A 61,271-nucleotide genomic window follows, 5' to 3' on the forward strand; every position below is an offset into this window, starting at 1 on the left:
CAAAAACAATGCTTGTTTGTTTGTTTATTTGAATGAAATGGTCATTTACGGGTTGAGTCAATATGCTTGATTAAAAACAAACAACTCTTTAACAATAAAAACTTTACTGGGTTCAAATCAACCCCTTGATTTGTGTTCCACTAATCTTTGGCATTATTACTTAGACCATGTCAACAAGTTAACATTCAAAAGCTCTGTTTTGATGGACTTTTGAAAGTTGATTGATTTCTAGATCATTCAAGACAAGCTAGTCTTACTTGTTGAAAGTAACAAAAGATATGAACTATTGTTAGAACGCCTAGACAATAGAGTTCAAAGCTAAAGAAAGATTTTATGACTTTATTATTTCACATGGATTTGAGTGAATATAGGTTTATTTACTCAAAGTGATATAAGTTTGAATCTGTTTGGCTAGTTCAAAGATTCAGAAGTATAAAATCCACTTGGCAATAAATCATAAAGATCTAGGATAGATCATGTTAATGATTACTTGAGACCAAAAATAATCATCAATGATTGTGTGTTGTAATTTCACGATCTAGCTCCATAAGATATGACATATCTAAGTTGGAATGATCGAAGTCAATTAGTACTTGATTCGATCAATGATGAATCATAAAGACTTTTTTCCTATAATTTCTAAACAAAATGCTCAACTACCACCAAACTAAACCAAATTCGTCAAAGCTATTGAAAAGTAATTTCAGAATATCTTTTCATAATATATATCTAGAGAGTTGCTAAACTCAGTGGGAGCTTAGTGTTTGTCACTCGATAAACTAAGGCCCAAGTATAGATATATGTTTCATTGTGATTTATTCAAATGAGGCACAAGGGTATTGTTTCTACCACGAATTTTTGAGAACATAATGTTTGTTTGCTCGAAATAATGTCCTTTTGGAGATTCGTTTCCAAAATGACAAGTGGGAGAAAATAGACCTCGAAAGTCTTCGAGGCGAACAACAAACATAAACGGACATTCCGGAGGCTTTTCGAAGTTCTTCAGAAAATCCGAACACATATTCTTAAGGACTTTAGAAGTGGCTTTAAAAGAATAGACATCTCTTAGAAGACTTTACAAGTGTTTCAAGGAGAACAGAATATTCAAAGGACTTTCAAAGTGTCTATTGATATTCTATTGTTTGATGTTCTATACCCAAGTAGGCATAGAGTTCAAATCACTGAAGCTATGCAATTCTTCTATTAGATAGTGAAGAAACCTACAACTTACAGTCAAACTATTATGTAGATTAATGAGTTTGTGACCTGTAAGAAAGCTATGACGAAACCCAGATTCCCTAAAATGGTTAGAGGCCATATATAGACTCAAATATTTTAAATGGTTAGAGGCCATAAAACATACTCAATGTTTTGATGACAAAATTGAAATTTTGTTGATTTGCAAGAATAGTTTCACACCTATTGGTTGCAAGTTTGTTTTAAGGATAAAAACCATCAAACATGAAATTGTGTTCACACACAAAGCTAGATTAGTTGCTAAAGGTTACAAGCAAATTCACGGTGTGGATTGTGTTGAAACCTCATGCAAAATCATAATGCTTAAGTCTATAATTCAAGCAATGATTGCATATTGGTACATATGGCAATTGGATGACAAAACGTATTCCTCAATCAAATGTTGGAAGAAAACTATGTACATGGCATGTTATAGGATTTGTGGATCCAAATAATGCTTGAAATGAATACTAGCTTATGAAATCTAAGTACAGATTTAAGCAAGCAATTGGGAATTGGAATTGTATTTTAGTGAAGCTAATAAGTATTTTAGTTTCATAAAATGTACATGATTCTTATAAATATATAAGAAGTTTAGTGGGAGTACATAAAAACTTAATTGGTCTTATGTGTATCACACACATATCTCTCTATTGTGAAATAACATTCAAATGCTAATGACTTAGATTTGAAATTATTCATCAATGACGGACCAAGGCGAAACTTAGTGCATACTGGGTATTAAGATCTATTTACAAAGATCTTATAATATTGTTTTAGATTAAGTAATGGCATTTACTAAATCAAACACGAAAGACTCCATTGGAGATATTCGACCCATGTGAATAAATCTAAGTAATGAATGTTTGAACTATGTATAAGCATTTACTAAGTTAAACATCAAAGGATCTAAGTGAGATTCTTAACCTATATTATATGTCAAAGAATTTAGCTGGATTCAGTATCTACTGAAATTGAATGAGCTAAAGTTACATGAATAGAATTCAATTGGGAATTATTCTGCAAAAGAATTTATCATGTAATGATATAATATGAGGATCGCCAAAAACGTATCATATGACTTTGGGCATGACGAACATATACCAATCTCTATTAATCTAAGAAAAGATCAACTAGATTGAGATCAAGAAAAACTTATGGTACTTGAAAAAGCACATGGGATTAGTTCTTGATTCAAGGAAATAAAGATATGCTAAATATTGATGCTACACGCATAAACACTGGCAAAGGATCAAGCAAGATTCCTTTGGAGTTAACCATTGACAAGGACGAGCTATAGAGCATCGTGTTTTGAAATGGCAACATGGATCGGAGACCATGAGTTGTTGCGTGGGAAATTAAATATTAATTTCTATGTTCTAAGATACAGCTGGAAAGTCTTCCACATATCTGTGAACTGCTTGGATAAGTAAATCCAAACAAAGCATCACTAGCAACCTAAACAGTTGAAGTAAAAGTACTTATTGCCTAAGAAGCAATAAAACAGAGTTGTTTATATTAATGATCGAGTTCTTCACTGAACTTGGGTTGATCACATGTCTGCTGACTTGATAGTTCTTCATTGCAAAATGCGTAGAACCACTAATGTAGCAAGAAAGACTAGATCACAAAATAAACATACTCAAAAGATCTTATCATCATATCTCGAAGAACATTCGATGAAAAGGAGATTAAGATTGGCAAAGCATGATAACTAAACCTATGCAACAAGTGAGAAGCAACACTCACGTTGTAGCACTGGAAATCAAGCATAGCTTTGAATTCCATGAATTGTTTTAAAGATGGGTTTGAGCCCCATGGTTGTAAAACATTGGGGTTGACATTTATCATATATGAAATGTATTTTCATATTCCATTTAATCTTGGTTTAGTATTAAATGATGAGTCCCTTCAATTTGACGAAATATTCAAGATAAACTGTCAGGACCAGTCCTGTGACTAAGAAATGTCTATCAAGTGAACTTGAATGTCAAAAGTTGAAAATGGTCTTTGGTCGGAGTTTTCTATAAAGATGGACGCATAGAAAACATTAGACGACTAGAATGCAAGATGACTAGTAGTTCTGTTTCTTGAACTATGTGGGCATGGCAATGTCATAATCATTTGCATAGATACTTACTTTGGGAAGACTAGTATCGGACAGACCTATGAAACTTTACTGTAAGAGATGAAAATATGTCATAAGTAAATTTCATTAAAATTATTAGACACTAAATCCTCAATACCTGAGTGATTTGAGATTACTTGTTTGAGAACTGGTTACTTTGACGTTGACCAACCGTCGCACCGTAAAAGGAGGCTATAAAGGCAACGCTCAGGTAATAACCTATCAAACGAAGTCTAATATCAAGATCGCAAGATTGGGATTGTCCTCCCATAAATCGGGATGAGATGCTTAAAAGTTGTACAAGGCCACTCGGAGAGCTAGAAACTGTAAAATGCATGGCCGTGCTCAGATGAATCATATGATTATCTGTTTATTTGATCAGTTGAACTCTGAAACCGAGAAACACCTCTGGACATAATAAGGATGACAACTCTTACCTTATGTTCAAGAGCAAGCATCGAGCGACAAAGGAATTAGGAAATGCACACTTGTCCCTAAGGACAAGTGGGAGACTGAAGGAAATAATGCCCTTGGTCCAAGTATGCATATAATATTAAGTCTAATAAATGCGATTCAGTATTAATTAACAAGTTAATAATTCCGTGAGATCAAGTGATCTGAATGCCTAGCTAGAGGCCGCTTCAGTTCAAGTGGAATTAATTATATTAATCCACAGCTTACTCTTGACTGAACCCGTAGGGTCACACAAATAATACGTACACGGATCAAGTATTTAATGGAATTAAATACTCCATCTATGGATATTCGGAATCGACGGATCTTGGTTTCAGTGGGAGCTGAGATCGTCACAAGCAAGAAATGAATACTCCGGAAACGATGATATTGCCGGAAACGGAAATATGGATCGTATCGGAAATATAAATATTATCCAAGTCGTAGATGTTGCCGGAAACGGAAACATGGTACGTATCGGAAAATGTTATCGGAAATGGAAATATTGTCGGAATCGGAAATATTGCCGGAAACGGAAATATTGTCATAATCAGAAATATTATCGGAATCAGAAAATAATTCCGGAAACGGAAATATTAAATATTTGTTCGAAACGGAAATTAATTCCGGAATCGGAAATATTAAATATTGTTTGTATCATAAATAAATTCCGGAATCGGGAATTTAATCGGAAGCGTATCGTATGAATTAGCATCGGACGAGGCTCGCTAGACGAAGGCCCAGCACGAAGTCATGCCATCGCCCAGCAAGCCACACGCATCACCAACACACGCCAAGCCTCGACCAGGCCCAGCCAAGGCCTTGGGCGCGCGTGCGGACACAGGCAGCAAGCATGGGCCGAGGCGCTGTGCGCTCAGCGTGGGCCGCAAGGCCTGCGCGAGTGTGCGGTGCTCGTGCGATGCTCGTGTGCGTGCTATACGAATGCTAAAGCTATCAGGATTCGATATATGATTAAATTCCTAATCCTAAAAGATAAATTAATTAAATATGAGTTCTACTAGGATTCTAATTTAATTAATTCGTATCCTAGTAGGATTCCAATTCTCTTTCCATACCCCTATAAATATGTGGCTTGGGTTCACAATTTATATCGAGATTTGAAGTATTCAAAAGGTATGATTTTCAAGCAAAAATCAGCCAAACACTTGCAACACAAATAGCCGAATATCCTAGTAACCTTAAGGGCGATTCTAGTTGGTCAAGCTTAAGGCGGATCCGGACGTGCTGTGGACTATCTACGGAAGGACGACACTTGGAGTCCTAAGACTTGTTCTTGTTCGGTTCGGGCGCAGCTAGGGAGGGCACGCTACAAAGTGTAAGCATCTGAATTATGCTAAATGATTATGTGTAAATAATATGTTTCCTAGCTTTATGGTTTTTCTGCATGATTTATGTTTATTCATATGTATCATAACCTAACAGCAATGTCATAATCATTTACATAGATACTTACTTTGGGAAGACTAGTATCGGATAGACCTATGAAACTTTACTGTAAGAGATGAAAATCTGTCTTAAGTAAATTTTATTAAAATTATTAGACACTAAATCCTCAATACCTGAGTGATTTGAGATTACTTGTTTGAGAACTGGTTACTTTGACGTTGACCAATCGTCGCACCGTAAAAGGAGGCTATAAAGGCAACGCTCAGGTAATCACCTATCAAACGAAGTCTAATCTCAAGATCGCAAGATTGGGATTGTCCTCCCATAAATCGGGATGAGATGCTGAAAGTTGTACAAGGCCATTCGGAGAGCTAGAAACTGTAAAATGCATGGCCGTGCTTGGATGAATCATAGGCTATGATTATCTGTTTATTTGATCAGTTGAACTCTGAAACCGAGAAACACCTCTGGACGTAATAAGGATGACAACTCTTAGCTTATGTTCAAGAGCAAGCATCGAGCGACAAAGGAATTAGGAAATGCACACTTGTCCCTAAGGACAAGTGGGAGACTGAAGGAAATAATGCCCTTGGTCCAAGTATGCATATAATATTAAGTCTAATAAATGCGGTTCAGTATTAATTAACAAGTTAATAATTCATTGAGATCAAGTGAGCTGAATGCCTAGCTAGAGGCCGCTTCAGTTCAAGTGGAATTAAAGATATTAATCCACAGCTTACTCTTGACTGAACCCGTAGGGTCACACAAATAGTACGTAAACGGATCAAGTATTTAATGGCATTAAATACTCCATCTATGGATATTCGGAATCGACGGATCTTGGTTTCATTGGGAGCTGAGATCGTCAAAGGCAAGCAAGTGAATACTCCGGAAACGATGATATCGCCGGAAACGGAAATATGGATCGTATCGGAAATATAAATATTATCTAAGTCGTAGATGTTGCTGGAAACGGAAACATGGTACGTATCGGAAAATATTATTGGAAATATAAATATTGCCGGAATCGGAAATATTGCCGGAAACGGAAATATTGTCAGAATCGGAAATATTATCGAAATCGGAAAATAATTCCGGCAACGGAAATATTAAATATTTGTTCGAAACGGAAATTAATTCCGGAATTGGAAATATTAAATATTGTTCGTATCGGAAATGAATTCCGGAATCGAGAATTTAATCGGAAGCGTATCGTACGAATTAGCATCGGACGAGGCCTGCCAGACGAAGGCCCAGCACGAAGCCGGGCCATCGCCCAGCAAGCCAAAGCGCAAACACACGCCAAAGCCAAGACCAGGCCCAGCGCGAAGGCCAGGCCCAGCCAAGGCCTTGGGCGCGCGCAGCAGCGAGCTGGGTCGTGCGTTGTGCGTGGGCCGTAAGGCCTGCGTGCGGTGCATTGCCACTCGTGTGTGTTACTCGGAATCCTAAGGCTACCGGGATTCGTAATAAGATTAAATCTAATCCTAATAGATAAAGTTTGTTTAATTTGAGTCCTAGTAGGATTATAATTAAATAGATTTGTATTCTAATAGGATTATAACTCCTTTCCATAAACTCTATAAATAGGTGCCTAGGGTCACATATTTACATCGAGAATTGAAATATTCAAAGGTAAGATTTTCAAGAAAAATCAGTCACTCTCTTGCCCCATAATAGCCGAATTTCATATTACCTTAAGGGCGATTCTAGTTGGTCAAGCTTAAGGCGGATCCGGACGTGCTGTGGACTATCTACGGAGGGACGACACTTGGAGTCCTAAAGACTTGTTCTTGTTCGGTTCGGGCGCAGCTAGGGAGGGCACGCTACAAAGTGTATGCATCTGAATTATGCTAAATGATTATGTGTAAATAATATGTTTCCTGGCATTAAGGTTTTCCGCATGATTTATGCTTTGTCATATGTATCATAACCTAACATTAGGTTCCTTAAATCAATCTTTAAAGCAAAGTGACCACCATACAATTAGAAATTCTATTTTGCTCTAAATTTCAAACCCACATAGTCTAATCTTAGGGTTTATTTTCGAAATAATGTTGTGCCAACGTACTTGAATATTTCTAAATCTCGCCGAATAAGCATTTTCGTTCCCGAGCCCGGATCTCACCCATCCGTTTCAAGGATTCAAGGCCTTATCCAAAAATAGAGTCATTTTGCGGTCTTCCCAAACGGGACCTAAAATAAAGTTTGGTGGCGACTCCTTCGAGGTGCAAAAATAATTCAACAGTTCTCTAAACGAACCGCCGCGTGCCAACCCCCCTTGTAGGAAATGGGAAAAAAAACCCCTACACCACTTTAATACTTTCAAAAGTCGCCTAAAAGGAATTCTCTGCCTAAAACAACCAACATAGATTCATATCAATTCATATTGAATTTTCAGCAACATTAGGGGGCTTCAAACCCTTCCTAAGCATAATTAGAACATTCTCAATATCAAAACTTGACTACTTAATCTCCAAGCATAGTCATTACCTCACTAATGACCATAATTTATTATAAACTTCAATAAATGTTCCTTTTTAAAAATTCCAGCAATATAAACTATTTTAAAACTTCACCAACACCAAATTAACATGCTTAGAATCATAAAAATCATAACTTTGATAATTCATAATCATCCTACCATGATTTAAATCATTAAAAACCTTAAAATTCATACTTTAATAATTAAAACCATTATTTCAATCAAATCGTATAATCTGAAAATTAATAATTTAATTATTGCAAAACATGAAATCTGAAATTCATAATAAATCATAAAAATCATAAACTTAATTCAATCAAAACATAAATTAAAATAATAACATATAATTAAAACATTTGATTTATTAACTTAGGGTTCAAGAAAAAACCAATAAAGAGGAGAGAGGAGTTGCTGGCCGGCGGTGTGACGGGGTCGAAAAAGCACGAGGCTAATGCGTGACCTCGTCCCTCGTGGGTGTGACGATTCTTTTTATTCAATCAAGTGTAATTGGATTTCCTGTGAGTTTACACCCAATTGACTAGTAATATAGGAGTCGCCATTCAGTTTTTAACGACAATGAGAAAAACTGACAAAACCCGGTTATCGTGACATAAAGGGAGTGCAATTATGTTTGACCACGACGGCCGTAGGTTCCCTTGTGATCCCTGGTGTGGGGATCTCTCAACATACACCCGCAAGGTAGAGATTGAGGGTTCGGGGGACTGTAACTACCGAGAGGAGTACTCGCTCGTCGATAACTCCAGAGGCAGGATATCCTTACTAGCTCAACATAAATAATTGAAGGGACATGCGTTAACTATTAAACTAATCTGAGTTGATTTTAGCAATATGCAACATATAATACTAGATCGATCGCGATTATCTGATTTAAATAGCATTAAGGGACCTAGCATGATAATCCAATTTCCCAAAAATATTATATTTGTTAGGCGTGGTAGAACAATCAGATTTAGTTAGTTTAACAGTTCATAAAAGGGCGAGGAAAGCAATTAAACCATGGAAAAGGGACACATTACGACGCACCCTTGAGAGGTGCGTCACGGTTCTCAGAAAACTAACCACTTTGACTTTGCTATTTCTCCTTTTATTTAACGAATCTCAAATTACGGGACGGGATACGTTCTGTTCGATTTATGGATCGATTGCGACAGAACGCGTGATCGGTTTTGCAGCGTGAGGCTTAGGCTTAGGGGTTTAGAGTCAATACTCAAAATATAATTTTGTGTTGTTGTTTTTTCACGTCGAACTTAGGGGTCTATTTATAGGAAAGAGTGGCGTAGAAAGATAGATTTTCAGGAATTTGAATACAAAACGAATTTAAAAATGCGTCTCTGGCTGGTTCTCGTTTTCATTTTTCGTCTACTTTTGTTTTTGCGACTTTAATTTTGCGTGCTTGCCTTATGACGTCCTTTACGCGTTGTGCAGCGTTTGTGGGATTCGTTACGGCCATCCCGAGCGTCGCTTATTTTTGTGGCGATCGTTCGGGCTTGCGGAACACGTATTTTGGTATAACTCTTTGGCCAATTGGTTCATGAATGTTTGGGCAATTTTTAAGGTTGTTGGTTTTCTAGCATTATTTGTCTAGCATTGTTCGTACGCACAATTATAACATAGTCACATAGTTCGCTACACATAACTACATTACAAACATGGATTTGAAAATTAAATATGTCACGTAGTTTATGATAGGCTTCTATGGGTAGTATTTGCGCCTGGCTTGGTACCGCTTCTATCGCAGATCCACCACATGCCCCGGTCGGGGTAGTGCTTTCAACAGACAAATTTCGTCCCAGAAGGCCAACCCGCAAGTGCAAGCCAAGGGGGCATGCAGGCGAGAGGGACCTAATGAGCGAGCGATTGGGTTCGGGATAGGTGTACTACCTGCACAAGTACCGAGTGGGCAACATGCGCGGCGTGTGCACCCCCCTATTGGCGAAAAAAGTTATCCTTAGTCCCAACTCCCGAGGGAGCCGAGATTCGTTATGCGGTTCTGTCCGTTCACATTAATATGCTGATTTTCAGGTCGTCCCAACTTGATGGGGAAATAAACGCGGGGTAGGATCGTTTCACCCTTCGGCTATTTTGATTACCTACAAGCACGAGTATTTCCTTCACTATCCCCAGTGGAGTCGCCACTGTGAGGGGGTCGAAAAAGCACGAGGCTAATGCGTGACCTCGTCCCTCGTGGGTGTGACGATTCTTTTTATTCAATCAAGTGTGATTGGATTTCCTGTGAGTTTACACCCAATTGACTAGTAATATAGGAGTCGCCATTCAGTTTTTAACGACAATGAGAAAAACTGACAAAACCCGGTTATCGTGACATAAAGGGAGTGCAATTATGTTTGACCACGACGGCCGTAGGTTCCCTTGTGATCCCTGGTGTGGGGATCTCTCAACATACACCCGCACGGTAGAGATTGAGGGTTCGGGGGACTGTAACTACCGAGAGGAGTACTCACTCGTCGATAACTTCAGAGGCAGGATATCCTTACTAGCTCAACATAAATAATTGAAGGGACATGCGTTAACTATTAAACTAATCTGAGTTGATTTTAGCAATATGAAACATATAATACTAGATCGATCGCGATTATCTGATTTAAATAGCATTAAGGGACCTAGCATGATAATCCAATTTCCCAAAAATATTATATTTGTTAGGCGTGGTAGAACAATCAGATTTAGTTAGTTTAACAGTTCATAAAAGGGCGAGGAAAGTATTTAAACCATGGAAAAGGGACACATTACGACGTACCCTTGAGAGGTGCATCACGGTTCTCAGAAAACTAACCACTTTGACTTTGCTATTTCTCCTTTTATTTAACGAATCTCAAATTACGGGACGGGATACGTTCTGTTCGATTTATGGATCGATTGCAACAGAACGCGTGATCGGTTTTGCAGCGTGAGGCTTAGGCTTAGGGGTTTAGAGTCAATACTCAAAATATAATTTTGTGTTGTTGTTTTTTCACGTCGAACTTAGGGGTCTATTTATAGGGAAGAGTGGCGTAGAAAGATAGATTTTCAGGAATTTGAATACAAAACGAATTTAAAAATGCGTCTCTGGCTGGTTCTCGTTTTCATTTTTCGTCTACTTTTGTTTTTGCGACTTTAATTTTGCGTGCTTGCCTTATGACGTCCTTTACGCGTTGTGCAGCGTTTGTGGGATTCGTTACGGCCATCCCGAGCGTCGCTTATTTTTGTGGCGATCGTTCGGGCTTGCGGAACACGTATTTTGGTATAACTCTTTGGCCAATTGGTTCATGAATGTTTGGGAAATTTTTAAGGTCGTTGGTTTTCTAGCATTATTTGTCTAGCATTGTTCGTACGCACAATTATAACATAGTCACATAGTTCGCTACACATAACTACATTACAAACATGGATTTGAAAATTAAATATGTCACGTAGTTTATGATAGGCTTCTATGGGTAGTATTTGCGCCTGGCTTGGTACCGCTTCTATCGCAGATCCACCACATGCCCCGGTCGGGGTAGTGCTTTCAAAAGACAAATTTCGTCCCAGAAGGCCAACCCGCAAGTGCAAGCCAAGGGGGCATGCAGGCGAGAGGGACCTAATGAGCGAGCGATTGGGTTCGGGATAGGTGTACTACCTGCACAAGTACCGAGTGGGCAACATGCGCGGCGTGTGCACCCCCCTATTGGCGAAAAAAGTTATCCTTAGTCCCAACTCTCGAGGGAGCCGAGATTCGTTATGCGGTTCTGTCCGTTCACATTAATATGCTGATTTTCAGGTCGTCCCAACTTGATGGGGAAATAAACGCGGGGTAGGATCGTTTCACCCTTCGGCTATTTTGATTACCTACAAGCACGAGTATTTCCTTCACTATCCCCAGTGGAGTCGCCACTGTGAGGGGGTCGAAAAAGAACGAGGCTAATGCGTGACCTCGTCCCTCGTGGGTGTGACGATTCTTTTTATTCAATCAAGTGTAATTGGATTTCCTATGAGTTTACACCCAATTGACTAGTAATATAGGAGTCGCCATTCAGTTTTTAACGACAACGAGAAAAACTGACAAAATCCGGTTATCGTGATATAAAGGGAGTGCAATTATGTTTGACCACGACGGCCGTAGGTTCCCTTGTGATCCCTGGTGTGGGGATCTCTCAACATACACCCGCACGGTAGAGATTGAGGGTTCGGGGGACTGTAACTACCTAGAGGAGTACTCGCTCGTCGATAACTCCAGAGGCAGAATATCCTTACTAGCTCAACATAAATAATTGAAGGGATATGCGTTAACTATTAAACTAATCTGAGTTGATTTTAGCAATATGCAACATATAATACTAGATCGATCGCGATTATCTTATTTAAATAGCATTAAGGGACCTAGCATGATAATCCAATTTCCCAAAAATATTATATTTGTTAGGCGTGGTAGAACAATCAGATTTAGTTAGTTTAACAGTTCATAAAAGGGCGAGGAAAGCAATTAAACCATGGAAAAGGGACACATTACGACGCACCCTTGAGAGGTGCGTCACGGTTCTCAGAAAACTAACCACTTTGACTTTGCTATTTCTCCTTTTATTTAACGAATATCAAATTACGGGACGGGATACGTTCTGTTCGATTTATGGATCGATTGCGACAGAATGCGTGATCGGTTTTGCAGCGTGAGGCTTAGGCTTAGGGGTTTAGAGTCAATACTCAAAATATAATTTTGTGTTGTTGTTTTTTCACGTCCAACTTAGGGGTCTATTTATAGGAACGAGTGGCGTAGAAAGATAGATTTTCAGGAATTTGAATACGAAACGGATGAGGAAAAGAATCCGTCCCAGGTATTTTCGGCGCCCAGCTCTGGGCGCCAAAGATTTCGGCACCCAGGGCTGATCGTTGAAAATAGGGTCTGGGCAGAATTCTTTGTCAGATTGGACTCTAGAGTACGGAGTCCATTAAGAGACTTAATCCGAGTTATTTGGTGCGTATTAACCTTGTGACGGAATGCATCTGGGCCCGTTACGAACTCTAGGCTCGTTAGGATTTTAATTATTACGTGACTCTTATTTTCGAATCATATTAGGAATAGGATTCTCTCGTAATCTCTATCTCATTTAGGGTTTATGTTGGAGTGCAACACCTAATTCTGACAGGTTTCTATCTTTTTATTCTTACTACTTTTAGCAACTACCCTTTACGGCAGTTACCATTTTTAGCAGGTTTCCATAAATAGCAGGTTTCGGGGGAAATGAGAAGGGGAATTGAGATTCGTTATTTTATAGGAGATGCGTTGTCAAGTGGAGATTTATGTTCTCATCATCGAACCTTCCCTTTCGGGAATGAGGACAAAAGTAGGTGTCTACAGTTAGCCCCCACTTTGACTGAGTCTTAGAGTAAGACGATGGTCAAAGTATTAGACGGAGTGCGTCACACAAGTCATGGTGACCTGCTTTTGCGAGGGTCTCACGAGCCCCCGAGTGATAACATTTGACTTAAGGGTCATCACTTGAAGTGTCGACATATCCCTCACGTGTCATTGGGATTTGTCAACGGATAGTATAGAAACTCCCTCACTTTGTCATTGGAAGTATCTAAAGAAGCGTAGAAACTCCCTCACTTTGTCATTGGGAGTAGCTACAGATGTTTTCGAAATCAAAGCTATAAAGTGTAATTGGGCCTGGCCAAGCCCAATCACGAGGTAAATTTTTTTTAAAGATTCTCATTTTCAGGGTTAGCTAAACGAGAAAACCCCCTTGTTTTTATGGGACGTAAAACGAAGGAAAATCCAGCACATCGTTCTTTTTTTTGGAAAAAACGGAAAACCAATCTTTTAAATTTTGGAAAAAAGGGAAACTACTCACATCGCTTTTTTGGAAAAAACGGAAAACCAAAAGCTACTCACATCGTTCTTTTTTCGGAAAAACGGAAAACCAAAAAGCTACTCACATCGTTTTTGGGAAAAACGGAAAACCAAAAAAATTTATCGCTGCAGCGACTAAGGACCTGCGCGGTTAGTGGACGTCCCTGAATTCGTTTTTTCGATTTGGAACTCGCGTGGTTCGGTCTTGCCTTGATTGAGGTGGACAAGTCCCTATTTCATTTTTTTTCTTGTGATTTCTCTTGGGAATTTCTTTTTATTCATTCTTGTAGGAGCGAATTCTTTCGAGGGATGCTCGGATTTAGTTGCAACCTGAATGTGGGTCGACAACGTGCTTAGACGGGCCATTTGTCTTGTGGTCATCATCTTTTCATGGTTTTAAGCTAGTTTTTACGGCTCAATTTTGCCACTACTTGGGTCTTTGATCAGAGGACCACATACAAGTATCAACGGCGACCTTTGTCTTGAGGTCGTAAACTGGTTTTATTTTTTTGAGACATCCAAACACGGGACTTCGTAGAGCGTAGTCTGGGAATATTGTTTTAACTTTTCATACTCTCTTTTGAAATATATATTTTCTTTCGAGCCCCCAAGCATTCGTGCTTGACGGTCATTTCTTGTCAAAGGGGTTCCTTGGGGATACGCAATTTGTGATGTCCTTGATCATGTTTGGGATTGTACTCGTAAGTGCGAGCGATCTTTGTAGTGGTGTGCTACTCTTGACAAAGTCGTGAGGTGCGATCGGCAATTTTCGAGTCGAATGGATGCGGCAGGTCCCCATAGAAGTTAGGGCCTTTTTGAGCCTGGGTTCATTATCTGCGCCCAGGCCTGGGCGTTGAAATAATTCACGCCCAGGTGGGGCGTTGAAAGTGTTGTTTGGGCTGGTCTTTTGATGACACAGTTGGCCTCTTGTTCATTCGTTTATTTCACTTGGAAGTTCTATGTATTCTCTTTTTTTTGTTTTTTCTTTGTTTTTAGAACGTGATGATTTTCTTGAGAAACCGTAGCCGATTGGTGGACTACGGTGCTTGTCGCTTTGGGGCGATTATTTTAAGGAACTGTTGCTCTTAAGGTGTACAGTTATTGCGATAGTTGGGCGAGTCTATATGGCCCGAGGAACATACCTTGAGGCGTAAGACTTTGACCGCTCTTGTTGTTGTATATTTTTCCTTTTGAACGCGTTTGTGAATGTTCGATACTTAGAATGATGATATGTATGTGCGAACGAGCGTTCATAGAATGGCCGTTGTGTGCGGTCCATTAATCAGTTTGCTTGAATCATTTTTTTTTTTTGAGCAATGACTGATTTTGAATAGTTTGCTTAGAAGCTTGATAGGGTTCAGGCCCATTCATGAAGTGGGCTCAAACATCGTACCCTTTCGATTGTTCAAACATTCGCTTCGAGATTTTTTTTTATTTTGCTATGGTTGTTTCGTAACTTGGAGCCCCCAAGTATGCATGTTGGGACGCTTCCTTTTGGCGTACGATTTTTGTAGGTTCTTTCGAGAAAGATGCCTTGGGGTTCCGCTCGTGTAGGTGCGAGCTATCCCTTTCGTGGTAGGTAATATTTTGCTACGTTTAATCCTTAATGTAGGAGTCGTGGGGATTGCATTTTGAATTTGGGCGATAAGTAGTCTTTGCCTCTTACCCTTGGCCGTGCCTGCATTAGCGCAATATGCCTTACTCTCTTTTTTTTTAGACTTGTACCGTGGGATGGTTGAACTTGTGGTGCGACGTAGGCTTGTGTGGCCTAACCGCATGTATTAGAACATTTCTCCAGGTGTTGGGATATCATTATTATTTTTTGCATTGGAGTACTTCATCACGCCTCGTTCAGGTGCTCGAACACGTGTAGCACCTTCTGCGTGGGTTTGCACGGCTTATTACTTCGGAGTATTTGAGGATTCATAGGTGTTTCTTTCTTATTTTTATATCTGGGCAAAATATGGCTAGCAGAAAGATTCAGCGCCCAGGCTGGGGCGTCAAAGATATCGGCGCCCAACTCTGGGCGTTGAAATGATTTCTGGGCAGAATTTTGACATTTTTTTTGATTTTTTTTCTTTCGCTTTTGCTTTGGAACGATGTAGACTGTGTAACGGGCGCTTTATAGGGCGAGCGTTATGTGCAGTGGTTTGATCGGAGTTTTGGTGACTCGCGATTTTCAGTTACCCTTGTTAGTGGGGCGACTTTATATACTCTAAGTAGTGCTTAGAATTCGGGAGGGGTTGTAGCCATTCTAAGGTTCGTTTTACACGATTAAAGCTTAGGATTGAGCCCCTATGACATATGTATAGCATTAGCGTCGAGAATTTGCGATGAAATCGTCATTTCGAGCATTTTTAGAGTGTTTTTCTCAAGCCTCCAACTGTAGCTACGGGATTGGCTTGGTGCTATAATGCCTTGCATACGTTTTTATGCATTCATGGTGACATGGATCATGAATAGTTTGAACCAGACTCGTTTAGTGCGAGGTACGTTCGAGTAGCGATCTCCTACTTCTCTTGTAAATGTCGTATTGTGCGACATTGCCATGGTCAAGGTAATCACATGTTGAAGTGTGCCTTGACCAAAAGCTAGGCGCCTTTCTTTACCCATAATCATATTTAGAAATATCTTTAACTCACTTGCAAAACGCATACTAGATTAAACCAATGACACTTTATTATGTTCGAAGAAGCCTTTGAAAATTATTTGAAATCCGAGTCCTACTGTGTACAATCTGAGGTGTCCTAAGTAGGTTGACTTATAGAAGGGTTCATACAGGATTACATGAGTGAATCAAAATACTGTTACGATTTTTGGAATGTTGTCTAAGGATTTGCTGGAAGCCAGGGTGCAGGCGTCAAGATATACTTGTGCCCGTTTGGCATATGCTTTAGGCTTTTAAGGCCATCTTTTCCAGAATTGCGGGAATATCAACCGTTTTCAAATCGACTCAGATTTACTTGGTGTATGTCTGCACAAAAGGTCAAGGTATACTTAGTTCTTTCCCTAGCTCTTCCATTTCAATTTTTTAGCCCCCAGTTGCTATTATGTCTTCCCATTAATGATGCTTTTAGATTTCGATTTTAAATGCCCGTGTCATATGCCTGAGTAGGGTGAGCCTTGGTTAAGTGCCAAGTCCTATTGACAATGTATGATTTTTTTCAAAGGGGATTAGCAAGCATTTGAATTACCATGAACGGGTGCCCTGAGTTCGAAGGAACGATAGGGCGATGCCGTAGAACAATCCTTTTTATTGCAAGCTTACTGCCTTTACTACTTGTTGGCGATTATGATTGTGTCTAGTGGTGAAAGAAGGTCTTTAAGCGAACGACTATGTCTAGTGGTGAAAGAGGGTCTTTAAGTGAGTTAGTTCGCTTTAGGGAGGGTCAAGTCGAGTACTTTAGAGGTCATGGACGCTTGCGCTAGCCCCCATTCAATTGAGGCGAAGCGATCTTTTGAGTCTTGGCTAAGTGCCTAGGAGTGTGAGTGCTCCTTCTGGCAAGGGTATGTGCCCTTATTATTCTTCGATGTGTGCTCATTTTGGCATCTTGATGACTTGGATTCTTCCTTTGACTCAAATTTTCTTTCGACTTGGGTTGCAAGTAATTAAATTTCAATAAGGGACTTCTATTTTTTATTCTTGTTTTTCTATAGGCTTTAATATTTTTGCAAATTGGTTGGACCGAATCATGGATTGCCTACGTATCCGCCTTAAATAGATTTAATTTGGAATCAGGTCTTGCGTAGTTCTTAGCCTAGAAAATGGTTTCTTAGAATGCCGAATTCGATAAGTATGTTCTGAGGTGGAAACATATTATTTGAAACGGTAGAATAAGTGAAGTCTATTTTTTTTTTTAATCTGCTGCCTTGCGTAAGCCAAAAATTTGTTTTATTTTTTTGATTTGAGTACATGTATCTCTTTGGTGGTACGTATATCTGAATACGTGTTGTACCCCTCCAAGTGTTCGTTATTTTTCCGTGCATGTGCGGATAAAATGACGAGCACTTCTTGACAAAATTTGGCAGGCAGAGAGATTCAGTGCCCAGGCTGGGGCGTTAAAGATTTCGGCGCCCAGCTCTGGGCGCTAAAAATGATTTATGGGCGGATCTTTTTTGGTGCGCTAAATGTTTCTTTTCTTTTTAGACTAACTTTAGAGGCGCTTTGCAAAGTTTCTTTTTTACATTTTTTATTTTTTTATTTTTACGTTGAGCGTAGAATGTACTTTTCATTTGTCTCTTTTTTATTTGTGACTCAAGACGGCTTGAAAGATGGGTTGAATGAGATTGGATAAGTTGTATGGGTATTGGTCAAGCATGAGGATTATATCCGCTAGGACTCACAATTTGCAACCTCAAGCTAGTGTCATGAGTTTATATCAACCAAGGCCAATGAGCAGCATGGGGACGCCTCAAGGGTATATCAATAGGATGTATCCACACAAGTTATATGGTCATTATGCTAATGGTGGTGTAAGAACAGGTTTGGGCTTTGGAAATAATGGGTATGACGCACGTGTCAATGGCCGTGCGTGGGTGCGTTTGACAACAAGTTCAAGAACAAGAGTCGAGGTAATGGTTTCTTGGGTTATGGCAATGGGAACATGGATGGGTTAAATGAGCTGAACAGGGGCCCCAGAGCGAAGGCGTCTAAGAACATAAAGATTGAAAAGGGTAGACATCGTAGAATCTTATGATTTGGATTGGTTGACTCAATTCTTTTCCTTCGTTTACTTGGGTAAATTTCGCACTTTGGGAGGTACGGGCTAAGTATTTCATGGCTCGCTCTTTTCGCTCTCTCTTTTCTCTTTCTTTTTAAGTATTTCATGGCTTGCTCTTTTCGCTCTCCCTTTTCTCTTTCTATTTTTTCTTTTTGCTTGGGATTTCTCCCCAACATAAATCCCTCAATTTTTTATTTGGGCCAAAAGGTAGATGGTTGTGGTATTTGAGTCACGAGGCGAGACTGAGTGAGCCTCGTTTAGTAGGCCTATAGTGGACCTTTAACTTTAGCAGGCCTAGGGTGGACCTTTAGCTTTAGTAGGCCTAGGGTGGACCTTTAAATTGTCTTACTTTGCAAGCGTATTTAGTCGTGTGCAAATAGCGTAGATTCAAAATGTTGTTTTTACCTTATTGAAATTTAACGAAAGAATTACATCGAAAATAATTTTTTGTTTCTTTTCAGATTCCGGTTTTACGGGATTTAATTGGAAGTTGTGATTTAGACTTGAACTTTCATTAATCTTTCTGATTATAACCCGGGTATGAATATAAGGAGGTGGCCTAGACTCAAAATAATGACGTGGCGTAAGCCTATAATACTTGACCAAGCGACTCTCAGACTTAGGCTAATTGGACCATAACTTTCGTTGGTTGACACTTTAGATTTTTAACCCTTGGGTGTTCCTTTGTCATGCGCCATTTTGCTTTATGTTGGCAAGGTAGTTAATTGGGGAGATCGAATTTTTATTTTTGCAAGACTAGAATCATTAGTGCGGCTTCTCTCTTAGTGTGTATTGCTTTACCCGATGGTAGCCTTATGACATGCCGGTTTGGGTATTTTCATGGTTCGTCATGTTGCATTCATGGAAAATCTTTTAGTCCGTACTTAGGAGTATTTCAAGGAGCGAGTGGCTCGAGAGGACTATGATGGTCGTGACCCAATGTGATCATAAGCCTTGAGGCCATTAATTTTTCTTGCCCATGGTATTGACACCTTAGGTTCACTTTGGGGGTTGTGCGACTATGGGGGAATGATTTTCAGAATGTGACTGTTTCCATTTTGCAAATACTATATTCTTTTTATTGGTGAGAGAGAGTATTGAGGCCGTAGACTCTTAGCAAGGGATGACAATATATGGGTGCTTATTGATTTAAATGTTAGGAAGGGAGACTCAATATGGTTTAACCTTTTAACTTGCAGACGACGACAAGCATTAGGACCGATTCTATGGATAAGACAACTAAGACTTAGGATTTAGATTGTGCTTTGGCATAGCCTGGTCTAGACTCGGATTTTTTTTTTATTCGAACATTATTTTTCCTTAAAAACTTCATTTGAACATTATTTTTTTGAATATTTTGCCCATGTGACATTCAAGTTTATTTCGATTAGCGTGCTCGGTTTCGGAGCCGAACATTGTCGTCATAGGAGGCCTAACAACGACACAAAGAGTTATTTTATTTTATTTACAAGTCGCTTTTAGAATCGAGTGCCTTTTCATACGCCCTTGCAGCAATTTTTACGAAAGGTTTTTTTTTTGCTACGTGTATTTTTTTTTTACGCGGGCACCGAGGCTGCTGCGCCTTACCAAAAGGCCAGGCAGCGACTTCAGCGCCCAGCGATGGGCGTGAGAAATTTTAGCGCCCAGCCAGGGGCGTTGAAAATGCGTCTCTGGCTGGTTCTCGTTTTCAGTTTTCGTCTACTTTTGTTTTTGCGACTTTAATTTTGCGTGCTTGCCTTATGACGTCCTTTACGCGTTGTGCAGCGTTTGTGGGATTCGTTACGGCCATCCCGAGCGTCGCTTATTTTTGTGGCGATCGTTCGAGCTTGCGGAACACGTATTTTGGTATAACTCTTTGGCCAATTGGTTCATGAATGTTTGGGCAATTTTTAAGGTTGTTGGTTTTCTAGCATTATTTGTCTAGCATTGTTCATACGCACAATCATAACATAGTCACATAGTTCGCTACACATAACTCTATGACAAACATGGATTTGAAAATTAAATATGTCACGTAGTTTATGATAGGCTTCTATGGGTAGTATTTGCGCCTGGCTTGGTACCGCTTCTATCGCATATCCACCACATGCCCCGGTCGGGGTAGTGCTTTCAACAGACGAATTTCGTCCCAGAAGGCCAACCCGCAAGTGCAAGCCAAGGGGGCATGCAGGCGAGAGGGACCTAATGAGCGAGCGATTGGGTTCGGGATAGGTGTACTACCTGCACAAGTACCGAGTGGGCAACATGCGCGGCGTGTACACCCCCCTATTGGCGAAAAAAGGTATCCTTAGTCCCAACTCCCGAGGGAGCCGAGATTCGTTATGCGGTTCTGTCCGTTCACATTAATATGTTGATTTTCAGGTCGTCCCAACTTGATGGGGAAATAAACGCGGGGTAGGATCGTTTCACCCTTCGGCTATTTTGATTACCTACAAGCACGAGTATTTCCTTCACTATCCCCAGTGGAGTCGCCACTGTGAGGGGGTCGAAAAAGCACGAGGCTAATGCGTGACCTCGTCCCTCGTGGGTGTGACGATTCTTTTTATTCAATCAAGTGTAATTGGATTTCATGTGAGTTTACACCCAATTGACTAGTAATATAGGAGTCGCCATTCAGTTTTTAACGACAATGAGAAAAACTGACAAAACCCGGTTATCGTGACATAAAGGGAGTGCAATTATGTTTGACCACGACGGCCGTAGGTTCCCTTGTGATCCCTGGTGTGGGGATCTCTAAACATACACCCGCAAGGTAGAGATTGAGGGTTCGGGGGACTGTAACTACCGAGAGGAGTACTCGCTCGTCGATAACTCCAGAGGCAGGATATCCTTACTAGCTCAACATAAATAATTGAAGGGACATGCGTTAACTATTAAACTAATCTGAGTTGATTTTAGCAATATGCAACATATAATACTAGATCGATCGCGATTATCTGATTTAAATAGCATTAAGGGACCTAGCATGATAATCCAATTTCCCAAAAATATTATATTTGTTAGGCGTGGTAGAACAATCAGATTTAGTTAGTTTAACAGTTCATAAAAGGGCGAGGAAAGCAATTAAACCATGGAAAAGGGACACATTACGACGCACCCTTGAGAGGTGCGTCACGGTTCTCAGAAAACTAACCACTTTGACTTTGCTATTTCTCCTTTTATTTAACGAATCTCAAATTACGGGACGGGATACGTTCTGTTCGATTTATGGATCGATTGCGACAGAACGCGTGATCGGTTTTGCAGCGTGAGGCTTAGGCTTAGGGGTTTAGAGTCAATACTCAAAATATAATTTTGTGTTGTTGTTTTTTCACGTCCAACTTAGGGGTCTATTTATAGGAACGAGTGGCGTAGAAAGATAGATTTTCAGGAATTTGAATACTAAACGGATGAGGAAAAGAATCCGTCCCAGGTATTTTCGGCGCCCAGCTCTGGGCGCCAAATATTTCGGCACCCAGGGCTGATCGTTGAAAATAGGGTCTGGGCAGAATTCTTTGTCAGATTGGACTCTAGAGTACGGAGTCCATTAAGAGACTTAATCCGAGTTATTTGGTGCGTATTAACCTTGTGACGGAATGCATCTGGGCCCGTTACGAACTCTAGGCTCGTTAGGATTTTAATTAATACGTGACTCTTATTTTCGAATCATATTAGGAATAGGATTCTCTCGTAATCTCTATCTCATTTAGGGTTTATGTTGGAGTGCAACACCTAATTCCGACAGGTTTCTATCTTTTTATTCTTACTACTTTTAGCAACTACCCTTTACGGCAGTTACCATTTTTAGCAGGTTTCCATAAATAGCAGGTTTTGGGTGAAATGAGAAGGGGAATTGAGATTCGTTATTTTATAGGAGATGCGTTGTCAAGTGGAGATTTATGTTCTCATCATCGAACCTTCCCTTTCGGGAATGGGGACAAAAGTAGGTGTCTACAGGCGGCAGTGGCGGCGCGGCAGCAGGCGGGAAGGTGGCGCAGCGCGGCTGGGCGACGCTGCTGGTGGTTGCAGTGGCCATGCAGCGGTGGTTGTGTTTGCCCGTGTGGAGCAGATCGAACGAAACAAAGGAGAGGTGTGCTTGCACGAAGGAGAAGGGAGAGAGAGAGCTCGCCGGCAGGTGTGGTCGGAGGGCGCGGCGGCGCAACAAGGGGCAGCAAGGTGGTTGTTGTGGCTGGTTCAAGTAAACGGAAACAAGCATTAAGGATGAGAGAAACAAAATAAGGAAAAAAGAAAGAAAACGAAAGAGAAGAGGAGGAGGGAGGATTACCAGACAAAGGAGGAGACGCCGACGGCGAGGGAGGCGGTGGTGCAGGCGGCGGTCAGGCGATGGTGGTTGACGACGACACTGAAGCAAGGAGAGGGGCAGCAACACACTTCACGTATTAATTGTTGACATTGTTGACTAATTTAATTGTGAATTGAAGTTTCCAAATTGAGGGAAAATGTTGACAATTATTAGAAAATTGATATCACAAAAGGTACATTGTATAACTATTATTGGGATGTGCTGGAATTCATCGAGATCAAGTTCCTAACATCTAAAATTTGAATAAAATAATAATTGTAGTAGTAGATCGAAGAAAAAACAAAATATACTAATAGAATATTGGTTTATAAAAAAACGAATTTATTTATCAGATATATGTTTAGTATCATTAGGATATTGCAGTTAACATAAGATTGGTGGAATAAATGATAAATGGTTTAATACCAATTGCATGTTGGTTCAGTGGTGATTGAAGCTGAACTTGGTAGGGATGACCCGTGTTCGATCCCCCGCAACAATAATTGGGAGGGGACTGGAACATATCCACCAAAAACTCGCTCTGAATCTGGATTAGTCCTAAGGGTGAATCGGGAAGTAACACAAAAAAAAAACAATATTTTATTTACAAACACGTGTATTGCACGAGCAACTAGTTTATTGTGCACCGAATGCGTGCAAGACATTTTGTCACAAAATTTAAGTGTTAATTTAACATTTTAACTGTTTCCTTAAAAGTTTTACATCTATTACCATGGAAAATTTACGAACAACAATAATAAATTTTTAAAGGAAGAACAAAATAATCTATCTATCAAAATAAATAAATTTGGGATTACCACCAATTAGGCAACTACCAAGGTTTCCATCCCCTCAAAAAAAAACTGCCAAAGGTTTCCATTTTTTTATTCCCATTGATTAAAAAAGAAATTAAAATATTCCCAAAGGCCGCATCTATATTTCTCAAAAGTCATAACAATCGTTTATCTCGCGAACAATCCAATCAATACCTTTCCCCCCTTCGATCGACTTGCGAAATCATTTCCGCCCCCTAACTTAATCGGAACCCTAGATTTTCTACCCGGCCATGGCGACCGATTCCCAAGATTCTCACCGCAAGCACAGCCGCTCTCTCACCGATGATGATTCACCGGAAAAATCCAAGCGCCACAAGCACCGCCACCATCGCCGCCATCGTCATCACCACCGCCGCAGCTCCAAGCACAAAAAAGATGAAATCAAGGCAGAAAACGTCGAGGAAGTAGCGGAGGAGGTGACCAAGCCGCCTCATCTTGTCGATTATGATATGGAGGAAGGTGAGATAGTTGACGATGAAGGTGGTGTTGTTGCCGAAGCTGAAAAGAAGGTTGGTTCGGATGTCGAATCAGGTGAATTTAAGGCTGGAGATGATTCTTTCATGGTGTGTTCTGATTTTCCCTCTTTTAATTTTTCCTGCTTAATAAATTGAAGTTACTCCTTGATTATGCTAATAATTAGAGTTTAATGTGAAAAATAAATTGAATTCAGGACTTGGATTGTTTTTATGAGCTGACCCAATTTAGAATTTGTGATATAGATTTCATTTAGTATATACATTGGATTTGATTAATGGGGCATCCTAGAGGCGACTACGTAAAAAGACCGCCTGCCTTCTAATAGGGTGAATCATGAATCCAGAAGCCAATGGTTGTCACTTGTCAGTGCGGAATTAAGTTGTAAGACCTAGTTACATGTTATTATTGCACAGTTTCTGTAGGATGTCGCATTTTTCATTTTGAGTATTTATTTTAATGCTTGATTTTCCTTTTTGAGTCTTGCTTAGCTTTTTCCGGTTCCTTGTGCCTCAGAATGTTGATGCTGCTGTAGAAAGTCCTGGAAGCAATCATATTGTGACGAGAAATGATAAGAGCAGGAATTCTACTAAGTATTTGAAGTCACCCAGAAGTGATCATAGTGGCAGTGAGAGTGAGGAAGATGGTATCTGCTCTCATCACGACGAATTTCCAGTGTTGGAGAGGGTGGCTAATGGTGATCATGTTAGTAGGTCGAGTAAGGGAGAATCTAAGTCAGGTACAAGACACATGTCTCCTTTAAAAGAACGCAGCAAGGAAAGAGACAAGCATAGGTCCGGCAGTAAACAACAGATCCTGGAATCAATGGAGTTGGATGAAGATGACCTTGGAGGTAGAAGAAATTCCTATTCTCATAAGGTCAGGGAGGTCCGTCGCGAATCAACATACCGTTCTCCCTCTCATGGACGGTACCATTTAGAGATTAGTGACAAGAGCAGGTCCGTGTCTCCTGACCGAACTAGGGAAAGAGAGAATTCACAGAGCATTGTGCACGAGAGGTATTCAAAAACTAAGCATCGTCATGAAAGGGATGAAAGGCTTTGTGACAATGGCAGCGTTGGTTATGAGGTGGATGAAGAAAAGGATAGTCGTGCAGGTACATATTACAGAGCTAATGGTGGAGAGAAAGCCAAGGATAAAGGAGGTGAGAGAAGTTCCATCTATAACAGGTCTACTTTGCGTGACGGAAAGCATGAGGATGGTGATTCTAGAGACATAGAGACAGAGGAGAAGATGTACCAGGATAAGGAACAGTTGGATAGAGAGCGAACTAGAGAGAGGAGTGAAAGGGATCGCAATAGGGATTGGGTAAATGAACGAGATAGGATCCGGAGCAGGGACCATAAACTGGAGAAGGATTCTGTTAGGGCCAGGGAGATTCCAAGAGAGACAAAGACTGATGTTGACTGGAATAGAGATCGTGGTGGGAGTAGGGATAGGGATTATGAAAGGGAAAGAGGGAGTAGGGATAGGGATTATGAAAGGGAAAGAGGGAGTAGGGATAGGGATTATGAAAGGGAAAGAAGAAGGGAGAAAGATCGTGAAAGGAGCCGAGACAGGAACCTAGAAAAGGAACGGAGGAGAGATGATAGCATATCCATGTACAAAGATAGAGAATGGGACAGGTCTCGAAAGTTGGAGAATGATAGGGGAAGAGACAAATATAGTCACAGAGATAGACATAGAGACAAGGCTAGGGATGATGAGAGTGATAGGAGTAGAAGGTACCATAAATATGATGATCGTGATGATGTTTATGGTACTCGGGATAGGCGCTGTGGTTATGATGAAGCAGAATGTTTCCAGGACAGAAAGTTGAAACATGACTCAGATATAGCTCAGTCCTCTAAGGATGATTCTCTGAAGTATAACAATGATGGAATAAACGGGTATATCTTTCTCGTTCAAGAGCTTCTATCTTTCATGTTTGAGTTTCAGCATTTATATATTTTTGCATTGTATTGAATACTGATTCATTAGTTTGCCTGTCAGGGATGATGATGACAAAAAGGAGTATCAGGATATGCTGGAGTTGAAGACTGCAGAGCATGAAGAGGATGATATAGAAAAAATAAAGGAGGAGAGTAGAAGGCGAAGAGAAGCTATTCTTCAAAAATATAAAGCTAAATCGTTGCAGCAGCAGCAGGCTGTGCATCAAGTCCTCAAAGGTGTGTTCTGTTTTCTTGATTTTGATTTGTGGAATTTTGTAGTAACTAGTGTTTCTTGTTGTTTATGGGATGCTTTAGTGTGTTCAAATGATCTTTAGTATCTCAAGCAGCGTTGCCACCTGCTAGGTAGCTGGTACAGTTTGTTGTGCAATCTAAGTATTGATTAACATGCTGAAAGATTTGAGTTGCTTTTCTCATAGCAGCTCCCTTTTTTCACCCTTGGCTTGAAGTACCATCTTTAGGATAGAGCTTACCGAAACCGGAAGAGGAATGAGATGAAGTAATTCTTTTTATTGCGAACTGTCTAAAGCCACTTGGGTTGCACACTTGCACTAGCATTATTTTATATGGAGGCAACATAGTTGCCTAGTTGTCTAATCATAGTGATTAGCTGCGCACCTAGTTTTTCTGGTGTGATATAAGACTGGAAACTGTATCATGTTGTGTTTTTCGTACCTGCAATCAAGTAAATTGGTGATAGCTTCTCTAGTATTAAATTTGAAATCACCAGTACTTGTTTCCAATGCTAGTAGTATTTGTTTGAATAGTTTGTCTTTGTTCTTAAGGTGTATTTTTTGTCTAGCATTTCAAGCCCGTATACATTTTCCTTGTTTTGCTAATAATTTGCTTTCATTTTCTGCAATTACTTCCCTGGTCAATTTTATTTTGCGTGGAGGGCCTTAATCTTCGCCTTACATTATGTGCAGTATCAAATGAGGAGCTGGCAGAACAGCCTTCTCAAAAGTTGGCTCCTGCAAGTGCTGGTCAACAAGAAAATAGTGATGTCAAGCGTGATGGTAAAGATGCTTTTGTAGTTGGGACACCGGGGATATCTGCTGCGGGAAATGATTTAACTGCTGCAGAAAGGAGTACTGTTGTTCTTGGGGAGGGCTCTCCTAAGGTATTGTTCTTGTTCTTTTTGGTAGTTGGTCTTATTTCCTCAACACTTCACGTAATGTTGCCCTTGCATTTGTAGCGTGTTGTTTTCTCTCATCTTTTGCTTGCTCAAATTCAATTGATCCACGTCTATTGTCGTAATTACATAACAAAGGACTGCTGCAGGGGATTATAAGGAGGGTCTGAAGGATTTTATTTTGTCAGACCATGTGTTAGTTAGACAAAATGTTTTTAAGTTACCAAAAATAGGTAAGAAGTTATCCTTCCAGTGATCTTGGAGAAGAAAAAATGAATAATCTTGTAGATGTCTAAGTTTGTCCGAGAGTCTAGACCTTAGTTTTAAAAAGCGCGAAGCGCACAAGGGCCCTGGAGCCTAAGCGCAAAGCGCGGGCTTTTCGTAGGCGAAGCGCACCTTAAGTGCCAAAGACCTATAAAATCATTTCTACAACATATTTTTTACTTAAAACAACATGATAATTATATTATAAATGTATAAATTAACAAAGGGAAACATAATTCATTACTAGAGACCAAACCGGAATACCTCTAAGAGGCTAAAGTACTAACCACAGACTTAGAGTAAGTTACAGGCTCACAAAGTCACAAACCAACCTAAAACAAATAAGTAAAAAAACTAGAAAAGGAAAATAAAATAAACTCGGTTGTTCAAGATTATTAGGTACGCTCCTAAGCTTCTAGAACATATATCATCCTAAGCATCATATCCGTCCTAATATTAAAAGACAGTGCACCCTGTATATCGCTACGCTCTTCCTCTCTGGCGCGCTCCCAGCCGCGCCCCTAGTCGCCCCGCGCTTTAAGCGCTTTTAAAAACTAAGGTCTAGACTCTAGACTCAACTCACTCAAGATACTTCAATCATTTTGGGGTCTATTCTCTTAAGAGTACGTAATAAAATCTATTTCAACATATTGTCAAAGGAAAAATTAATGAAGTTTAATAGATCCTAGAGAAGGCGTGTTGGTGATATGCTGATAATCTGGTATAGTATACCTTAAATTGCTGAATTCTTTGTGAGATATGTATTGCGCGCTTGAAGTACAAATGTGACCTAGACATATATTGTTCGAGATTAGCAATGCCTTTATGCTTCGATGTGCGGATTGGTATGCATCTTGTGGAAATGGAAGTTATATCAAGCATGTTGTTGATCGTATCCGTGCTAATGACGAATTATCGTCCTAATTCATCTATCTAGCTTATGCTTGATTTATTTTTTTATTTTATTTTGTGCAGAGTGAAAGGTCAAATGATATGTTCTGTGATGATATATTCGGAGATTCTCCTGCCGGAATTCGTAAGATGGTATGTGTGCTTGTTTAATTTTCCTTTTCCCCTTTAAAATTTCATCTGAATTGTGACTTTCTATATTTTGTAGAGTTTGTTTTGGTGGATAAATTTTATTGTTTGTAATGTTGGCAACATTTATTTCATTCCTATGGACCTTGAAGGTGGTTTAGTGGAGCGAAACAAATTTGATCAGCAACTGTGTTATTTGTGGAAGCTGTGACAGGGACACTTACAACGGTGTTATTTTCTTCCTGTCATAGCTACCCTCTCAACAGTATTATTTTCTTGACTATTCATTTTATATGCCTGCTTTTTTGTTAAAACATAATTACAAATGATACATGCAAAATCCCTTACTGCTCTCGCTGAGATTTTTGTGAAACTGTGTTTTGTGGTGAAGTTGTCACGGTTGGGAGCGAATGATTTATTTGTTATTTTGTGTTACTGAACATGTTGGTACTTTCTGGAATTTTTATGTGCTTTTTGAATTGACGACTCATGTTTTTTCATTGACTTGACAGGGTAAGGGAGATGGCCTGCCTTTTGAACAGAGTGGTCTTCATGATAATTGGGATGATCCAGAGGGATATTATAGTAAGTCTGATGATCCAGAGGGACAGTTGTGTTCAGGTTTTTAAATGTTAGCTGATTCCTGTTATATGCGGGTATTTTATCTTATTCATTGTTTATTTTGGCATCTGGAATTGATAGTAAAATGTTAAGATATGCAGTTTCTAGTTCTCTACTTACCAGAGAGTTTCAGTTGTGAGCATTTATTCTGCCTTCGCTTTCAAGTCGAATTTGGTTGATGATTTTAGGAGTTAGGTTATGTGTTGGGAAGTTGTGTACGATGAAGATCTCTTGTGTTGAGAGTTTTCGGAAAAGAACACCGAGTTTGTCATGTTCTAATGTTTGTAGACTTTTTAGAGTAGAATATTTCTGATGTTTTCAAATGAGGCTTCTGATTGCGTTTTCTGTTGACTATGGACCCTTTTGAACAGGGAACTGCTGTCTTGTAGTTGTCACTTGTTATCTACTGTCTTTGTGGGAGATGTAGCCTGCTAGCCTCTTCTTAACAATCAAGAGTTTTTATAGCAGTTAGTTTCTTTTTGTGCTTCTCCCCTGTCTAGGGCATGCTAACTTAAAACTTTTTTTCTGTTAATTTTCTGCTCTTCTTGATTTGTTTTCTATTTATTCCTTAAGGTTTTCGGTTTGGGGAAGTACTTGATGGTCGCTATGAAATCACAGCAGCACATGGTAAAGGTGTATTCTCAACTGTTGTTCGGGCAAAGGATCTTAAAGCTGGAATTGGAGATCCAGAGGAAGTGGCTATCAAAATTATACGAAACAATGAAACTATGTTAGTAACTTTAGCTGCATAACTCTGGCGATTGTAGCATCGTTTTTGTGACTCAACTAACTCATTGGTGCTCTTCATTTCTTATGTAGGTTTAAAGCAGGGACCGAAGAGTTGGGGATTTTGAGGAGGCTTGTTGATGCAGATAAAGATGATCGGCGTCACTGTGTTCGCTATCTTACAAATTTCCATTATCGAAATCATCTTTGTATAGTATTTGAATCCCTTCATATGAATCTGCGTGAGGTTCTAAAGAAGTTTGGTCGTAATATTGGCCTTAAGCTTACTGCTGTGAGAACCTATGCCAAGCAACTATTTATTGCGTTGAAGCATCTCAGAAACTGCAAAGTTCTACATTGTGACATAAAACCGGATAACATGCTGGTAATTTTTTGAATTTGATTATTGTCCCATTTTTTCTAAACAAATGTCAGTTTATTCTAATCTGTTTATCTTCGGAGTTACTTAGGTAAATGATACTAAAAATGTGCTGAAGCTTTGTGATTTTGGAAATGCAATGCTGGCTGGTAAAAATGAAATCACGCCGTACCTTGTGAGCCGTTTTTATCGCGCACCTGAGATAAGTAAGTTATCAAATTTCAGTTTTTACAAGTCATTGTTATGAAAAATTGAAAACTGATATGATACTTGATTACTTGATATTGCTTTCCCTGTTTATGTTAAGTGCTGTATATTTTTTCTGTGCAGTTCTTGGCTTGCCCTATGATCATCCCATGGACATTTGGTCAGTTGGCTGTTGTTTATACGAGTTATATACTGGAAAAGTTCTTTTTCCAGGTCCCTCAAACAATGAGATGCTTCGTCTTCACATGGAATTGAAGGGTCCTTTCCCAAAGAAGATGCTTCGCAAGGTACGCACTATGGATGCCTTATTAATGAAATTAAGCATTGATAAAGTTCCCATGATAAGTTACATTTAGGAGGACGCTGGCTTTTGAGAATGTTATTTATTTATCTTTTAATAATAATATGATTCTGTCTTGATGTTGTCTGCTTTTTGCAGGGAGCTTTCCTTGAACAGCATTTTGACCAGGATTTAAATTTTCTTGCCACAGAAGAAGATCCTGTCACTAAGAAGGTAGGATAATAAGATCAATGATTATAGAGTATTACAAATGAACAAAGCTGCAGGACTTGTTTTATTAACTCAAGTTTTGAATGTGATTTGTGCAGACTATTAGGAAGCTGATTGTTAATATTAAGCCAAAAGATGTTGGTAACATCATTAAAGGTTCTCCAGGCGAAGATTCAAAAATGTTAGCCAACTTCAAGGATCTGCTGGATAAAATGTTTGTCCTAGATCCAGATAAAAGACTAACTGTCTCACAAGCTTTAAATCACCCATTTATTACGGGCAAGTGAATTCAGATGCTGATTTTCTGAGTCCAGAAATGCTGTAGCACTAGATTTTTGTACATTCCAGTCTTAGTTTATATCAGACTCTAATCATTGGGAATTTATCTGTCTATCTTTTCTGCACTACTGTGGGCCTGATATTGAGGGAGATTGCTTCTGGCGTCATTCAAGTTGGACTCAGAAGGCTGATATCTGTTGGGGATCACTTACTGGCAATTCTCAATGGATTGTGTTCTGTTTCTATTGTAAGACAACTCGCCAAAGGCGTTTCTATTTATTGTAATCATTTTTGATAGCTTCTTGTGCAAAAGTACATCAGGTTTATCACATTTCTCCGTTTACATTTTCCTTGTGAGATGAGTATATCTTCTTGTACTTTACCTTGGTCTGTTTTTCGTATTCACACTGGATAAATGTTGCTCAAATGTGGAGCTTAATTGCTTATGATAGTTATCCTTCTTAAGCCAATGTACTGTCTGCTTTCTTCATTGGTTTCTTCAATGAAAGTATCCGATGCTTTATTACATCGGTGTTCCTCATATTATTATCTTAACTTCTTACTTATTGTTCTTATTATATACATATCTTATCTAGTACTTTTATTCCAATACTATTGTTTCTTTTTGCCTGGAGATTCTAATATTGCTTTTCATTCAGGAAACTTCCAGTTCTTTGGGGCAACCTCCAGTCTCTATATGCCTCGAAGGCACCCTGGAGAAGGTATCTTTGTTGTTTACTGGGGTTATAAACCCTTATTAGTTTGACATATGACCTATTCGTGAATTACCCTTGTAAATAAAACTGTCAATTAAAGTTTCCATTGCTGGACAATTATTTTTTGATGGCTTTGTATGCCTAACCTCCCAAAAATAGCTTATCTGATTTTTTTTATATAGTTGAGCGCAATTACTCATTATGTAACAATACCATTTTTTTGGTTTTTTCTATGTCTTCTCCTATTATTTTGTTTTCTTATTCTTTTTATTCCTCATGTCTTAATTGTTCTAATGAATGTGTTACATCTGCTCTATGCTCGGTTGTTGTGGAAGCTTTGGCTCTGGAGCTTGGGTATGTCTGGTGCTGCTTCTCATGAAAATTATATCAGTGAGTTCTGGAGTTTGTATGTTTATTTTCAGTAGATTATGTTGAGAATTACTATAAGTAAGCTCTTAACGTATTAAACTCGTTTTTTTTTTCTTAGGAGAATTTCCCAAGCTACTGGAGCTCCATGTAAGTTTCCTCTTTATATGCAACCCCTATCTATCTTCTTGTTTTATGAGTTCTTGTTAGCTTGTATGCCGCAAGTCTCTTGGTTATATGTCAAAACTTCCGTGCTCTTATCCTTTGCTGATCTACCACATGTTAGTACGTTAACTACGTCTATGAGATCGCACAATGGTAGTACTGAACTTAATTGATGATTAAGAATACTTTGTAGCCGTTGATATCTTCTGTTATTATTCCCGGAAATAAATAGCAGATGTAAGCTATATATGCAGCTTCCCGTATGCTAGTGGATGAAAGTGCTCCTTTTTTTAGCATCTTCGTTGACATGAACACTTGCATTGAAATATTTAGCATGACTACTCAAATTATTGTTTGGCCTGTGACACTTGAGGCTAGCTTTTGATTGTTCTGTAGGAGGTTAACATTGTTCTAGCAAGACTGGCCTTAGACAGAGAGATTGGGTAGCTTTTTTGTATTTCTTTGAATTCCATCTAACTGTGCAATATTTCCTCCGTTGAAGGGTAAAATTTAGAAGAAAATACAAAAGAAAAAATGAATGTTTTGAAATCAAAGGGAGAAAAAATAATATTTATTCTTACCCTGCCGGCGTATTCCTTTCATAAATGAGTAATGACCGCTATAGAGTCATTATGTTACCTTTGGTCAGAATCACCATTTTTTGTTTATTGACGTTTTTACCTATGTTACTTTACTCTTCATTTCACCTCAAGGACGGATCCTAGACACTCGGCCATGGGTACGACTAGACCTGTCAAACGGGTCGGGTTGTAAAAAATTATTTTCGGGTTGAATTGGGTGGGTCACTTTCGGGTTTGAGTTTACAAATGCTTGTTCAAAACCCTGAACTTTCGGGTTCGGGTCGACCCAATGGGTTGAGAGATTTTAAAACGCGCATTATATTTTCATTAATTTAGGTGATAAATATACAAAATTTGGATACAAATTAACAAATTTTCCTACCCAAGTCTATATTTAGTCAAATTCAACCTTAAAATGGCGTATATTCAAATTAAAATCATATTACACACAACAATAGTAAAAACACCGTGTTTATTATGCTTAAATTTTCTCATAATTTCATTTATTACTATAAATACACTGATTTTCAATCGGTCGGGTCCAAAACGGGTTCGGTTGGGTTTTGACCCAATACTTTTCGGGTTGCTTGGGTTCGGATAAAATCGGGTTACGGGTCACAAAATCTTGTTCAACACTCAGTATTTACGAGTCGGTTTTCGGGTCGGGTCGATTTTTTACAGGTCTAGTACGGACACTTCATTTTCGACCGAAGCGCTGATTTTTTTTCACAAAATAGCCGAGTCGAACACTTGGCCCGCATGGGTCCCCGAGTCTGAGTAACGTAGCTTTTTACTATAACAGTATTTAGTGGTAGTAAGGCAATTAAAATCAGTAATAGGTATATTTTCTTTGAGGTGAATTCAACTTTGAGCTTTACTATCTTTCAGTTTCAGACTTTCAGCTATTGATTTTTTGTATATGAATATATTGCATTAATAGAGACCTCGTTCTATTTGTTTTAGATGTAAATAACTGTAGCCTGTAGGTTAGTGGATGATCGTGGCCTTAGTTTTAAGAAGCATACCTTAGGTGCAGAGGAGAGCCTAGAGCGCTGTTATACCTCCACCAAATAAGAGTGAGAGGAAAGAATGAATGATCCTCGGTTTCTCACTACAGAGAAAGAGATTGAGTGAAGAGAGAATCATAGCTGTGCATATAGCTATGAGCACAGACTTGGGACTTCTGTTTTCATGTTCAAATTCTTGCTGTCCGAAACCCTGGTGGAATTTTAGGAACTTAGTTTTATTTGGGATTTGCAATAAATCCAGACTGGATCATTGTAACTAAGGCTGGCAATCATGTGCCTATAAATAGTTGACCGATGTGAAAAAAAGAAAAGGCCTGGTTCAGGATTCATGAGCTTTTAATGGTGCAGGGACATAATTTTCACAGCTTCCTGTCTTATGAGGTCTATTCGTTCTTCCTCCCTTCCCCTTCTTCAGCAACTAACAATCTCAAGGGCTTGCTTCGATTAGGGGCATGTATTAAGTGGGTAATAAAATAAAATATTATGTTTGTAGTTTTAATAAATGTGTATCATGTGGTTCTCATAGGAGATGAGCACTAGATCCAGCTATTTCTTGTCATGTTATATATTGGATAACCTATATATCAAGGAGGTGACAAAGCCAAAACCACTCTGATCACTGTTCAAGCAAATTTTGGAGCAAGTGGTGGAAAATGAAGATATATGGCTGAAGTGGAGTATCTTTCTGCGGAAAATTCTACACAGTGCCCTCCCTGTTAGAGAATGCCTGAATCAAAGAGGTATGAAAAGTGTGAAATATCAATGAGAATATGGAAGGCAAGTACTCTGGAGATTGGAATCGGTATTAAACTGAGACATCTTGCTACTTTTGACGATGAAGATGGTAGCGACTACACGAGAACTGTGGGAGTAACAACAGTCTCGTGTTAGACAGTCTCGGAGCTTTTTATGTGTTATCCAGTAGCTTATCGACCATCAATTGCATTAAATCAAAATTTATGGTTCGGAATAGTGTTTTTGAATTAGGGCTTCAGATTGGCAAAAACCTGGATGCAATTAAATTAGGGATTTTCCTTGAAATTATTTATAAAGCCTAGTTAACTTTAAAATTAAGGAAATTTGGCTTTTCATTTATAACATTGGAGTCGGATATGCTCATAAACCCCAATAGTGGTCGGGGCAGGCTGTGCTTGTGGATCTCCTTGCCTAAGTTCTACAGTTTAGCACAAGGTGTGCTTTGTAAAATTAAAGCTAATGTACGGAAAAGAAAAATGCAGGGAAGGGAAAGGAAAGGGAGGAAACTACCTTGTTTTGATAATAGGTTGGGCGAAGGAAAAGGAGGGAGATGGAGGGATCCGTTTTCCTTCCATATTTAATGAACACCATCCCTCCAAAGTATGAGTGATTTTGGAGAACATGAAGCTCACTTTCCCCTCTCCCTTCTCCTCTTTCCCTTCCATTTCCTTTATTTTGTTGTCCAAATATTTTTTTCATTTCTTTTGTTCGTTTTATTGTGGGAAACAATTTTCTCAAATGTCAAGTGTTTGCTAAGGTAAGTAGGTAATGTAGAGGTTATTGTTTTATCCCAGAACAAAGTTTCTACTTAAGGTGAGTTAATTCTCAGAAGTTACAATTTTATTTTTGGTCACTTTTACATCTAATCCTCAACTGTTTATAATTTTTTTATTTCCTATGAGTCCATTTAAGTTTAAATGATAAATTTCATTTTTGGTCACTTTTACATCGCACTTTTCATTTTATTTATTTATTTATTTAATTTCTTTATTGTCAACTATCTAACTTGCATCATTATTATCTATGTTTCCTTAATATTTGTGCGATCAACATTTGAATACGGAGAGTATTCTATATAAAAAAGTCATTTTTTAAAGTGTCTGTACTTTTTCTTTTAAGTTTATATATATATATAAATTATCTAGCATTTCTTATTATTAGTTGGCATGATTTGATTGACACTATTCTTACAAGCTACTTTGACTTTATTACGTGATTTAAACATTGTGTCGTCTAAAAGAAACGGGGGAGTTACATATCTCTCTTCTTGTGATCCATACTCACACTTATATTAATTTTTTTTCTATCTATCATGGTCACACGATTATAATAAACGATCCACTATCTTAATTAATCTAATATCCCACTTGTGTGTGAATTCATTCAACTAAAAGTTTCAAACTTCCAAGAAATATGTGTTAGTCAAAAAGTGATGCTTAAAATAAAAAAGGGTTGGGGTGAAAGAAAAAACACTCTCGAACTGAGCAAACATATGGTATTAAAAATCAATGGTGGGTTAATCGTTGAAATGATAAAGTAGGGCATGTTAAATATATTTTCATACCCACAAAGCTTAATTCGTGGACTATGGACAATTATGCACAATAAGTATGATGTATTAAAAGATATATGTGTATAAGAAAAAGAACATGACCTTGCGATAAAAAAACATTTGTTATTTCACTTTTTTGTTATAAAATAATAATTTATTATTGTACTTTTTATTTAAAGTATAAATAATAAATATATTCTGTTGTTTGTTATTTAAGGTAATGTTCTTTAATTATGTATTCGTGTTTTTGAGTTGCACCATGATCCACTTTTTAAATAGAGCAGCAAGGCCACATTGAAAATTCATTTTATATCCCACATAATCATATGTATTAAAAATCAACGGTGGGTTAGTCGTTGAAAAGATAAATTAGGGCATGATAAATTAGGGCATGTTAATTATATTTCATAACCACAAGGCCCCATCGGAAATTCATTTTTCCACATAAAATTCCAAAATCATGAAGCCACATTTATATATTTTCTACGTAGTATATGTATATCATTAGTGTAGTATTCGTGCAACATCAGAATTCGTAGATTCTTTATTTTAGGATTACTCCCTCCGTCCCTTAATACTCGCACCGGTTTGACCGGTGCGGAGTTTAAGACATTTGAATTGACTTATTAATTTAATGGGTGTTAGTTGATAGTGGGGTATTTTTTTAATATAGTTAGTGGAAAATGTGTAAGAGGTGGAGAGTGGTGAGTGGAGGTGTGAATTTTTAAATGATATTTTTGTAAGGAATAGGGTGTAGGTGGGGTTAGTAGTAAGTGTGAGAAATAATATAATATTGGTATAAATTTCCATTTATAGAAGCGGTGCAAGTATTAAGGGACGACCCGAAAAGGAAAGCGGTGCGAGTATTAGGGGACGGAGGGAGTATTTCTTAATGGATTTGGTCTACACCAAATTTATTGTGGACCATGTCTAAAAACAAAGTTAACAACTTGATTTTAATTTATTTTGACGGTTCATTAGAATTATTAGAAAAAGTATCAAATTGGTGTTGTTAGTGCAAGTTGTGCTTGAATAGTGTGATTTTAAGTTATAATTCTCTTTTAAAAATATAGGGTTACTTTGATTCAAAAAATGAATATCTACGAAAATGGTGTTTAACTTATTATAGTCACTGCGTAAACAATAAAGGTTATTATGTAGGTTCCCTAAAAAAAAAGGGTTACTATGTAAGTAAAATCGTACGTAAAAGGGGTGCGCTGTCTTGAAGATCGGCAACAGTGAGCTCCGAGAGTAAGGTAGTGTTCTCTTCACCTGAATTTCACTTATCTTATCTTATTAGCCATGAACTTATCTTATCTTATTGACCCTTATCTGATCTTATCTAATCTGATCCACCCTTATCTTATCTTATCTTATTGACTTTTATCTTATCTTATTAAAACTTATAGTATTACCTTATGTAATATTGACCTTATCTTATCTATTTTATCTTATCTTATTGGTCATGAACTTATCTATCTTATTTTATCTTATCTTATTGATTCTGAACTTATCTTATTTTATCTTATCTTATCTTATCTTATTAGACCTGAAATAAGTGAAAATAAGGTGAGGAGAATAGAGCCTAAACCGTTGGCTCTGGGTCTACAATTATATTATTGTGGATTAGGTACACGTAAGAATAATTCTTATTTAGTGTTTGTCTATTATACAAATAATCATTTTTGGGATGATCAATAATATTCACTTTCAGGCTCGATCGAGTAAGCTTAAAATTCAGATAGCTTGAAAACGGGAAAAAATAAAGACAAAAAATGATGACAAAGTCATTTCTGGTCGTCTGGTCGTTGTAACTAGAAGTGATCATTTGCGTACTTGGACGGGAATGGGTTAGGGCTGAGCCTAAGCTTACTTTTTTGTCCAATAAAACTATAATGAAAAAACGAGTCATTTTTCGTGGACTTGACTTCATGTCCATACCGCTTATTAAAAGGGTTGTGCTTGCGTGCAGGCTAATGGGAAAATATGCTTGTATATGTTTTTTTTTAATAAATCTAATTTAATATTTATGGTTTTAAAAACTATTTTGGTTAAAATGGCATCCATTTTTTATAAACGTTATAAATATAAATATTGAAGAGAACATTTTAATTCAATATTTAATCATGCATCATGCAAAAGTATGTTGAGAGGGAAGAAACCTTTGACCATGTGTCAAAAAAAGAAGGGAAGAGGGGCACAAGAGCTTAAATACTTTCGTACTCCAATTCCAATATAAGAAGAGGATGGCGAGGCGGATACCTTTTATGGTGGGGCTTACTAAATTCGCCTCATAAATACTCACCCGCCATATAATATCATAACTATCCCTTTCTATATTTATCCCTTTATATTTTTACCTTTCGGAGATTTCAGAAAGGTAAACATATGAAGGGTTACATATAGAGAGGGGTAGTTATGACATTTAATATGGCGGGTGAGTATTTCAGAGATTTCGAAAATGTGAAGATTGCGGAGAACCAGTTTGGATTTATGCATGGGAGATCGACTATTGAGGCCATTCATCTTATAAGGCAACTAATGGATAATTATCGGTATAAGAAGAAGGATTTACATATGGTTTTCATTGATCTAGAGAAGGCGCATGATAAAGTACCCATGGATATTCTTTGGTGGGCATTAAGTAGGGAATGAATTCCGAGCAAGTATATTGATATCATCAAGGACATGTATGAGGGAGTTAGCACGAGTGTGAGAACTAGTGTTGGTAAGATCGAAGAATTCTCCATTACGATTGGAGTGCATCAAGGTCTTGCACTTAGCCCGTTTCTTTTTGCTATAGTCATGGACGAATTGATGAGGTCAACTCAAATGGTATACCTTGGTGCATGATGTTTGGAGATGATATTGTGTTGATTGATGAAACAAAAGAAGGGGTGGAAAGTAAGTTGGAGTTATGGAGAAAAACTTTGGAATCTCAGGGTTTTAGGCTAAGTAAAAACAAGACGGAATATATGGAGTGTAAGTTTAGTGGATTCCACATGGCCGATTACCTTAGATGGAAAAATTATACAAAGGATCTGAAATATTTCGTTATATAGGATCTATTTTCCAGAAGGATGGATAATTAGATGGCGACGTGGCTCATAAAATCAAAGCAGGTTGGTTGAAGTGGAAGAGTGCCACAGGGTTCCTATGTGATCCAGGCATGCCCCAAAGATTGAAGGGAAAATCTCACCGCACGACATTCCATCGGCGTTGTTATACGACACTGAATGTTGGGCAGTGAAACATTGTCATGTGCATAAGATGAATGTGGCGGAGATGCACATGTTACGTTGGATGTGTGTGCATACAAGAAATGATCGTTTGAGGAATGCGATTATTAGGAAGAAAATAGGAGTTGCACCGATTGAGTTGAAAATGATGGAAAATCGTTTAAGATGGTTTGGGCATGTAAGCAGAAGAACAAGTAATGCCCCGGTTAGGAGGCTAGACGGGTGGCAAAGTGATAGAATTACAAGGGGTAGGGGAAGACCTAAGGAAATTTGGAGGAAGGTGATTGAGCGCTATATGAGTTTTCTTGAGATTCAGGAAAATATGGCGTTGGATAGGACATAATGGAGGGAGAGAATATACATTGATGACTTCATTTGACTTATACAACTTCCATTTTTGACTCTTCTTAATTTTACTTTTAATTATTTATTTATGTTATTTAATTATTATTAATGTTTTATTTTGAAATGCACTTATTTTACTTATTTATTTATTTTAAACTTTACTTATTTTTATTATCCCTTATAATATATATATATATCTTTCATTAATTCTACTTTCTCCCTCTTCTTTGTTTATTTTTTTAACTTTCTGCTCCTTTCTGGTTTGATTGGTGACAATGACGATCTCCTACGACGATTCATGTTAGTCGACCCCAAAATATTTATGGACTAAGGCTTTGTTGTTGTATTTTTACCTTTCCCCTTACTTTCACTTAGTCTCTTACCTCTAGCTTTATAACCCATCTTCAACCTTCCAACATTTTGGCAGCCACCACTTCAGCCGGACCTCCGTCCAAAATTCCGGCGACCAAAAATTTCAGCGAGCACTTTTTTCGGCAACGCAAATCTCCGGCGAATAGTGCATCGAAATTCTTACATGTACGAGTCATCCGGGGGAACATCTACGTCATCCCAAGAGGTAATTTTTCTTTTTGTCCGACAAAACTTACAAAGGCTTCTTCCTTTTAAGCTCGTACCATGGTAGGAGCTCAAACTGCAGAATTTTCTAATATGGAGGAAAATTAAAATGAAGAAGCCTGCATATCAATTCGATTTTATTTATTGGGAATTTGAAATTATTATTCTGGAAAATATTAGTTAGACTTTTACGTTTTGAGTTCGCACCATGGTGGAGACTTCTGTTGTTTGAGCTTCTACCATGGTGGAAACTTAAAACGAAAAAGTCTACACCATGGTGGAAGCTTAAAATGTAGAAGTCTCTATGCTAAAAAAATGTAATTATATTTTTTTATTTAATTAGTAATACTAAATACGAAATATTTTTGGTAATTAAGTGTTGAATTGGAATAATTATTCCGAAAAATAAATTAGTAAACTTCTATTGTTTAAGCTTCTACTATGGTGGAAGCTTAAGACGAAGAACTCTCTACCATGGCATGAACCTAAAACGCAAAGAAATGTAAATCTATTTTTATTTTATTAGTGATGTAAAATAATTTCTGTAATTTTGCCCTCCACATTTGAAAAATTATTCCAAAAAAAAATTAGTTAGTGTTTATCGTTTTGAGTTCTCGCCATGGTCTGGACTTATGTTATTTGAGCTTCTTAAAGGAAATAATGCCCTTGGTACAAGTATGCATTTAATGCTAAGTCTAATAAATGTGGTTCAGTATTAATTAACAAGTTAATAATGCAGTGAGATCAAGTGAACTGAATGCCTAGCTAGAGGCCGCTTTAGTTCAAGTGATATTAATAATATTAATCCACAACTTACTCTTGACTGAACACGTAGGGTCACACAAATAGTACATGAACGAATCAAGTATTTAAGTGAATATGTTATTCATTAAGTACTCCATTTATGATCATTCGGAAACGACGGATCTCGGTTCCAGTGGGAGCTGAAATCGTCAAAAGACAAAGTAAAGAATATTCCGAAAATGAAGATATTGTCGGAAACAGAAATATGGTTAATGACGGAAATATAAATATTATCTAAGTCATAGATGTTGCCCGAAACGAAGACATGAATCGTATCGGAAAATATTATCGGAAATATTTCCGGATTCGAAAATATTGCCGGAAAATATTACCAGAATCGGAAATATCGTCGGAAAAGGAAATTATTTCCCAAATCAGAAATATTAACGGAAACGTAAATATTTGTTCGAAACGGAAATGGATTCCGGAATCGGAAAACGAATCGGAAGCTCGACGAGCGACAAGCCGACAAGCGAGCCGGCCCATCGCTCGACAAGCAAAGGCCGACCGCATAGCGCTGAGCACGAAGTCCAGCGCTAGCGCCCAACCGATGGGTCTGGAAGCACAGTGGGCCGCCAAGCAAGCAAGGCAGCAACATCATAGCAGCCCGCCAAGCAAGCATGGCAGCGGCAGCGATGCAGCCCGCCAAGCATGCAAGCTTGCCAAGGTAAGGATGCAGAGCGCTAGGCCTCTGGCCAGCTACGGCTGTGGCTGGGCCTAGGAAGGCATGCGCACCAGCGTGGCCCATCGTGGCTGCGTTGGTTGCTTCGTCTTGGGCTCCAAGAAAAGTCCGATTACTTAGTTGCCAAGTAATGTTGGGGTTATGTAATCCTAGTCCTACTAGAATTGGTTTGATTAAGAGTTTAATTAATATTACAATTCTAATTGGATAAGAATTTTAATCTTAGTAGGGCCGGTAATTCTTTTCCTAGTAAGACTCAAACTCCTTATTTCCTACCCTATAAATATGAGGCTAGGCCCTCATAATTATACACATCACAAAATTGAAAATCATATTCTTTACTTACTTTGTGTTCAAGGGAGAACATAAAGTAGCCTAGCCTAAATACATAAAACCTTAAGTAAAATCCTAGTTGGTTGAACCTAATGCGGATCCGAACGTGCTGTGGACTTTCTACGGAGGGGCAACGTTTGGGGCTCTAGTGTTCTTGTTCGGTTCGGGAGCAGCTAGGGAAGGCACGCATCACATAGTATGTAACCTAAATTATGCTAATTGACTATGTGACAATTAATTTGGAGTCTGGCTTTATGGTTTTTACGCATGAATTATATTATTGTATTATTCATAACCTAACAGTGGTATCACGAGTCTCTAATTAATTCCATAATCAATTATAGTTAACATGAATTAAATTTTATAAATTTGCAATGAATTAAAGGGTGATTAATTTCGTGGATGTAATTGATTGCAATTCGTGCGATTATTTGATTATATGTTCGTAGGATATTTCGGCAGTTTTGTCAATAATGATCGAAATCTTATGTTTTTATAGTGAATTTCGCATGTAAACGACATTTTAAAATTTTGACAAAAATCAAAGATTTGATGCCGAACCCAGAATTCCCAAATTCGAAGCCTAACTATGACTTTTCGGAGGTTTTAGTTTTTCGAAAGCAAAATTTGTAATTTTATGATGTTAAATTAAATATTTGCGAATCTTGTATGTAAATCTTGAATCTATGATTGATCTACTGTGTATGTTTAATAATTTTAAGGTCTAATTTTGTTAATTATACAATCTAATTTGTAATTATAATTAATTTGTTGAATTTCAAATAATTTAGAATTTGTTTTGATTTTCATAATTAATTGATAATTTAATTAGCATCCTATGATAAAAACCACCATAAAATTTGTTAAAATTGAAATATTTTAAAATTTTATGACCTAGATTTTAATCCCTAAGAAAATATGTAATCGGAAATTAATTTGAATAATAAATTTTCGATTTTCGCCTAAATTTAGTGAAATTAATATGGATTATTAATTTGTCGTTAAATTTAAATATAATTTTTTTTGATTTTATGAATCGTTCACAATCTTGCACGCACGAAGTAATGAAAGCTAAGTGTTACCCTTAAGGGGTGTTGCAATAGTACGGGCGTGCGACGACGAGCAAGTACGAACGTGCACGCAAGGCCTCGGCCAGCCCTGTGCACGCGTGCAGTGAGCGATGAGGCGAAGGGCGAAGAGGCATGGCTGGCAAATCAAGCGCAAGCGAGTACTGCTCGCGCCAGCCCCTGCGATGGTTGTGCTCTCTCGACCAGCAACAAGCAAGTCATGGTCGCTGCACTTGTGCACGCAGCCCATGGGGCTCATGGGCGTTGTTGTGTCGCTTGCTTGGGCGAAGTGGGGCTTCGGTCTACGACCTTGCCTAGGCACGTTGGGTCGTTCGTTTAATTTTCAGTTGAATGTCACTTTTAATTACATTTCGTAATTTTAATTTTTCCCGGAATTTAATTTTGATTAATTTAATTATTACGGAGTATAAATTATTTTATAATTATTTTAATAAAATTAAAACCTTGGTAAAATTATAATTAATTAATGTTAATCAACTGAAAATAAAATAAAGAGATTTAAAATTATTTTATGTGAGCTTTAAATTTTAATTAAATTTGTAAGTTTCCGGTTGGACTAGGAAATACAATTTTATGTTTAAAATTTGTAAAGCATGTAAATTCTTGGTTTTAGTGGGAGCTTTTAGTCATTAAACTCTTGATTAGGTCTTTATTCCTTTAAGGTTAAAATAACTCGATTAGAACAAATAAGGTTGAATAATTTGTAGATTGTTGGAACCATTGATTAATTGCTGAAAATGTTTATGTGATGCATGATTTTTCTACTAACTTGCTATGTGGGCCATTCATTGATAAATGAATGGATGAATGACATATTGTAAATGTACTTTTTTGCAGGTTGTGGAAAGTGATTAGTATGACCCAAATAGGATAGTAAATATGGTATGCATACTATTAATTTGAATGTAAAATTGGTCTTATGCACCAAAGTTTTATATAAATATGGTCTGCGTACCATGAAATAGCTGTAATTAGTTTTAATTATAGCATATCCTATTTGAAGAAAATGACGCCTCCCATGGTGAAATTCAAGACGGAGTTTCCAATGCATTTTAAAGACGGAGTTTGAAGTTGAAGCTTCAAGATGAAGTCGGACCATACTAGGTCACATTTAAATCTTATGCATGTTTTAAGTTATTTATTGCTTTAAATGTGTCTTAATAATGCATGAGATTGTGGCTTGATTATGTTGCATGATTAAGGATTTTGGTTCACTTAAAATCTAACCAACATAGTAAGAGCCCTAAGTTCCAAACTTTAAAAAATGAGTTAAAATGTGCCATTCCAAAATAACTCTTACTTGGATAACCTTTACATCAATCTAGTAATAGTTTTCCGCCATAGAGAGGTGTTACTTATTGATTCTAAAGGGGCAAGGTACACAAATAATTGTGAGTACATGTTAGTTTTGGTAAAATTCAACGATATAAGTAAGGAGTCCTTTTATGTCGTGACAAATGGGATAGGTTTACCTAATAAGTTCTTAGACGTACCTACCAACCAAGAGTAGTTTCTAGACTATTAGAAAATGATTTGCTTACCTAAAATATTTTAGAATTGAGTCAAAATACATAATGTGCTTAATTCTTCAATGATTTAAGGATCTTGGATTTATTTTATTCACACCTGACGGAACACAAAAACTCGAATAAAATGCTTAATAAATTTTGAATTATGCATGTATGCTAGAATTTAAGTTTATTAAGAGAAAATATGAATGATTATTTATTTGTTTATTCTTTTCAATTGTAGTTTTAACTATGGCAAACAACAATCAAAACATCATCAAGGGTTTTGAACTTATGATCAAGTTGAACCTAACAAATTTTCTTGAATGGCAAGATAAGCTGGTTGAAGTAGTGAAACTCAATGGCATTGAGTATGCACTGTTCTACCCCATGCCAAGCTATTATGCAAGAGACATGACTCCTGAAAGATACACCGCATGAGAAGCGGATAATCAACAAGGTCATGAGTCTTATGCTGAGCAACATCCCTGACGATTGGCATAGAAGGTTTGTAGCTTACGAACCATATATGCTTCTCGGGCATCTAAGGGATATCTGTCGTGGAAGCACCGAAGAAAGAGACCTAAATGTCCATGAGTTGATTGAATCAATGAAGGGGATAAAGGTTGATCTTCATAACAGATGTTTCAGGCAAGAACTCCAGGAAACACATGCTCAAGTCCTTCGCTCTAAACAAAGAGTTGGTAAACCACTTCGGAATCATGTGAACTACACATTATCATTGTTTGATCACTTGAGTCTTCTAGGTACGCCAATAAGCGAAAGGATGGTTGTCTCCATCTTACTAAATTCACTTCATGAAGAATTTAGATGCTTCAGGCAATTCTACATGAGTGAACCAAGAGAAGAAACAATCGGTGAGTTTATTCGGCTAGTCAAAAATGCTGAAATAGTACTCGACTTTGAAGCCAAAGATTTACTCAAGGCTAAATGGAGACCTTTTAAGAAAGGTGGAAAGTCCAAGGGCAATGCTAAGTTAGTTCCCAAAAAGAAGACAAAGCAGGACAAGTCCACATCAAACTGTCTTTAATATGATGGAATCGACCATTACAAAAGAGAATGCTCCAAATATAAGGAATATCAAAAGAACGGAACTGTCGTTCCATCTTTTGGTATTTTCGTTATCGACTGTATACTTGCAAATTCAACTTCTTGGGTAATAGATACAGGTTGTGGCTCACACTTATGTTCCAATTCACGGGAACAAAGAAGAAGTAGAAGGTTACACAAGGGTGAAGTCGACCTATGGGTGGGAAATGGAGCAAGGATTGTTGCAGTAGCTGTAGGAACTTATTATTTGTCGTTGTCCTCTGGGCTATTTTTGGAACTGGAAGCGTGTTTCAATGATCCAAGTCTTACAAAAAAAATCATTTCTGTTTCTTGCTTAGATGCCAAGGGATTTAGCTTTTTAATAAAAGACAATAGTTGCTCGTTTTATTTTAAAGAGATGTTTTATGGATCTGCTAAATTACTCAAGGACTTTATATATTAGATCAGGACAAACAAGTTTATAACATAAATACCAAAAAGGCTAAAAAGAATGATTCAGATCTCACATATCTGTGGCATTGTCGATTAGGCCATATTAACATGAAACGCATAGAAAAACTTCCAAAGGGAAGGAATTCTAGAACCATTTGACTTAGAGGATTATGGTAAATGCGAATCATGCTTGGCAAAATGACAAAGCAACCTTTCTCTAAAGTTGCAGAAAGAGCAACCGATCTATTGGGTTTAATCCATACAGATGTATGTGGACCAATGAGTTCAAATGCTAGAGGTGGTTTCAGCTACTTTATCACTTTCACTTATGACTTCAGTAGATATGGTTATGTCTACCTAATGAAGCATAAGTTATCAGTGAAAGTGATAAAGTAGCTGAAACCACCTCTAGCATTTGTACTTATTGGTCCACATACATCTATACGGATTAAACCCAATATTTCATTTGCTCTTTCTCCAACTTTAAAGAAAGGTTGCTTTGTCATTTTTCCAAGTAAACATGATTCACACTTACCATAATCCTCTAAGTCAAATGGTTCTAGAATTCCTTCCTTTTGAAGTCTTTCTATGCGTTTCAAGTTAATGTGGCCTAATCGACAATGCCACATATAGGTGAGATCTGAATCATCCTTTTTGGCCTTTTTGGTATATATGTTATAAACTTGTTTGTCGTGATCTAATAAATAAAGTCCATTGACTAATCTAGCAGATCCATAAAACATCTCTTTAAAATAAAACGAACAACTATTGTCTTTTATTAAAAAGGAAAATCCCTTAGCATTTAAGCAAGAAACAGAAATGATGTTTTTAGTAAGACTTGGAACATGGAAACAATCTTCCAGTTCCAAGACTAGCCCAGAGGGCAACGACAAATAATAAGTTCCCACAGCTAATGCAGCAATCCGTGCTCCATTTCCCACTCGTAGGTCGACTTCACCCTTGCTTAACCTTCTACTTCTTCTTAGTCCCTGTGAATTGGAACATAAGCGTGAGCCACAACCTGTATCTAATACCCAAGAAGTTGAATTAGCAAGTATACAGTCTATAACGAAAATACCTGAAGATGGAACGACTGTTCCGTTCTTTTGATCTTCCTTAAGCTTTGGACATTCTCTCTTGTAATGGCCAATTCCATCACAATAAAGACAGCTTGATGTGGACTTGTCCTGCTTTGTCTTCTTTCTTGACTCAGCATTGCCCTTGGACTTTCCACCTTTCTTGAAGGGTCTCCCTTTAGCCTTGAGTAAATCTCTGGCTTCCCAGTCGAGTACTATCTCAGCCTTTTTAACAAGGTGAACAAACTCTGAAACTATTTCTTTTCTTGGTTCACTTAGGTATAGTTGCTTGAAGCGACCAAACCCACTGTGCAGTGAATTGAGCAAGATAGAGACTGCCATCCTTTCGCTTATTGGTGTTCCTAGCAAACGTAGGCGATCAAAATATGAAAGCATAAGCTCCACATGGAATCTTAGTGGGACGCCTACCCTTTGTTTAGTGCGAAGGAGCTGAACATGTGTTTCTTGGACCTCCATCCTAAAACACTTGTTAGGAGAGCCAACATTTAGACCAGACATTGATTCAATCAACTCATGGACGTTTAGGTCCCTGTCCTCTGTGTTTCCACGACAGATATCCCTCAGATTCTTGATGAGCGTAAAAGGTTTGTAAGCTACAAACCTTCTAGCCCATTCATCAGGGATATTGTTCAGCATGAGACTCATAACCTTTTTGAGATCCGCATCCCAGGCGGCAAATCTTTCAGGGGTCATGTCTCTGGCATAGTAGCTTGGCATGGGATGGAACAGTACATACTCAAGTCCATTGAGTCTGACTACTTCAACTAGCTTAGCTTTCCATTCAAGAAAATTTGTTAGGTTCAGCTGGACCATAAGCTCAGAACCCATGATGATGTTTTGATTGTTGTTTTCCATAGTTAAAACTACAATTGAAAAAGAATAAACAAATAAATAACCATTCACAGTTTCTCTTAATAAACTTTAAATTCTAGCATACATGCATAATTTATCATTTATTAAGCATTTTATTCAAGTTATGTGTTCCGGCAGGTGTGAATAAAATGATTCTAAGATCCTTAAATCATTGAAGAATTAAGCATATTATGTATTTAGACTCAATTCAAAAATATTTTAGGTAAGCAAAGCCTTTGCTAATAGTCTAGAAACTACTCTTGGTTGATAGGTACGTCTAAGAACTTATTAGGTAAACCTATCTCATTTGCCACGACATAAAAGGACTCCTTACTTATATCGTTGAGTTTCACCAAAACTAACATGTACTCACAATTATTTGTGTACCTTACCCCTTTAGGATCAATAAGTAACACCTCGCTATGGCGGAAAACTATTACTAAGATTGATGTAAAGGTTTATCCAAGTAAGTGTTATTTTGGCATGGCACCTTTTAACTCAATTTTAAAGTTTGGAACTTAAGGCTCTTACTATGTTGGTTAGATTTTAAGTGAACTAAAATCCTTAATCATGCAACACAATCAAGCCATAATCTCATGCATAATTAAGACATATTTAAAGCAATAAATAACTTAAAACATGCATAAGATATAAATGTGATCTAGCATGGCCCGACTTCATCTTGAAGCTTTAACTTCAAAGTCCTTCTTGAAAATGGATTGGAAACTCCGTCTTCAATTTCACCATGGGAGGCGCCATTTTCTTCAAATAGGATAAGCTATAATTAAACTAATGACAACTATTTGATGGTACGCAGACCATATTTAAAGCAATAAAATTTGGTACTTTTGACCAATATTACATTCAAATTTATGGTACGCAGACCATATTTACTATCCTATTTGGGCCATACTAGTCACTTTTCAATAACCTGCAAAACAGTACATATACAATATATACCATTCACCTATTCATTATCATGAATGGCCCACATAGCTGGTTAGTAGAACATATTATGCATCACATAAACATTTGCAGCAATTAATCAAGGCTTCCAATAATCTATCAATTATTCAATCCTTATTAATTCTAATCAAGTTGTTTTCACCTTAAAGGAATGTAGACCTAATCAAGAGTTTATGACTAAAAGGGCTCCCACTTAAACCAATAAATTTAATGTTTTACTAATTTTAAACATAAAATTGTATTTCCTAGTCTAACCGGAAAACTACAAATGTAATTAAAATTTAAAGCTCATATAAATTTATAATTGAATCCTTTAATTTATTTTCAGTTGAATTAAATAAATGAATTTAAATTTATTCAAGGTTTTAATTTTAGAAAAATAATTAGTATAAATTAGAATTTATAATAATTAGATGGCAAATTTGCTAAAAAGAACCTTTTATAGTCCCATATTTGCGAGAAGGGACCTTTTAAAAAAAAAGTTGTGAAAACACACCTAAATGTAAAAATTATTTGCGAAAGACAAAAAAAATGAGACTTTCCGGCGTTGACTCATATTTTCCGGTGGTTGACTACCATGTGAGGCTCACATGTTCCATCTAATTGCTATCTACACCCGTTTCCCTCCAAAGTTCGAGGCTTTAAACACCAAACCAGAAAAAATAAAAATAAAAACTCAGATTCATTTATACCCCTTACTGTTCTTCTTCCTCCCCAAACCCAACATTTTTTCTCTAAGATCTGGAGGAATATAAACCCCAACATTCTGAAGCTTCTGAACCTCCGAAACAAGCATTTCCTCCTCCTCAGCAATACTCTGAATCTCAAGGTACGGCAGTCTAGACAAAGCCTCAATCACATACTGGTTAAACAATGTATCCTGAATCCTATCAAAGAACGCGGCAACATGGAAATTCATAGCTAAAACCTTAAGCAACAATGTCTTAACCAATCACATCAATGTAGCCACCATAAACCAGATCAAAATCTTGGTCACATAAGGCAACACTTGACTCTTAGTCTCCTTATCAACTTTCTTATCCAAAATCAAAATCCAAGCTAATAAAACCCAACCTAACCACAAAAAACTTCTTCACAGAACTCCTCAATCCATAAACAAAATTCAAAACCCGCTTTCGAAGCAAAAATTACGCTCAATGAAGAACACAACTAGATGAATTAACCTGAGATTTTTTTTTTGGTTTGGTGTTTAAAACCTACCGTTTTTGTGGGAAAGGGGTGTTGATAGCATTCAGATGGAACATGTGAGCCTCACGTGGTAGTCAACCATCGGAAAATATGAGTTAATGCCGGAAATTCTCATTTTTTTGTCTTTCGCAAATAAATTTTACTTTTAGGTGTGTTTTCACAAAAAAAAATTTAAAAGGTCCCTTCTCGCAAATTTGGAACTATAAAAGGTCCCTTTTAGCAAATTTGCCTAATTAGATTATTCAAAATTAAATTCCGAGAAAACAATTTAAATTACGAATTTTAAAGTTAATTAAAACTGTTTCCGAACTGAAAATTCAAAATTAAATTCAAAACGCATCAATCGTAACACGACGAGGCACTTGGGCTTGCGCCCAAGCCCCATCGAGTCATGAGGCAGCAGCAGCGCCCCATCGACTGATCGCTCGGCATGCACGAGCAGGCCACACGCATCGCAGCCAGCCCAGGCCACGCTGCGCGCAGCCCGCCTTGCTTCAACGCGTCTGGTCTCTTCGCTGGGCGAGGCAACGCGCGTTGTGGCGCAGCTCGCTCGCTGCCCACACGCGACTGCTCGCCTGGCACACGCCTTGCCCATCGCCCATCGCCCATCGAGTCACACATGCCCAACACCATTGCCTCGCGCGCGCGCCTCTTGTTTGTTGCTCGCTGCATTCGTACCGAATGGGCGACGAGCTCCTTTGCTCGTCGTCGCATGCCCGCACTATACAACACCCCTTAAGGATAACACGTAGCGTCCTTTGCTTTGTGCGTGAAACATTTATGAGCGAATTTCATAAAAATTAAACTTTTTAATTCAAATTTATTGACAAATTAATAAAACATATTAATTTCATAAATTTAGGGCGAAAAATCAAAAATTTATTAATCAATTAATTTCCGATTATCATGGATTCAAGTATAGGTCATAAAAATTTAAAATTTATCATAAATTAACAATTTTTATGGTGGTTTTTAATCATGGATACCTAATTAAATCGTCAATTAATTATGAAAATCAAATCAATTCTAAATTATTCGAATTTCAACAAATTAATTACAATTACAAATTAGGTTTGTATAATTAACAAGCTTAGGCATATTTGTTGAATTTAAAGTTAATTAAAGGAACCTAAGGCCGGTTTGTCCAATAATTATCTTCGTTAAGCGTGATGTGACCTTTTGTATATTTGTTGAATTTAGCATGGGAGGTGATAAAAGCAACAAACAAGTAAAGCATCACCAAAATAAAGGAATTATTGAAAGTGCGTACAAAACCACATCACCTTAAAATAAGGTGGGTAAAGAGTGCGGAATTGAAATTGCAAGAATAAAGGTGCGATATTGAAATGCGATATTGAAAGGTGCGATATTGAAATGCGTTATTGAAATGCGGTATTGAAAGGTGCGATATTGAAATGCGTTATTGAAATTGCAATATTGAAATTGTATTATTGTATTTGAGATCCGAACGCCAAACGACTACTTAATAATAAGTGCGTCCGACACATATTTAATTCTAAAAATCTCAACTTTAGGATGAGTTGCTCATCACAAAGTGTCTTAGATTTTGGTTGTTGAAATTGAACTTTGAACATTGAACTTTGAATATTGAATCTTGAACTTAGGAAGCTAAATGCTTAAAGTCCAAATCTATTAATGTGAAAAAGATCTCAACTTTAATGTGCTCCACAACATTGACATTAATTCTAGTTTAAGTAAGTGATTACAAACTGTTAGGTTATGATACATATAACTGAATATAAAGCATGCGGAAAAACCATTAAAGCCAGGAATCCAAATTAATTGCCACATAACAATTAGCATAATTTCGGATGCATACTCTTTGTAGCGCCAGAACCAAGCAAGAGCAAGTCTTTAGGACTCCAAGTGTCGTCCCTCCGTAGAAAGTCCATAGCACGTCCGGATCCGCCTTAGGTTTAATTAACTAGAATTGCCCCAAAGGTACTATGTGTTTTCGGTTTTATGAAGCAAATAAATGACTGAATTTTATGCCTAAAACTCTTATGAATACTTGGAAAACTCGTTGCAAATTGTGAACTATAATCACATATTTATAGGGTATGGAAACGGGTATAGAATCCTACTAGGAAACGAATTAACTAATCTGAATTTAATTAAAATTCTATTAATTAATTATCCAGTAGATTTAGAAATTTAATCTTAAACGAATCCTACATGATTTAGGTTTCGTACGCAAGCACAAACACACATGAGCATGACCCGCATGCGCGCAGGCCATGCCCGCGCATACGCAAAGCCCGCAGCAGCTACGAAGCCCACGCGTGCTGCCATTGTGCTCGTGGCCTTTGGCGCGTTGGGCCTGGCCTTGAGCTGGGCCTGGCGTGGCCTTGGGCTGCTGTGAGGCGCACTAGGCTTGCTGGACGTGGGCCTGGCTTCGCGCTGGGCCTTCGTCTAGCAAGCTCGTCCGATGCTAATTTGTACGACGCGCTTCCGATTAATTTCCCGATTCCGGAATTCATTTCCAACACGAACAATATTTAACATTTCCGATTCCGGAATTAATTTCCGTTTTGAACGAATATTTAATGTTTCCGGAATTATTTTCCGATTCCGATAATATTTCCGATTCCAACAATATTTCTGTTTCCGGCAATATTTCCATTTCCGATAATATTTTCCGATACGTACCATGTTTCCGTTTTCGGCAACATCTACGACTTGGATAATATTTATATTTCCGATACAATCCATATTTCCGTTTCCGGCAATATCATCGTTTCCGGAGTATTCATTATTTGCCTTTGACGATCTCAGCTCCCACTGAAACCAAGATCTGTCGATTCCGAATATCCATAGATGGAGTATTTAATGCCATTAAATACTTGATCCGTTTACGTACTATTTGTGTGACCCTACGAGTTCAGTCAAGAGTAAGCTGTGGATTAATATCATTAATCCACTTGAACTGAAGCGGCCTCTAGCTAGGCATACAGTTCACTTGATCTTACTGAATTATTAACTTGTATAATTAATACTGAACCGCATTTATTAGACTTACCATTAAATGCATACTTGGACCAAGGGCAGTATTTCCTTCACAGACAACCTTAAACATCATAGAATACATAACTTATATTTGAATCATAAAAGGGTTTTGATTTTGTAAAAATGTATGATTGTTGTAAGTAACACTTTGGAGAGTAAAAGTGTCAACTTTACTAATTATTTTTGGAATAAAGATTGAATCTTGTATGACATCATGGAAATGGTGTTTTGGACAATCATTTGGAGAGGGTTTCAAGAGTGAAACCTCCCAAAGATGACACCTTTGGCATAGTTTTTCCTAGTTAATCAAGGGTATGAACCCTAATGATAATATCATTGGATTTTGCATTTAGAAAGGTAGAAGAGTAGAAAACATTGTAAATTTAAGTACGGATTCGGAATTACCTATTTAGGATTAGGTTGGATTTCCGATTAGTGCCCCCAATTGCTTAAATGCTTGAAATTGTGTTGGAAATTGTAGTTTAGGATTTGATTTTGTATTTTGATTTTGAGAGCAGATTTTGAAATTACGACAATGTGTTTATGATTTGCTGCCTCAAATGCTTAGGAAATGAGGGCTTAAATAGAGAATTACCCGGCTAAAATCCAAAATCCAGCTGCGTCTGGCGTAGGGCCAGCGCCTGGCGCAGGTGACGTGGCTCAGAATCTGCCAAAGCAAGGACGATGACGTCGTCCTTGCCTTTATCTTATATGGCCGTACCTTTGTACGAATTGTTAGGTTATGATACATATGAAAAACATAAATCATGCGGAAAAACCTAGATGCCAGGATACATATTAATTGCACATAATCATATAGCATAATTTAGATGCATACACTTTGTAGCGTGCCCTCCCTAGCTGCTCCCGAACCGAACAAGAACAAGTCTTTAGGACTCCAAGTGTCGTCCCTCCGTAGATAGTCCACAGCACGTCCGGATCCGCCTTAAGATTGACCAACTAGAATCGCCCTTAAGGTTCAATAAATTTTCGGCTAATAGGGCAAGTAATATGGCTGATTTTTCTGCTTAAAAATCCTAGTTTTGAATACTTCAAACTTGTATGTAAATTTGTGACCCTAGGCACATATTTATAGGATTATGGAAAAGGACTTAGAATCCTATTAGAATACCAATTTAGTTTAATTAGAATCCTGTTAGGACTATATTACATAAATTCTATCTACTAGGATTAGGATTTAATCATTGAACGAATTCTAATAGCTTTAGGATTCGTATTGCACACAACCGCACACGAGCACGAGCACGAGCACAGCCCGCGCAAGCCTCGCGGCCCACGAGAGCTGCTCTTGCTCGCAGCCCATGTCCGTCGCAGCCCACTTGTTCCGCGCGCCCCATGCCTTGCTGGGGCTGGCCTTGCGCTGGGGCTGGCGAGGCTTTGGCGTGTGTGTTGAAGCGTGTGGCTTGCTGGGCGAGGGCCTGGCTTCGTGCTGGGCCTTCGTCTAGCAAGTCTCGTCCGATGCTAATTCGTACGTTACGCTTCCGATTAAATTCCCGATTCCGGAATTCATTTCCGATACGAACAATATTTAATATTTTCGATTCCGGAATTAATTTCCGTTTCGAACAAATATTTAATATTTCCGTTTCCGGAATTATTTTCTGATTCTGATAATATTTCCGATTCTGACAACATTTCCGTTTCCTGCAATATTTCCGATTCCGGTAATATTTCCATTTCCGATAATATTTTCCGATACGTACCATTTTTCCGTTTCCGGAAACATCTACGACTTGGATAATATTTATATTTCCGATACGATCCATATTTCCGTTTCCGGCAATATCATCGTTTCCGGAGTATTCATTTCTTGCCTTTGACGATCTCAACTCTCACTGAAACCAAGATCCGTCGATTCCGAATATCCATAGATGGAGTATGTAATGCCATTAAATACTTGATCCGTTTACGTACTATTTGTGTGACCCTACGGGTTCAGTCAAGAGTAAGCTGTGGATTAATATCATTAATTCCACTTGAACTGAAGCGGCCTCTAGCTAGGCATTCAGCTCACTTGATCTCACTGAATTATTAACTTGTTAATTAATACTGAACCACATTTATTAGACTTATCATTAAATGCATACTTGGACCAAGGGCATTATTTCCTTCAATCTTCCACTTGTCCTTAGGGACAAGTGTGCATTTCCTAATTCCTTTGTCGCTCGATGCTTGCTCTTGAACATAAGGTAAGAGTTGTCATCCTTATTACGTCCAGAGGTGTTTCTCGGTTTCAGAGTTCAACTGATCAAATAAACAGATAATCATAGCCTATGATTCATCTGAGCACGGCCATGCATTTTACAGTTTCTAGCTCTCCGAGTGGCCTTGTACAACTTTTAAGGATCTCATCCCGATTTATGGGAGGACAATCCCAATCTTGCGATCTTGAGATTAGACTTCGTTTGATAGGTGATTACCTGAGCGTTGCCTTTATAGCCTCCTTTTACGGTGCGACGGTTGGTCAACGTCAAAGTAAGCAGTTCTCAAACAAGTAATCTCAAATCACTCAGGTACTGAGGATTAGTGTCTAATAATTTTAATGAAATTTACTTATGACAGATTTTCATCTCTTACAGTAAAGTTTCATAGGTCTGTCCGATACTAGTCTTCCCAAAGTAAGTATCTATGTAAATGATTATGACATTTCCATGTCCACATAGTTCAAGAAACAGAACTAATAGTCATCTTGCATTCTAGTCGTCTGACGTTTTCTATGTGTCCATCTTTATAGAAAACTCCGACCAGGGACCTTTTTCAACTTTTGACATTCAAGTTCACTTGATAGACATTTCTTAGTCACAAGACTGGTCCTGACAGTCTATCTTGAATATATCGTCAAATTAAAGGGACTCATCATTTAATACTAAACCAAGATTAAATGGAATATGAAAATACATTTCATATATGATAAATGTTCAACCCCATTGTTTTACAACCATGGGCCTCAAACCCATCTTTAAAACAACTAGTGGAATTCAAAACTATGCTTTGATTTCCAGTGCCACAATGTGAGTGTTGTTTCTCACTTGTTGCATAGGTTTAGTTATCATGCTTTGCCAATCTTAATATCCTTTTCATCGAATGTTCTTCGAGATATGATGATAAGATCTTTTGAGTTTGTTTATTATGAGATCTAGTCTTTCTTACTTCAAGAGTGGTTCTACGCATTTTGCAATGAAGGACAATCAAGTTAGCAGACATGTGATCTACCCAAGTTCAGTGAAGAACTCTTAACGTAAACAACCCTGTTTTATTGCTTCTTAGGCAATACGTAGTTTTACTTCAACTGTTTAGGTTGCTAGTGATGCTTTGTTTGGATTTTACTTATCCAAGCAGTTCATAGATATGTGGAAGACTTTCCAGCTGTATCTTAGAACATAGAAATTAATATTTAATTTCCCACGCAACAACTCATGGTCTCCAATCCATGTTGCCATTTCAAAACACGATGCTCTATAGCTCGTCCTTGCCAATGGTTAACTCCAAAGGGATCTTTCTTGATCATTTGCCAGTGTTTATGCGTGTAGCATCAATATTTAGCATATCTTTATTTCCTTGAGTCAAGAACTGTTCCTATGTACCTTTTCAAGTACCATAAGTTTTTCTTGATCTCAATCTAGTTGATCTTCACTTAGATCAATAGAGATTGGTATATGTTCGTCATGCCTAAAGCCATACGATACATTTTTGGCGATCCTCATATTATATCATACATGATAAATTCTTTTGCAGAATTATTCTCAATTGAATTCTATTCATGTAACTTTAGCTCATCTAGTTTCAGTAGATACTAAACCCAACTAAATTATTTGACATATAATATAGGTTTAGAATCTTACTTAGATCCTTTGATGTTTAACTTAGTAAACGCTTATACATAGTTCAAACATCTTTTACTTAGATTTATTCATATGGGTCGAATATCTCCAATGGAGTCTTTCGTGTTTGATTTAGTAAATGCCATTACTTAATCGAGAACAATATTATAAGATCTTTGTGAATGGATCTTAATACCCAATATGCACTAAGTTTCGCCTTGGCCCGTCATTGATGAATAATTTTCAAATCTAAGTCATTAGCATTCGAATGTTATTTCATAATAGAGAGATATGTGTATGACACACATAGGACCAATTAAGTTTTATGTACTCCCACTAAACTTCTTATATATCTATAAGAATCATGTACATTTTATGAAACTAAAATACTTATTAGCTTCACTAAAATACAATTCCAATTCCCAATTGCTTCCTTAAATCTGTACTTAGATTTCATAAGCTAGCATTCATTTCAAGCATTATTTGGATCCACAAATCCTATGACATGCCATGTACATAGTTTTCTTCCAACATTTGCTTGAATTATAGACTTAAACATTACGATTTTGCATGAGGTTTCAACACAATCCACACCGTGAATTTGCTCGTAACCTTTAGCAACTAATCTAGCTTTGTGTGTGAACACAATTTCATGTTTGATGGTTTTTATCCTTAAAACAAACTTGCAACCAATAGGTGTGAAACTATTCTTGCAAATCAACAAAATTTCAATTTTGTCATCAAAACATTGAGTATGTTTTATGGCCTCTAACCATTTAAAACATTTGAGTCTATATATGGCCTCTAACCATTTTAGGGAATCTGGGTTTCGTCATAGCTTTCTTACAGGTCACAAACTCATTAATCTACACGATAATAGTTTGACTGCAAGTTGTAGGCTTCTTCACTATCTAATAGAAGAATCGCATAGCTTCAGTGAACTGAACTCCATGTTTCTTTATTATCTAATAGAAGAATCTCATAGTTTCAATGACTTGAACTCTATGCCTACTTGGGTATAGAACATCAAACAATAGAATATCAATATCCACTTGAAAGTCCTTTGAATATTCTGTTCTCCTTGAAGCACTTGTAAAGTCTTCTAAGAGATGTCTATTCTTTAAAGCCACTTCTAAAGTCCTTAAAGAATACGTGTTCGGATGTTCTGAAGAACTTCGAAAAGCCTCCGGAATGTCCATTTATGTTTGTTGTTCGCCTCGAAGACTTTCGAGGTCTATTTTCTCCCACTTGTCATTTTGGAAATGAATCTCCAAAAGGATATTATTTCGAGCAAACAAACATTATGTTCTCAAAAATTTGTGGTAGAAACAATACCCTTGCGTCTCATTTGAATAAATCACAATGAAACATATATCTATACTTGGGCCTTAGTTTGTTAATTAACAAACACTAAGCTCCCACTGAGTTTAGGAACTCTTTAGATATATATATTTGAAAAGATATTCTGAAATTACTTTTCAATAGCTTTGATGAATTTGGTTTAGTTTGGTGGTAGTTGAGCATTTTGTTTAGAAATTATAGAAAAATTCTTTATGATTCATCATTGAACGAATCAAGTACTAATTGACTTCGATCATTCCAACTTAGATATGCCATATCTTATGGAGCTAGATTGTGAATTTACTACACACAATCATTGATGATCATTCTTGACTTAAGTAATCATCAACATGATCTATCCTAGATCTTTATGATTACTTACCAAGTGGATTTTATACTTCTGAATCTTTGAACTAGCCAAACAGATTCAAACTTATATCACTTTGAGTAAATAAACCAATATTCACTCAAATTTAGGTGAAATAATAAAGTCATAAAATCTTTCTTTGGCTTTGAACTCTATCGTTTAGGCGTTCTAACAATAGTTCATATCTTTTGTTACTTTCAACAAGTAAGACTAGCTTGTCTTGAATTGATCTAGAAATCAATCAACTTTCTAAAGTCCATAAAATAGAGCTTTTGAATGTTAACTTGTTGACATGGTCTAAGCAACAATGCCAAAGATTAGTGGAACTCAAATCAAGGGGTTGATTTGAACCTAGTAAAGTTCTTTATTGTTAAAGATTTGTTTGTTTTAATCAAGCATATTGACTCAACACGTAAATGACCATTTCATTCAAATAAGCAAACAAACATTGTTTTGTTTTTCTTGAATGCGAGTCTTTCTGTGTTTGAAGCAGAAATTTAGGTATGCTGATTATGGAACAAAATAGCCATTAAGTTCCAGCCTTGAAAGGACTTAAAACAAAGTAGATGACCCTACAACTAATGTAGCATTGCCATGCTTCATTTCCCACTTGTAGGCCATTAGCGTAGCCTAGCTTCCATTATTTGGGTAATTACCGAAGTAAGAACCTCAAGCAGTATATGAGACCAAGGAAGTTTGACTGCTAGGTCACTTCTCTCTAAACATAAACTTATAGGTAGAAACGCAATTGTAAATTCCTTTCATTTGTTCCTTTGTTTTCCTATTTCTTGTACCTTTTCTAATAGCCTTAAGAATTGAATTCTCTAGTGTTGACTTTTATACTTTGTTAGACATGTCCAATGTCACTCCAACAAAGTTCTTACCATTTTGTTTATGTTGAATGTTCTGTTTCAACTAGATGATCTTACCAGAAGCTTCTAAAGTTCTCTAAGCATCAATCTATTCGAATGTCTAGGGACTAGACTCATTCCAGAATTAAATGGACAAAGATGTTAGGTTGTTAACCATTGGTAAAGCTGAGCGTTTAAACTCAATGCTTTATGATCTCAAAACTACATTGTATTTTGAATTCACAAGCACCAATCGGTTTGCCATTCGACTTTGATACTCGAAAACAACCATAAAAGTCGCTAAAAGAAACGTACATTTTAAATTGCTCATTTTCTCTCATTTCCGTGAATCGTTCTTGGATTCACTACCAATCGAGGAAATTTACTGTTACCTTTCTAAAAGGATTTATTGCAGTGCAAGATATTTAATTATAAACAATAATTAAAACATACATTGAATCATGCAAAGTCTAAACATTTATCATGAGTAATAACTTGAAACTTAAAGCAATCATGCAATTTAAACAAGTCATTGGCATTTTATTCAAATTTATTGTTCCGGCAGGTGTGAATAAAATGATTCCAAGACCCTAAAATCATTGAAGAATTAAGCACATTATGTATTTTGACTCAATTCTAAAATATTTTAGGAAAGAAAAAGCCTTTTGCTAATAGTCTAGAAACTACTCTTGGTTGATAGGTACGTCTAAGAACTTATTAGGTAAACCTATCGAATTTTCCACGACATAAAAGGACTCCTTACTTATATCGTTGAGTTTCACCAAAACTAACATGTACTCACAATTATTTGTGTACCTTACCCCTTTAGGATCAATAAGTAACACCTCGCTGAGCGTAAACTATTACTAGATTGATGTAAAGGTTATCCAAGTAAGTGTTATTTTGGCATGGCACCTTTTAACTCAATTTTAAAGTTTGGAACTTAAGGCTCTTACTATGTTGGTTAGATTTTAAGTGAACTAAAATCCTTAATCATGCAACATAATCAAGCCACAATCTCATGCATATTTAAGACATATTTAAAGCAATAAATAACTTAAAGCATGCATTAGATAAATGTGATCTAGTATGGCCCGACTTCATCTTGAAGCTTCAACTTCAAAGTCCTTCTTGAAAATGGATTGGAAACTCCGTCTTGAAAATGGAATGGAAACTCCGTCTTGAATTTCACCATGTGTAGACACCTACTTTTGTCCCCATTCCCGAAAGGGAAGGTTCGATGATGAAAGCATAAATCTCCACTTGACAACGCATCTCCTATAAAATAACGAATCTCGATCACCCCTTTTCATTTCACCCGAAACCTGCTATTTATAGAAACCTGCTATTTATTGAAACCTGCTAAAAATAGTAACTGCCGTAATGGGTAGTTGTTGAAAGTGGCAAGTCATTAAAGATAGAAACCTGTCAGAATTAGGTGTTGCACTCCAACATAAATCCTAAATGAGATAGAGATTACGAG

The 61,271-nt window shown here is 37.6% G+C and overlaps 1 protein-coding gene across 16 annotated transcripts; it reads left to right on the forward strand.

The window, feature by feature from the left end:
• Positions 1-23,448: 23,448 nt before the first annotated feature.
• Positions 23,449-44,189, forward strand: LOC110793490 (uncharacterized). 16 transcript variants are annotated; one of them, XR_008930794.1, is made up of 17 exons: positions 23,449-23,956; positions 24,384-25,777; positions 25,881-26,056; positions 26,764-26,957; positions 28,209-28,277; positions 28,784-28,892; positions 29,466-29,622; positions 29,712-30,003; positions 30,089-30,203; positions 30,328-30,491; positions 30,644-30,718; positions 30,814-31,241; positions 31,654-31,716; positions 32,046-32,100; positions 32,198-32,226; positions 37,308-37,414; positions 44,063-44,189. XR_008930794.1 is itself a non-coding variant. In XM_021998369.2 (12 exons), the coding sequence occupies exons 1-12, from the start codon at positions 23,624-23,626 to the stop codon at positions 31,000-31,002; spliced, it is 3,267 nt and encodes a 1,088-aa protein (XP_021854061.1). In that variant the 5' UTR covers positions 23,449-23,623; the 3' UTR covers positions 31,003-31,291. The 16 variants fall into 16 exon arrangements, 2 of the variants coding, with proteins under 2 accessions (XP_021854061.1, XP_021854062.1); XR_008930793.1 differs by having other exon boundaries at positions 37,320-37,414; XR_008930790.1 differs by having other exon boundaries at positions 31,654-32,100.
• Positions 44,190-61,271: the final 17,082 nt, after the last annotated feature.

This window comes from Spinacia oleracea, chromosome 3, assembly GCF_020520425.1.
Source record: "Spinacia oleracea cultivar Varoflay chromosome 3, BTI_SOV_V1, whole genome shotgun sequence".
NCBI lineage: Eukaryota > Viridiplantae > Streptophyta > Magnoliopsida > Caryophyllales > Amaranthaceae > Spinacia > Spinacia oleracea.

What these genes read in the sequence shown, in the direction of transcription:
- LOC110793490 (XM_021998369.2), top strand. Translation starts at nt 23,624, where the DNA reads ATGGCGACCGATTCCCAAGATTCTCACCGCAAGCACAGCCGCTCTCTC. An exon ending in AGAGGGACAGTTGTGTTCAG is followed by an intron (nt 28,893 to 29,465) that starts GTTTTTAAATGT and finishes TTATTCCTTAAG; the next exon opens with GTTTTCGGTTTGGGGAAGTA. An exon ending in CAAAGAAGATGCTTCGCAAG is followed by an intron (nt 30,492 to 30,643) that starts GTACGCACTATG and finishes TGCTTTTTGCAG; the next exon opens with GGAGCTTTCCTTGAACAGCA.